The sequence below is a fragment of the Miscanthus floridulus genome, chromosome 18, assembly GCF_019320115.1.
Source record: "Miscanthus floridulus cultivar M001 chromosome 18, ASM1932011v1, whole genome shotgun sequence".
In the NCBI taxonomy this organism is placed as follows: Eukaryota; Viridiplantae; Streptophyta; class Magnoliopsida; order Poales; family Poaceae; genus Miscanthus; species Miscanthus floridulus.
The window spans coordinates 124,640,521-124,708,717 of record NC_089597.1 but is presented as its reverse complement, the minus strand read 5'-3'; the positions used below and the strand labels follow the sequence as shown (position 1 = coordinate 124,708,717).

At 45.1% G+C, this 68,197-nt stretch overlaps 1 protein-coding gene and 1 long non-coding RNA gene across 3 annotated transcripts; one reads left to right on the top strand and one right to left on the bottom strand.

Moving 5' to 3' along the window:
- Window positions 1–18,824: 18,824 nt before the first annotated feature.
- LOC136520282 (uncharacterized) lies at window positions 18,825–22,043 on the bottom strand. Of its 2 annotated transcripts, XR_010775209.1 has the most exons (4): window positions 21,503–22,043; window positions 20,168–20,650; window positions 19,752–19,825; window positions 18,825–19,201 (listed from the first exon to the last, which is right to left on the bottom strand). It is a non-coding gene; the product is annotated as an uncharacterized lncRNA (long non-coding RNA). The 2 variants fall into 2 exon arrangements; XR_010775208.1 differs by having other exon boundaries at window positions 19,752–20,650.
- A 32,008-nt stretch (window positions 22,044–54,051) lies between these two features.
- Window positions 54,052–55,329, top strand: LOC136519485 (homeobox-leucine zipper protein HOX18-like). The gene is made up of 3 exons (XM_066512877.1): window positions 54,052–54,553; window positions 54,709–54,788; window positions 54,890–55,329. Exons 1-3 carry the CDS (start codon window positions 54,182–54,184, stop codon window positions 55,143–55,145), a joined length of 708 nt encoding a protein of 235 aa, XP_066368974.1. The 5' UTR covers window positions 54,052–54,181; the 3' UTR covers window positions 55,146–55,329.
- Window positions 55,330–68,197: the final 12,868 nt, after the last annotated feature.

Below are 68,197 nucleotides of genomic sequence, written 5' to 3'. Positions count from 1 at the left end.
AAGCTGATCGGGCGATAATCTCTAATTTCGCTTGCCTCAGTACCATGAATGCATCATTTAGCAGGTGAAAACTTCTTGTGTCTAGCGTCCAGAACGCGTTGATAGCGTTCAGGACGTCTGCCTTGATGATGTGCCAAGCATGTTTGTAGCCCCGTGAAGCCATCTGGCCCCGGCGCCTTTTCCGATGGCAGCTCCTTGACGACAGACCAAACCTCTTCCTCAGAAAAACATACGTCCATGCTTGACAGATCAAAAGACGGGAGACCAACTTCCTGCAGATTGATGCGGCATGTCCTGGTGAACTCCGTTCCCAGAATGGAGTTGTAAAAGGAGAAAAGGGCATCGGCCATAGCAATATCCTGGTCCACGTCATGGCCGTCGACACGCAGGGAGAAGATGCAGTTTTTACGACGTCAGTGACATGCCTGAAGGTGAAAAAATCTCGTGTTTGCATCACCTTCCGCCAGGAACCGAGTCTGCGAGCGTTGTCTGTAGATCGTTCGCTGCAGGGACGCCAACCCCAGGCATCTGACTTTCAGTCTTTTTCTTAAGGCTTGCTCCGTCTCAGCCAACTCCCTTGTCTCCATATATAGCAGCATCCAGCCGAAGAATTACTTGTCTGGCAATCGCCAGCTGAAGCTTAATGCTGCCTATGTGCTTCATGCTCCAGCTGCGAAGTGCCCTTGCCACGTTCCGGAGTTTGTAGTCCAGAACCCTACACGGGTCGGCATGCAACAGCGTTGCGGGCCAGACCGACGCAACAACATCCAGGAAGCCTGGAAGTTTGACCCAGAACGATTCAAAGCGAAAGCGCCGCTTAGGCCAGACACAGCCGTTGGTCTGCAGCAACAATGCGCAATGATCCGAGCAATCAGACGACAAGGGCTTTAGACAATGGTTGCTGAAGCAGTCAACCCAGCCTGTCGTAGCAAACGCTCGATCAATTCGCTCAAGCGTTGGATGTGTCTGCTCATTACTCCAGGTGTACAAGCGACCACAAGTGCAGCTCCTGAAGCTGCAGCGAATCAAGGAATGCCCTGAAGCGGCGCATCAACCGACGGTTTAGTCTGCCATTGTTTTTATCTGCTGCCATATATATCATGTTCCAATCGCCGCAGAGTAGCCATGCATGACTCGCCCACTAGCGGCCTCAGCGATGATAACTCCTCAAGGAATTCAATCTTTGGACCAGTAGATCCATAATTAATTAGTCTATATTTAGCACTCTTATTTTTTAGGGGAATTTATCACTCTTATTTAGCATCAAAGACAAGGGGCTAATTAATCAATTGTGAGCCCATGAGATCGAGCACCCTAGGATATCTCGCGGCCGGCCGGTCAATGAACTGTGACCAGTAGATCCATACACACACATCAAATGCTTACGTTAAGTTCGCAGTTGAGTCGGAGAATCAGTCCTACAGTAGTCAAAACCTGCACTGATTGTTAGTACGTACTGTAACATTTTGGTTTAGGCCTGGTATAGTTCCCCTAAAGTTTAGTCCCTATTTCACCGGATGTTTGACACATACATGAAGTATTAAATATAAACTAAAAAAATAACTAATTATACAAATTACGACTAATTTGTTTTATTATTACTATCCGAACACTCCTATATAACATTTCAATGTGACACCCTAAACTTTTAAAGGCGCCTCAGTTCCATCCCCTCCCAGTCCAGCAGTCCCTCCGAGATGAATGAAACGAACAGACAAAAGCTGCATGCACCGGTCGAAACGGTCTCTGGTCTCTCCAACGAACCTTCTGGGAAGGACTGCATGGATGCAGACGCAGCTGAGAGCTGACGTTATTACTCGTACCTGATCTGATGATTTCGTGCGTGGTTGGCTTGTGATTTGTGTCGGGAAAAGAAACATAATTTGTGGGCCATGCCGATCGAGATGAAATGAGAGACCGTTTCATACGTGTAGGCTGGTTCCTAGCTAGGAGATGACCACCTGACAAGTGACAACATTAGGAGTTGAATTCTTCTGACTAGACAGACGACCATGCTTCTTGCTGCTCGATTACTTGTTGTGAACACACGTGTTAGACATACTCCTACACGAGAAAAAAGACAGAAAAGAGACAAGTCGCAGTTTCTTCCAAAGGATCGATGGCGCCCGCGCTAGAATTGCTGGGATTCATTTAAACAAATTGCTGGTTTTGTTCGTATTACCGGGAGTAGTTCCTGTCAGTTTTCGTAGCCCTTAATAATTCAGCTTGGCAGTTGGCACGCCGTAATAGTATTCCATTCCATGTATATATGTAGGACGCCAAATGCAATCCCGTCTAGTATCTAATAAAACCATCGTCATTGCAATCTTCTCAAATAACGTAAACAATGCATTCGTGTGCTGCTTTTGTCCGATTCACGTGCCACATAAAACCCGAGATATCCTGTTTTTTTTTCTCTTTTTTCTCTGGAGAATACATCTGTAAAGAACGGAAGAAACAGACATTATCGATCACGAGACGAATCAAGTGGCCTTCTCACTGATGGCGAGGGTGGAGGACATATGCCAAATATAGATACGTCCTCCACCTGGGCCAAGAGAAGGAAAACACAGGAGCATGCATATAGAAAAAAAGCATCAAGGTGGCTGGGTCCTTGTTCCAATTAACACGCATATAGCCCGCTTTCGGTAGGTGATAGTGGTTGCGGTGTAAACCTTGCTTTCTTTTTTAGATAATACAAATTGTTCTGGTTTCAACCCATTAAAGATGAAGCGTCAATCCAAAATTATTACACGGTTATAGCTGCAGGAACAGAATTCACTCACAACAATAGCTTAGTTTAGGAAGAAGAATTTTTGGATATCCTATTGTATACTTTGGAGAATCTATATCCACTTAATTTTGCTAGTTGTATATCTTATCCCGTATCCGCACACAATTGGATTTAGATTATTCATATCCGTATGCATAATAAAAGTGTTCTTCATATCTTTAAAATTCAGATTCAGAGGAGCGGAAAATTTTTGACACCACTTTGTCCTCTAAAATTATCACATACATGCTGGAATTAATAATTAATTAGTGAACAAGAGAATACCCGCCCGGGCCGGTCTGTTATGCATGGTTGCGACGTATCTGAGGAATGGTAGTTTTCTTTTTTTTTTGGACCGTGCTCTAAGCCTAGCTATTTTTCCTTTTTTCCGATTTGCTTTACTTTTTCTTTTCAATTTGATTTCCTTTTTTCGTTGGAGACGGCTTTGCACGCGAGAGCGACGGGTGACGGAGCGATTAGGGGGGCGTCCGACGATGACATTACTTACACTACCCCAGATCTGGACATCACTGTCGGCTCAAAAACCCACTTCACTGCCGGATTTTGAACCGACAGTGGCATACCGGCAGTGATGGGGGGTTGACATCATTGTCGGTCCTTAAAAACCGACACTGATCTACAGGAAACAGTGTCGGTTCCTGGCTCTACCCTGCAGTGTTCAGTTGAACAACACTGCCGGTTTGTAGTGCCAACCGACAGCGACGGTTGTTTCAAGAGTGTCAGTTCTTGGCTCAAGCCAGCAGTGTTGAGCAAGCCTACACTGTCGGTTCATGGATCAAACCGGCAGTGTTGTCGTAACTATCAGTGTCGGTTCATGGTTCAAGCCGGCAGTGTTGAGCAAGCCAACACTATCGGTTTGTTTCTAACCGGCAGTGATGGTTACGACAACACTGCCGGTTTGTTGCTAACCGGTGGTGATGGCCCGTTCGTATTTTATTGTTTTATAAATTATTTTAATTTATATTTTTCGTGGAATCGGGTTTTGCTTTATATACGCTACGTAGACGATAAGTCCATCAATATTAAATATTACAAATGTTACGATTACAATTCAAATGTTTTTATCCACATCTCGATACCTCAAAATAAAAAAGAAATGTTCTTGGACTTCACACATGCTTCTCGGACTACTTACAATAATCTGGCAAGCCGCTCTGGGCCATACTGATCCTTGTACTTCACGGATTGTGCAATGGAAAATACTCCATCTTTTTCCAATACCTTGGCTAAGATGAATTTTGCCAGCTCCGATTGCAGTGCGATGATCTCCATGTCTAACAGCCTTTCGTGGTTATATTTCTTGCGTTGTCGTTAAAAAAGATGATATCCAAAGAGAAACAGTAAATCATTTTGTTGAATTATTAACAGACATAAATGAAATGGGGATTATGCACACCAACTTATCGGCTTCTTTCGATTTCCCGCCGATGTAGCGAAGCATTGCCCACATTACATAAAACCCACATTCATTGTTTCCCGCCGGCTGTGATAGGTACTTCCCCTCCATTTCAACAACCTTGAATGGGACCGGCGTCCCACCGATATGTCTTCTTCGGACACTGAGCAACATTAAAAGGAGAAACATTAGAAAGCGGTATGTGTAATTAGAAAATAATATGTTATTAGAACGCTTACTAATTCAACACTGCCACCACTGCATCCAGATGATGAAATGATTTTTTCTTCGAGTCCCACACCTCGAGCAGATTTTTGGCAAGATTAACACAAATGAAGACGAAATGGTTGCTGCAATCACAGAATCCTAATTATCGAATAATCTTAACGAAAAAAGAAGCATAAAATTAAAAGCCGAGAACACATACTCACAGTTGTAGGCTAGAAGTATGTGGGTTTTCTTCTTCATCGTGAATTCGTTGAAAACAGCAATCAATCTCTATTTCAGGTCTTCCACATCACATCCATAGAGGCCTAGACATGTCCTCTCATTGACTCGCATGGGGTCCAAGAAGCCTATGTAATCTCATTTGCTTTTTAGAATGCAAAATTTTGCTATGCACATACAAAAATTTATGGGAAGTGCTCAAAAGTTAACAATTTGTGTCTTGAGAGAGTAGTTAATTGTAAAATTGTGCGTGTAGGTACTTACATAGTCCACAGCATCAACATTTGAACATCGAGAGATCAATGTGGTTATATGGCCAAACTAAATCTATTTAATATTCTTTATCCTTGACATTATAAAAAAAATAACCTCAATAATTGGACTGTTTATTATTCGGAGATCAATGTGGTTTAGTAATCATACTTGCTGCTGCTGCCGAGCCAATTTTAAAAGTTGTTTTTACTTTTTTTTTTGGAACAAACATCTATAGATGCCTTTTTTAAGCATGTTATACATTCCATCAAAATCAATTGACACTCTACCTATAGCGATTATACCTGTACACATTTGACAAGAATCCATCATTGCTTAAGCAAGAGCAGAAATTCTTATCTAACTCTTACATAAACAGAACATTCCATACCGTCATAAATAAGACGTCCATAGTCATTAACATGTACCTTTGACTGCTAGTTTCCATTGCTTGCAATAATTACAAAGTACAGAGATATCATAACATTATGCAACTACTATTCGAGACAGATATGCTCATATCATTGTCATATATTCAATCTAACTATGTCAAGAGGTGTTGATGATCAATGCTTAAATACTTAGACTGCACACGGCGTAAAAGGTCACTTAGCTGTGACTCGAGGGAATAACTTGTTGCGACAACATGCAAATAACACCAATGGTTCTTAAACAGTTTAGGGCCATGATTACTAGGTCCTCAACAAATCAGTAGGTAGCATAATCTCTTTAGGTAAAAACTAACTGGTTTATGTAACAACTTGTACATATAAGGATAGCTAAACCAAAGAGTAACAGCATGTAACTCAATCGAATAGGAATCGGCTGCTATTAGGAAGACAACAACCATGGGGCATTTCATCTAACACTTAGCGGGCAGTGAGCCATGCACTCACCGTGGGGGTGGGAAAACAATTGTCTACGCGCGCTCCTGAAGGCCTCGGCGGTGCTCCAACATCGGGCGATGGATGGCGTGAGGAGTGCTCCGGCGTGGGGCAGTGCACGAGCATCGGTGTCAAAGAAGAGGAGCGCAGGGCTGGGAACGGCGGCGCGGGGGGGCGGTGGACGGGTGCTCCGGTGTGGGGCGGTGCACGGGCCTCGGCGTCGAAGAAGAGGAGCGCGGGGCTGGGAACGGCGACGCGGAGGCGGTGGACGGGTGCTCCGGCGTGGGGCGGTGCATGGGCCTCGGCGTCGAAGAAGAGGAGCGCGGGGCTGGGAACGGCGACGCGGGGGGCGGTGGACGGGTGCTCCGGCGTGGGGCGGTGAACGGGCGTCGGCGTCGAAGAAGAGGAGTGCGGGGCTAGGAACGGTTGGCGTGGGGTTGAAATTTGGATAATTTCAACCTGCGGCGGGCTTTTATACCAGACCTCATCACTGCCGGTTCTAATTAGAAACCGACAGTGATGGGGGTACATCACTGCCGGTTGTAAGTAGAAACCGATAGTGATGGGGGTACATCACTGCTGGGCCATTCTTTAAACCGACAGTGATTGCCGTGTAGCGGTTACAGCATAAGTAACTTATCTTTTCCATTTCTTTCGAATACCTCCTACTGGCTCAACGGTTAGGACCTCGATACCCGTGTTCGAATCCCGGGCGGTCCAATTTTTTTAGTTTAATTTTATAATTTATTTAGCGGTCTAAAGGTCAAAAAGATAAAATAAATAAACCTTGGCACACATCCTATACTAGCGCAGCGGTTAAGTGTCTAAATTCTATAGTCCGAGACCCGATCTCAAACCCGAGGGCTGGCACAATTGTTTTTAATTTTTTATATATCACTGTCGGTTTTCAAAATAAACCGACAGTGATAACAAGCATCATTGTCGGTTTCTTCTCATCACTGCCGGTTTTTTGAAACCGACAGTGATGCTTATATATATTAAAAAAAGTCTTTTATATACTCAATAAATAGAAGCATATGTATTCCTATGTCGAAATGGCTTGAAATTTTTTTGGCAAGCTTGTACACCCAAAATTCTTATCCCTAGGGCACATTAGAGCCTGTGTAAAAGTTTGGCACCATTTCGGATCTTTTCGTGGGTAGACTCAGTTCAACTTATAATTAAACGGTCTCACCGCGCGAAAATTCAATTAAACCTCAGAAAGTAGCAAACCATCTCTGAAAAATCCCAAACCTGGTGTTTCCTTCACACGTGGCACGTGCAAGCCTAAGAAAAAAATTTGAGACCAATACGACATCGGAATGCATATGAACAACAGAAACCTTTATAACCTATGTGTATAGTCATGGTTCGATGAAATGACACATGTACCTCTGTGAAGCATGTATACTCCGCCTATGTCGAAATGGCTTGAAATTTTTTTGGCAAGCTTGTACACCCAAATTAAGACGCCACATATGATCTTAGGTTTTTCTGAGTAGTTTTGTATTTATTATATTTTTCTCTGTGCCGAACAAGACAAAAGAGGGTGAATTTCATCTTGGACTCAATAGATTTTGTCATCCACCTCCACAAAATTTTTATCCCTAGGGCATATTAGAGCCTGTGTAAAAGTTTTGCACCATTTCGGATCTTTTCGTGGGTAGACTCGGTTCAACCTATAATTAAACAGTCTCGTCGCGTGGAAATTCAATTAAACCTCAGAAAGTAGCAAACCATCTCCGGAAAATTCTAAACTTGGTGTTTCCTTCACACGTGGCACGTGCAAGCCAAGAAAAAGTTTGAGACCAATACGACACCGGAACACCTATGAACCATAGAAACCTTGATAACATATACGTATAGTCATGGTTCGATGAAAGGGCACATGTACCTCTGTGAAGCATGTATACTCCGCCTATGTCGAAATGGCTTGAAATTTTTTTGGCAAGCATGTACACCCAAATTAAGACCTCACACAGGATCTTAGGTTTTTTTGATCATTTTTTTATTTATTATATTTTTCTCTGTGCCAAATGAGACAAAAGAGGGTGAATTTTATCTTAGACCCAATAGATTTTTTCATCCACCTCCACAAAATTCTTATCCCTAGGGCATAATAGAGCATGTGTAAAAGTTTGGCACCATTTCGGATCTTTTCGTGGGTAAACTCAGTTCAACCTATAATTAATAGGTGTCGTCGCGTGGAAATTCAATTAAACCTCAGAAAGTAGCAAACCATCTCCAGAAAATCCCAAACTTGGTGTTTCCTTCACACGTGGCACGTGCAAGCCTAAGAATAATTTTGAGACCAATATGACACCAGAATGTATATTTCTAGTTGCCCAACAAATATTACACGAATTACATGCATGACAATAATTAAACACATAAAGCCGTACATATTAAAATTAGAACCCAATTAAACTACGACCTTTAAAACCTAGCTAAATAAACATTAATTACTATTGAAATCACTGCCGGGATCAATCGGGCCACGCACACTAACATGCCTCTATAGACATATATGGTAATTGATGTCACGGATTATGTATCCGCTTGTATCGATGAAGTCCAATGCCCGTATGAGTGCACTCTCTCGTGCCTCACAATACTGAAAGAATGGTCGGCCATAGATGTAACCTATTGAACGACCACTGCCCCTGTTAGTAATCCTTATGCAGTACTGGCGTCCTTCTATAGTGAGCTGGCCGAGGTTTCCATTGTAGAAGTCCCAATCGTACCTGAGTTGCTTCGTAGCTTGGTCTAGAACGGCCCACAAGCCACATGCAGCATAGGTAAGGTCCTGTAGCGTAATCTGCATGCGGAGAAAAAGAAAAAAAATTAGAGAATGTTATTATAATAATAAACAACAAATAACCACGACTCAGGTATAAGCGAGCATTTTACCACATCCGCATGGTTGTAGCTCGCAAACCATTCGCTTGCTTGCGGGACGGGGATATCACCAGCATTCAAAGCAAGTGCCTTGAAGTGCGAGAAATCAGGCATATCATAGCAAATACGTCGAAGTGCCTCTAAATAGATGCGCACGACACTTAATTTGGCGCTTATCACGTCCGGGCTCTGTATTCCCGTCTCGTGGATATGGTTCTGATGATTTGAACCCCTCACATGGATGAAAAAATTGAGTTCACACGTCCATAGCTGACCACTTGCATTAGATGCCGTGTTCTCGACGATGTCCGAGATAAAGAACCAGCTAAGTGCTGTTCGTAGCCAATCTATTGGGGATATAGTCTGCGACATATATGCATGCAACAATGATATTAAACTAATTACACTTATTTGTTAGCATCAAAAAATAAAAGATGTTGAAAAATATTTCATACAATAGCTGGAACAGGGAACCGTGGAATGGCCATATTAGGAGCGAATGGCTCATCGCCAGGGTGGAAACATAGTTCTTGTGGTGGGGGAGGTCCGTTGTTCATACCACCTGATCGATAAAATGCAAAAAAATACGAACATAAAATATATGCATAAAAAAATTCTTCTAAGTAAAATGTGGCAACATAATTAAATATAGATCGAATGCAAGGAATAAGAATATATATAAATATAGAATACAAAGAAACATGAATATAAATATAGATCAAATGAATATAGATAGAATATTGGAGAAGACAACATATAAATACCATTGAAAAATGCAGGAGCCACGACCAAATCACGTAGAGAGAGAGTGGATGTCTTGAGAAGTGAGAGTGAAACGTGAGATATGAGACTGAGAGAGTTCGTGGGTGGGTAGGATCGATGTATGTGGTCGGCAATTTATTTTATATAGGGGGGCATGGACATCACTGTCGGTTTTTAAATAGAACCAACAGTGAAGGTGGCTATCACTGCCGGTTTCTAAATAGAACCGACAGTGAAGGTGCATATATGTAAAGGATATATTTATTTAGATACTACAGTGGGAAAGTTTTAACAAGAACGATATATTTATTTAGATAGTAATGAAATACATCAAAAAATTACAAAAATTAGAAATAAGTTACATATACGATAACAAAGACCTTACACTAAAATTCCATATACGATAACAAAGACCTATTTGCGTACAGGTCAATGTTACCATCAATGTGTATCAACACATTATAATTTAACCACCTCAGCAGCATTCTTCTTGCACCAACTAGGGTTCAAACAACAGCACCGAGGTGGTCTACGAGCTATACCGGTTGGAGATGATAAGGTGGCATCAATGAATCCATGCCTCTGCTGTACATGGCCTTTTTCTCGGTACAGTCCAGAGCACATCGGATTTAGCTCGGCACCACAGCGGATGGCTCTGTGAACCTTGTGGCATCTCTAATCTTCGGCGTTGCTCTATCTTTAGTAGCATTCTTCTAGTACCTCATGTGTGCACCATTTTGGTGGACCACGATGCATAACGATATCTGTGGTTTATTGTGAGAGGAAAACATTATATCATGGTTGATAAGGCCTGGCTGAAACCAACATGCATGGAGAGGCTAGCTCCTGGCCGAGGGCCATTTTATAGGAGCTAGCAGTCGTGGTATATTTTTATTTCTGAACTAAAGTTGTCGAGGTAGGTGGAAGCAGTGTTCCAACTATTGTGGTCATGGGAGCACTGTTGGCATGTAAGGAGCATCTACACATCACTGTTAGTTTTAGTTTAAAAACTGACAGTGAATTGGACCTTCTGTGTCGGTTTGAGCAACCGACTGTGACAGAAGCCATCACTGTCGGTTTTAAAACCAAAACCGACAGTGAAGGGCCCTACCGCCATCTTTTTGTAAAAAAATATAGAAAAAACACTGTCGGTTAGGAGCCTGCCATCGCATCCTTTTTGTAAAAAAATATAAAAAAGTTTGGCCCGCCTGAGATTCGAGCGCGGGTCACGGGGTCGAGAGTGCGGGCCTTAACCGCTGAGTTAGGATAGGGAGTTCGGTTAGAATGGTTTTATTTTTTTCTTTTATCCCATCGTAATGCCCTACTAAATAATAACTGCAAAATCAAAAAAGTTTGGTCCGCTTGGTATTCGAGCGCGGGTCTCAGACTACAGAGTGCGCGGCCTTAACCGCTGAGCTAGGATAGGGAGTTCGCTTAGTTTGCTTTTCTTTATTTATTTATTAATAGAAATAATGCAGTTAGTTTATATTCTAAAATAACACAAAAATTTGTGTCTTGATTATTTAATTCTATGATAATTAATTAATGGTCTATAATTATCAAATAATAGTGTTTGTGAACATCATCTTAATATTTAATTACATAGTCAATAATTAAATTGTAGAGATGCGCACAAAATATAAATTAAATATTCAGTGCGAATTACTGATACAACGTCTGTATAATGATTACATAGTTAACAATAATCTAACTATCTTTAAGTGCATCAACAATGAGGGCCTTATTGTGATCAATTCGTATGTAAGTAGGTTCGTCACCATCTTGAAGGATAGGTAGGGGTATGTTCGCCCCGAATAGAGGTATTTCCTGATAGCCTGTAATATTCTTTGTCCGTTACTCCATCGACAGCGGCAATCTTCCTTTTCCCTTCTAGGACTACTTTTAGCCTTCCTTTTGTCTTGTTGTCCCTTGCATAGAAGACTTGCATAACATCTCTTGCAAGGACGAAGGGGTCGTCTCTGTTTGCGGTCTTAGTGAGATCAACGGTAGTGAACCCTTCGCTATCAGTGTTGATTTCCTCAAGCCGGACCCACTGGCAGCAAAAAAGAGCTGCCTTCAACAGACCATAGGGTAGCTCCCATATATCCTCTATGAAGCCATAGTATGTCACATGAGCGAAAAAGAGCGAACTATGCCTGTCTGAAAGAAACAGGGTCATCTATTGTAACAGATTTCTCCCCGATCGTTCCTTTGCCACGTAGTCTTCCCTCATGACGAGATTCTAGAACTCCGACCCTTTTGATGTCCAGATAATATATGCAGAACTCAATGGCCTCCTCCATTGACCATCCTTCAACCATGCCCTCTTCTGACCTGAATCTGTTCCTAACATACCTCCTGAAAAACTTTCCACGATCTTTTGAAAGGAAACATCTGATGCAGGTATATTGGGCCAAGGGCAATAATTTGGTCAACAAGATGAATGAGCAGATGCAATGAGATATCAAAGTAAGTCGGTGAGAAATGCATCTCAAGTCTAACGAGAGTTTCGGCTATGTCCCGCTTCAGCTGCTCTAGCGTGGACACATCAATGACCTTTTTTAAGATCGTGTTGAAGAACGAGCAAAGCTTTATGATTGGGGCGTGGACCTTTGGGGGGAGGATACCACATAGGGCAACAGGGAGCAGCTGAGTCATAATGACATGACAGTCATGGGCCTTCATGGGGCCATAGTTGAACTTGAGTTCTCTCATGTTCACTAGCCTCTTCGGGTTCGCATAGTAGCCCGTTGGGACTTTGAGTTCATTGAAGAAAGAAATAAGCGCACGCTTTTCTTCCTTCTTCAATGTCCATGACGCAACCGGAAGTTCGAACTGACCATTCTCTAGCTCCACGAGATGCAGCTCCTTCCTGATTCCCAAGTGTTGCATGTCCAGGCGTGTGGCTAGTGAATCCTTCGATGTCCCCTCAGTGTCCATCAAGGTGTTAAGAGTGTTAGCGCACACATTTTTAGTGATGTGCATGGGATCAAGACAGTGGCGTACACTCAGAAATGGCCAGTAAGGTAGTTTCTAGAAAACCGATTTTTTCTTCCAAACGGTCCCATCAGACGCTGCTACTGCATTGTCCCCCTTCCCAAGGACAACCTCCAGTTTGTTGAGTTCTCGAAGTATCGCAGGTCCGTCTCGATATTTTGGAGGTAAGCGTTTCTCAATAGTACCGTTGAAATCTTTTCTATTCCTGCGGTAAGGGTGATCCTTAGGCAGGAACCTATGGTGTCGCATATAAACTATCTTTGAGTTATTTGGTAGATTTACCGCATCGGTGTCGTCCAAGCACTCGACACATCTAGTATAGCCTTTTGTCTTCTCTCTGGACAACGAACCTCGACCTGGCAGGTCGGTGATTGTAGCGATAAGTACTCCCTTGATCATGACATGTTCCTTTTTGTACTCGTCCCAAACATCCGGCACACCCTTTTCAAACATCTCCACTAGTTCATTGATCACTGGTTCCAGAAACACATCGATGTCGTTCCCGGGCTGTCTTGGCCCTTGGATCAGTAGTGACATCTGGATGTACGACCGCTTCATACAAACCCAAGGTGGAAGGTTGTATATACAGAGCGTCACTGGCCAGGTGCTATGATTGCTTCTAACCTGGTCGAAAGGATTCATCCCATCTGTGCTCAAAGCAAACCAAATGTGCATTACCTCTCCACTGATGTCCTCATAGAACATAGTATTGATAGTCCTCCAGTCATGCCCATCGGCGGGGTGCCTCATCATTGTATCTTTCTTACGCTCTTCGCCATGCCAGCGCAATAGCTTGGCTGACTTTGCACATGCAAACAGCCTATGCACCCGGGGAGCTATAGGGAAATACTAAACGACCTTTATGGGACCTCCTCTGGTCTTGGTACCACCATCTGACGGCCCTTCCTTGTACCGTGGAGCTTCACACTTGGGGCACTTGTCTAAGTCTTTGTATTTTTCTCCACGGTACAATATGCAATCATTGGAACACGCGTGGATTTTTTTCAACCTCGAGACCGATGGGGCAGATCATTTTCTTGGCCAAGTATGTCTTTTCTAGCAACTCGTTTTCTTCTGGGAGCATTTTCCTTATTATACCTAACAACTAATCGAAGCCTTTATCGCTCAATCCGTTTGTCGATTTGAACTCTAACAGCATGATGTCGGCTTCCAGTTTGCTCATTGGACAATTCCTATACAATGGTGTTTTGCCATCTTGTCTTATTTTCTCTAGCTTTCTCAGCTATCTTTCACTAAGATATCCGGTCTCTACATTACGTAGCAGCTAAGAAATGCCATCGTTATCCTCGGTGTCGTCAGCTAGCGTGTTGCTAAACACATTATTAATTGTGGCCATAGGTTCCGTGTTGACATCGGGTTCCTCGTAGCATCGTAGATGGCTACGTCAGGCATGTCCACATCATCATCGTTTTCCTACAGAACATTCACACCAACCTCACCATGCATAGTCCATATCGTATAGTTTGGCATGAACCCCCTGGTAATCAAGTGCAATCATATAGACACAATTTGACGAAAGTTCCTATGATTCTTGCAATCTTTGCATGGGCAGAAGACATGGTTCCCATTCCCAGCATGGGCTTTGACATCGGTGATAAACTGGCTGACACCATGCATGTACCGCTTGTCCGTTCAGGACAGATGCATCCACTCTCGATCCATCTCTGCATAAAAAAAATTGAGACAGTAATTACAAAGAATTAATAAGAAATCGAGCTTCATGAACAACAATTGTAGCTCGAAAGTACCATTTTTGGAAAACATTATTGTACACTAATTATTGAAAAATTGAAATTGGTAGCCCCGGCCCTGTAAATTGAAAATCGTAGTAAAAAACAATTATTGCACAATATTGAAGAACAACTATTCTACTCTATTTCTAAGAACTAATTATAGCATCATGTACTAACAATGATGATCTTGACCACCATGGAATAATTAGCTTGGAATTTAAATGTGTTCATAGACACCAACCTTTTGGATGATGGATTCACCACAATTTGAGCCTTACACAAATGTCCAATTGGAAAAGTGCTCTCTAGAATGGAGAAAGAACTAGAATGAGAATCAAGCAATGTAGCCATCAAAATGAAGCTAATTAAGCAACAAAATCAAAGGAGTGGATGTTTGTTACTAACCTTAAAGCAAAAAGATCAAGGCATCCTTCAAAATCCAAGCACTAGCTTCATGGTGAAGGGCAGCCACAACAATGGAGGGAAGGGTCCAAATGCGCGCCTCTGTTCTCGGGATGGAAGAGAGGAGGAAGAAGAGGACGACTGTAGCCTTTTTGTGTTGTAGGCTTATCACCGTCGGTTCTTGGCTAGAACCGATAGTGATAGTGCCCAATCACTGTCGGCTCTTGGCTTAAACCGACGTGATGAGTGCCCGCCAAAACACTACCGGTTCAAGCCACAAACCGGCAGTGATGTGGTCCTTCACTGCCGGTTTTAGCCCAGCACCAATCATTTTTTCATTTTCAAGCTCATAACCGGCAGTGAAGGTACATCACTGCCGGTTCTCATAAATCCGGCAGTGATGTGCAAATCTAGCATAGTGTTATCTGGCTCTTAAATTTTCGTCCAGCCTGATCCGATCCTAATCGGAATCAGAGTAGCCTTTCACTTAACGTAGCCTCCTCCTGCCGCATCCGTGGTGAGTGTCTGTAGTTTTTCTTTTCGTCAACCCCCCCCCCCTCTCTCTCTCTCTTTTCCGACTCGGGGACTTCATTCATTCATTAAGAGCAACTCCAACCTATTCCTCAAATTTTGGCCCCCTATCTCTTGAAATGAGAGTCCCTCATCCATATTCAAGCTCCTACTTCTTAGCACACTCGAACCGATCTCCTAAAAATTTCCTACTTTACACTATATTGTCATGTGTCCCACTTATTGGGCCCACTTGTCAGCCTTGTAACAAGAGAGGAATGAGAAGTAGGGGAGAGGATGAGGGACTCCTACATCTAGGGGTTTAGGAGATAGGAATGAGAGTGACTCATTCATCGGGAGCTAGATGAGGCTTCGGTTGGAGCTATGTTTTTAAGTGCCGAGCCCCTAAAATACAGATAGGAGTCCGGATGAGAGCTTGGTTGGAGAGTGACAGAATTACATATTCTTCATTCAGTCACCAGATGATCGATGCACGTTGGGGTTATATGCCGCTCCCCCAACCTGACCCCCTCTCCTGTTCGATCTAAAATGCCATCTCTCTCCTCCAAGTTCCTCTCGCATCTCAGCCTCACCACCGCGTCCAATCTGGCAGTTCTTAATCCATCACCGCTCCTCTCTCTGTGGATCTCGACCCGGGCTCTTGATTCTGTCATATACGCATGGTAGCCTAGCTCAGCTAGGTATGCGGCCCAACAAGGGCACGCTTGGCGCAGCGACCCACCCGACCAGGGGCACGGGTGAGCACCGGCCGTCTGGCTAAGGGCGCGACCGAGGACGGCGTACAGGCAACGTGCGACAGGCGGAGGAGCCTGGCATGGGCCTCGATGACGCCAACACGGGCTTGGCAAGTGGCACGGCGGGGCCTGCCCAACCAGCTAGCTCGGCCGACCAAGGGGCTGCGTCCAGGCACGCCTGCCCGGCGAGCGGCATGGTCAAGGCCTACCTCTGCCAGGCGCATGGCTACGCCAACAACAAAAAGGGAGAGGAGCACGGGACCATAGCCAGCCAAGGTGCGACGTTGCTGGCAGCATGCCGGCCCGTGCAGGGCGAGAGCCAGAGGAAAAAGCAGGGAGGGGCATGAGGCTAGAGAAAGGGAGCCAAGCACCCATAGGACGGAAGAGCCGGGGAGGGGTGTCGACCAGCTGCCAAAGGGGAGTAGAAGGACCTGTGTGGGGAAGAAGGAGGAGGCCGATGTCTTGGACTAGGAGGAACCGAGGAAGGCGTCGGCCGACCGGCCGAGTGGTTAAGTCAGGGGATCAAGCATCGGTGGGTTTTTTTATTTTTCCTTCTCTTTTTTCAATAATAATAATAATAATAATAATAATAATAATAATAATTCTCTTCTCTTCCCTGATGTACAATTATGTATATGTCATTAATATGTTTGTTCTGAAATGAGTATAATATTGGACAAGAAATAAAAAGTTAAGACTCCGTACATCATATATGACTCGGACTCATAAACCATGCTCATATAAATTATAACAACTCGTATCTAGAGATGCCATAGAGTTCGACACATATATGTATTTGATTATTAATATGTTTTTGTGCCTTATAGCCACGAATGAGCGGGTGAGGCGAAGGAGCGGGCGTAGCGATATACGTCTGGTGGAACTCGATATCGAGACTTTGGATGATTAACTGTATTATGGATGTCATCATCATCATAAAATAAATTATAGCCATTAAAATTTATGAAAAAAGTAAAATATAAATAGATATATAACATTTTTGTCCTTATTTCCTATTAACCTGATAGTTTTTTCTTCTCCCGTTGCAACGCACGTAGCAAAACATGCTCGTGCGTTGCAACGGGAGAAAAACTATCGTATATTTAGCCGATCACCAAGGAGCAGAGAAAAGAGGTTACCTGCATTGTGCCACAGTGCTAGCGGTTCTCTCCGCGCTCGCTTGTTCCAGCGTTCGGATATGAGATTCGGGTGGGCACCCACTCCGGGTGGGTGAATGGTTTGGCGGACTTAATGCAGAGCCCCGTGGTGGTGCACGCACAATGCACAACACACGCCAAGTGCCAAGCCCCACGGCAACAGATGCTAAGTCCCGCACCTTGCGGCGACACACGCCGTGCCCTGTGTCCCAGTCATGCGCGAATCTGGGCCGTCTTCACATAGACGTCGCCCGTCTTCACATAGATGTCGCTCTTTACTCATCACTCCGCCATCGCATTACCTGGTTTTCCGTGGCTGGAGTCCTCGCCAAGACGGGCGTTCGGCACGGGGACACCCTCGTTCTCCTTTTGGATGAGCAGACCATGGAGATTCCCAGACGCCGATGCCGGCAGCTCCCACGGGTCGCACCAAATGTGCTCGTGTTGTAACGGGATTAAAAAAGCTATCAAACTTTCATAGAAAACGGTGATGAAACGGTGCATATGTATTTATGTTTTATTCTTTCTACAAAATTTGCAAAATATAATTTATTTTATGAAGACCTCAGCATCCATACTATAAGTTAATGTTGGCAACATTATGACAATGGTCTATTATAAGTTTGTTTCAAATTAAAATACAACCTTGATAGATTTTATTTCTGCTACACAATTCATAGATATTTACTTATGAATATATAATAATTTTAATTTACATACTATCCATTGTTTTATTATAGTTGGACAATCAGTTGATATACATTTTAATAAGAATGAATTTTATTTCTAGTCACAATTGCATCAACAACTTAATGATTGGAATCTTTGTTTCTTAGAGAAGGATCAATAGTTCAAAGATTCACAATATTGTATTTTTTTTGTTTATGAGAAAAAAACATAAGAAAGAGGTACTCATTAGATAAGAAATAAAAGGCTGAAGAATGGGCCAGACGAAAAACAGCCTAGACGAAAAAGGCTGAAATTTTGTCTTTTTATTATTAGGGATAGATATACTTTTAGATAGCGGCATGTCAGGTACAAGGAGTTTGAACTATGTTAATACTCCATCTATCCCTGAATAAATAGATTCCTGGAGTTGTAATGAGTCAAGCCTTTTAAATTTTGACTGAATTTCTAGGAAAAACCGTCAAAATTTATCACATCAAATTAGTATCATTAGATATACCATGGAATATATTTTCATAATATGCTCATGTTATGTCATATATGTTGTTACATTTTTTTATAAAGTTATTCAAACTTAAGATAGTTTGACCTACACGGATTCTAGGAATCAATTTATTTGGGGATGGAGGGAGTAGTTTAGAAAAAAATACACTTTATAAGATAAGCTAAATATTTTTTTAAACATGAAACCAGTTTCAATTGTGCTCTATTTTGTTGTCTCTGTCTTTAGAATTGTTCTAAGCTTATACAACGCTCTTGGTGTTTATTCGCTAGAAGATGCTCTCATGTTCTAAATAGACATTTTTTAAGTAAAAGACACTAGGTCAAATATCATTTTCAGGGGCAGCTACAGTGCATTTGTAGGGGCGGTTCGGCCAGCCGCCCCTACGCAAGGGTCTCTACAAATCATGCATTTGTAGGGGCGGTTCTCAGACCGCCCCTACAAATCGATTTATAGGGGCGGTCTGGGAACACCAGCCGCCCCTACAAATCATTTTTCCACAAAAAAATTAAATTTACAATTCAAATTCATGGTACCTATACTTGCAAAGTGACTCAAGTACATGCTTCAGCCGACAGTCCAATACATAATGACAGAAAAAACCAAATACCTAAGTAGATCTTCATGGTACCCAAGTTAATATAATACTCTCATGGATATAATTTAAATACAATCAGAAAGTTCATTTAACTTTAATTATCAGAACACCCATTCAATATTACATGCACAAGCAATTTGTGGAGTAAAATAGAATTGAAAGAAAATTAATTGTAAAACACATCATCAATCAGTATGCAGGTAAACGGCTTGGTGGGGAGACAGGAGCACCTCAGCTCGGTGGGGAGACACGATACACTAAAGAAGCCTTGCTCCTTGCTAACTGTTAGCTCTGCACAAGAACTTGTTGAAGCCTCACCTTCCTGCTTGATTTAATAGTTAGCTTTGCACAGGAATTCCTTGCTTTAACCGTTATCTATGTTTGCTCTTTGCTTTCATGGTTAGCTCTGCATAAGGATTTGTTGCTTTAATTGTTAGCTCTTCATCAAGAATTTGTAAATCATTGAACAAAGAATGTAGTCTTGAATAACCTAATCATATACATACCATATATTAATCAAAGAATGTTTGTTCAGGAATTAGGAGTAGGCTTATCCTGAATTAGCATGATACTACTTATATAAAACAAATATACAATCCCCGAATAGCAAGCCCCAACCTGCTAACTACTTAGCAACGCACAGGCACGAATTTTACTATTTTAGAACTGAAATACACATGGCATAGATATGCCGTCCACTTGATCTTGTGGGATCAAAATATTATGACGGTATTGAGATCATCACTGATGCAGGCTCTATTTTTATCAAGTGACTTATTCTCAAATTCTCATATCCAAACAATAATTTGGAGCAAGGGCCAGGGAAGACAAACACCCCCACTGCATTTTGACGCTTTATGCAACAAGAAAAGGTAGTATCATCATCATCATCGCTGGAATATGAACTTGTGCAATATTTGAGAAAATAATAGCAACTATGCATAAGAGAATAATACTTGGGCGCTGCACAAGTTGTGCTATGGGGAACTTGTCGTCGCTGGCCTGCTCTTCCGATTCGGGTCTCTAGGTCCTGAGAGCACGTTGAGCACATTCAAAATCACAGTAAGGCATATCATTTAGTCGAAGTTCAAGAAAGTTATTGCGCTTGGTTAACAGCAACAATCAACAGATCAGAAAAGAAACTATAGCTTCAACTAGCATATCATTTATAGCCCTACTGACGGACATTTTCTGCACAGTACCATTCATACAAGATTCACATGGTTGCTGAAATCCAAACTAGGAATGTTGTACACACACACAACAATAAAGCACATTGAGAAAAACAGGTAGGAAGAACATACTTTCCAGAAGTGTTCCCGCATCCAAGTTACTGAACACAAATATTTAGTTGGAGTCAATGTTATCTTACCTGCTGCTTGTATAGAGATAGAGGAACATAGGCCGCCTCCTTCCTGAAATGGTGAGAGACATGATTACAGTCACAAAGACCAAACTCAGAACCTCACGTTAATGGGCCACGAGCATGCAAACTTGAATCCCATATGCGCTAGCAAGGCAGCAACATATAGTAGATGATTTGAAACAATAACACACAGATATCAGGGCAAAATAAGTGGGAAAACCACACAGATAGCAGGGCTAAATCAGTGGCAAAACCTGGGCACGAACTAATTTTAACCACATACTGCACATTGTTCGAGTCTGCACATTGTTTTTTTACTAAAGTGATGACGCAATCAGCAATCAGACAATAAAGCACATAGTTGCTAATTGGGAGTTATGAAAAAACATACTCAACTTCCCCATAATATTCCCAATCTGGTTAGCTTGCAACTGCATAGCTTGTGTCATGCTAATCACTCGAACTATATGCTCTCCTTACTGAACTGAACTGCAAGAAGAAAAAGAAACAGATCAGAATTTGGTAGGGAAAAAGAGCCATTATCTATACTACTTGTGATTAATGGACAGAGAGAATATTCATAGGAAGAATTCTGCTTATTTGCAACCTATTGCATTTATCATTATGAATACTACTTGTGATTACCAGCAAGAATTCTTGGACAACTTTATTAGTACTATACTTGCATGGACTCATTGCCCCAACTTAATGAAATTTAATGAGATTATACAGATAGCTGCAATTCTATCAGCTTTGCTTGTCACAAGCTTGGGATCTTCCTCTTTTTCCTCCTTATCTCAGGCACTGCCTTAGAAACAAGCCTACCATCTAAATGCTGCTCCTAAACAATTTGCCGAGGCTATCAGTCATCTAGTACAATAACAGCAATACTACTGCTTATCTAGCTAACCAAACGTATCCACATATGTAGAGCTACTATCAGACCACTATATGCACTTTGTAATAAATGGTCTGAATCATATGGAAATATTGTTCTTAATGAACAAATAGTAGCAATAGAAATGTCAGTAACCTATGTGCACTATCTGCTACCTATGTGCACTAACTGAATGTCGAAAAAATATCTGAATCTTCAGATATCACAGAAAATAGAGCCATGGAATGCAGATCAACAGGGAACTCGTCAGATCTGACTACGAGGAACGAAACGGATGGGGCAGGATTTTTTACAAATGCATAATCGCCTTGCGTTCGTCGGACTAGGAGAACGGGGTGTAACAGCCAAAATCAGGTCGGAACTAGGAACTAGAGCAATCCCCTTACCTCTGGAGCTGGCTCATCGGCTTGTGTGAGAACACAGAGTAGGTAGAAGCCCCTTACCTCTGGAGCCGGCTGAAGGAAGAGGACGTGAGGAGAAGGGGGCTAGGGAAGAGGAGGTAGAAGCCCCAACGGCCCAACCAGCCAGCTCCTGCACCCCGGACGCCCTCCGCGCAGCTCAGGCCATCAATCCCACGGATCCAGCAGCTAGGACCTCAGATCTGGTCGCCACCGCATGGATCGAGCTGCCACCGCGCTTGCAGGACCGCAGTCCGGTCGTCACCGCGCGGAAACAGCCGCCCGGAGGGGAGGCGAGCCCGGACCAGCCACCACCGGATCCGGCCGACGAGCATGCGGATCCGGCCACCCCGGCGCTGAAACGGCAGACGGCCACAACGAAGCAGGTCGACAGATCGAACTGCAGTCACCGAGAGGAGGAGGGAGAAAGTGGATGCGAGAGAGCAGCCGTCGCCGCGCCCCTGCGGCGCAAGGGGGGAGGGGGCGCGAGGGGGGAGAGGCGTGGAGGAAGAGGAGGTCACCCTGGCCGCTGCTCGCGTCGGGAGGGGGAGAGAGCGTAGAGGAGAGAGAGAGAGGGAAGGGGAAGAGAAGCTTGAGAATAGAGACTTTTTCCTGTGTGCCATTATAAAAGATCGTAATCCCCTGTGTGTCCTTGAAAAAATTCAGCGGTCTTCAGCGCCACTACTTCAACTTTTTCGTGTCATCCATGCCACTTCCGTCAGTTTGGGCTCTAACGCCGTTAAACCGCAGGTGTGAAAAGACGAAAATGCCCTTAAGTTCAAATATGTTATTAATTTTTTTTGAGCATCTTAACGACTTCAAATGAAAAAACTCAAAACTAGAAAGTTGTAGATCTCGTCGAGATCTATAATTTTCATATAATTTTTTTTTCATTTAATTTCGCAAAAAAAATAATATGATTTTTCTAAGATATATTAATCATATCAAATCATATTTTTTTGCGAAATTAAATGAAAAAAAAAATATATGAAAATTATAGATCTCGACGAGATCTACAACTTTCTAGTTTTGAGTTTTTTCATTTGAAGTCGTTAAGATGCTCAAAAAAATTAATAACATATTTGAACTTAAGGGCATTTTCGTCTTTTCACACCTGCAGTTTAACGGCGTTAGAGCCCAAACTGACGGAAGTGGCATGGATGACACGAAAAAGTTAGAGTAGTGGCGCTGAAGACCGCTGAATTTTTTCAGGGGCACACAGGGGATTACGATCTTTTATAATGGCACACAGGGAAAAGTCTCTTGAGAATATTTTTTTTTTTGACTGTGCTCTACAATATATAGTCAGAGGCATTTGTAAGGGTGGCTGGTGATTGAGCCGCTCCTACAAATAGAAACATCAGGGGCAGCTGGTGAGTGAGCCACCCCTATAAATCAGACCCATTTGTAGAGGCGGCTCGTATCACCAGCCGCCTATGCTGTTCTATTTGAAGGGGCGGCTGGTCTCTGGGCTCCCGAGCACGACACTGTAGGGGCGGCTCCAACATCAGCCGCCCCTAAAAAAATTTGTCCCATTGCTACAAACCATTTTTCACGTAGTGAGACAGGAGCTCTGCCACTCAATAAAGATGAGAAATCAGATATGCGTCTCGCACTATTAGTTTTACCACAACCCCCCCCCCCCCCCCCCCCCCCCCCCCCCCCCCCCCCGCCCGCCCCGGCAAAGTTCAGTGCGCTGTGCATTGGCACTATGTCCTCTATGGTAAAAACAAAATGCCACCGATACCTGGCTTTAATGCCCACGAATATAATAACGGGTCGTTTAAAAACATATTGATATTTTCTTCACTGCTCATTGTGCTTAGCTGTATATCAAATGGCACATGTTTTATATTGAATAACATCAAAATCGAAACGGACACATGAAAATTGTATCGTCGTCAAAGTTACTTGGTCGTCTACGTACCCTAGGTTGTCGACGTCGATTAATATTATAACAGATGATGAAATCATGTACTATACTATCAAAAAAGATTCAAACAGCTCCAAGCTATGCACCAGGAGTTGGATAATGATCTTACGAAAAATTGCAACCAATTTCATAATTTCTTAATGTAAATCAATTTTTCTGTTAATTTCTAAAAATATATTTTAGGATTCTTAATTGCATAACTATTCTAAAAATATTCGATTAACTTTTTTCTTGAAAAAACATCTGTATAATTTTTTATTGATAAAGTCTAGTATTTTCTTATTATCACAACATGATATGGTTTACACCTCACGCTGATGGTGTGACACCAGTATAATGAAATCGTTGGTTTTATCTAAACCACCCCACTGGGATGAAAGAAACATACGGTTTCAAATGCTGAGATGGTCCAATACCCGGATTATAATTGATTGTACGGAAAAACAGGAAAGTCAGCCTCCAAGCGTAGTTGATGAGATTATGAGAAGGTCAGATCGTCAAAAGTTTTTTTTTTCTTTGTCCTACCTATGTCGAAGGAACTCAGGATTGCTGATCTGACGCTGGACGTCCCAGGAGAAGACGACCCGCTGGGCGCTGGCTGCCGACCGCCGACGGCGGTGCTGTGAGCCTGTCACTGTCGATCGATGGCGATGGAACCACTACGGGACCACCAAAACGGAAAAAAGGCTGTTCTGGTCCTTGGACAGTTACAGCAGATCGGTTTTCGCGAGGGCGGAAAAGGACGCACAGGCCAGTACACGGTACAGTTACAGCAACCGAGCAATGCAAATCTTATCGCTTGCTCGTAAACGATCGTAAATTTCCAGCCAGAAATAGTGTTTTTCTCTTACACCAAACCAGTCAGCAGTAAATAATCCATGATCGTTTACGGCCTCCCGAACAGGCTAAAAGAATCACGCGGGAAAAACTTGCCGTCGGCCGTCGGCCGTCGCTTTTTCAAACTTGAAACCGCGGCGTGCGCGTGCGTCTTCTTCGACCTTCGTCATCGCGGCGGACTTGGAGCCCGCGCTCCGCTCGTGCGGGCGGCGCGACGGCCGGCGGGATGGAGCCGGCGCTTACGGGCGGGCTACGGCACCAGAAATCACCACGACGGTTTCTTTTCCACGGTGCTAGTCGTAGGCTAGTAGCAGCAGCTAGCTTGTTTGGCGGAGACACGGACGGGGCGCCGTACCGGCCGGCGCGCACGCATCGAAGACGAGCGGCCGACTTGCTGGATCTTTATCCTCGAGACGGTGGCGTTCCTGTCCGAGTCCAGACCATGAACGCACCAGGTGCTGTTCAGCCTGTTCACTTGTTGGATTCAGTCAGGGCTTATCAGTCGTGGTACAATATTTTTCTCTCACAACAAGACTTATCAGCCCAGAAACCAACCAGCGAATATGCTGGTTGTCGCCACGTGTCGGCCATCGCTCACCTCATTCACCGGAGGCGGAGGGCTTCTGTTTCTCAGAAGCAGCAACCTGGCCAGGCCACGAGTCCAGCGTAGAACCATATATCATCCTTTCTTCTATCTCAGCTCTACATCTGCTGTCTTTTGGTTGCCTTTTGAATGACTTTTTTTTTTAGGGACGCAGGGAGTATCCCTGTTTGAGGAGTTTTTTTTTTTTAAATACGTATCTCGCCGGCGGCCGGTCAATGAACCGTGACCAGTAGATCCATGTATACACACACATCAATGCTTACGTGCGCAGCTGAGTCGGAGAGAAAGGTATGGATCAGTCTCCTAGGCCTTGTTTAGATTACCCCAAAATTCCAAGTTTTTTCACTCTCTCTCCATCACATCAATTTTTAGCCACTTGCATGGAGCATTAAATGTAGGTAAAAAAAAAAACTAATTGCACAGTTTAGTTGGAAATCACGAGATGAATCTTTTGAACTTAGTTGGTCCACGATTGGACAATATTTACCAAATAAGACGAAAGTGCTACTATTCATCGGGTTGAAATTTTTCTCAATCTAAACAAGGCCCTAGTCAAAACCTGCACTGATTGGGCCCGTTTGGTTCCAGAGCCTATTCGATCGAATCTAGGCGTCTCAGCTCCCGTCCCAGTCCGGCAGTCCCAGAGGCAGAGATGAAACAGACGAAAGCTGCATGCAGCCAGCGGTAGAAATGCAGCCTGGTGCTTGTTTAGTTCCCCCCATCAAATTTCCAAAAAGTGCTACAGTAGCCATCACATTGAATCTTACGATACGTGCACGGAGCATTAAATGTAGACGAAAAAAACTAATTGCACAGTTTGATTAGAAATTGCGAGACGAACGTTTTGAGCCTAATTAGTCCATGATTGAACACCAATTGTCAAATAAAAATGAAAGTGCTACAGTAATTAAATTCCTAAGATTCGCGAACTAAACACAGCCCTGCTCGGCTGCGCTTCTCGCAGCCCCGACGAACCTTCTGGGAAGGAATGCATGCAGATGCAGCTGCCTAGCTAGCGGAGGGAACTTTAGCGCTACGTGCTACCTGTCCCAGTTAACTACAATCTGATGATTTCCACGCAGGTGTGCACCAAAAATGACTGATATGATATGTATTAGCCGTACGTCTAGCCGATGAAATGAGAGACCGTTTCATACACGGTACGTAGGCTGGTCCCTAGCTAGGAGATGACGACCTGACAACATTAGGGGTTGAATTCTTCTGACTAGACGACCCATGCTGCTGCTTCTTCTTCTTCTTACTAGATCGCTTGCTTGTTAACACGTGTGAGCTAACACGAACAACCTTGCAGAAAATAAAACCGAGAAAAGAGACACACGTCGCTGTTTCTTCCAAAGGATCGATGGCGCGCGCCAAGATGGCTGGGATTCTTTTGAACAAATTGCTGGTTTTAATTTGTTTGTATTACCAGAGAAGACATATATGTCATTTTTCGTATCCCTTGAATAATTCAGCTTGGCACGCCGCAATAGTATTCCATTCCATATATATGTAGGACGGCAAATGCAAATCCCGTATATATATATAGTATTTACTCGCTTAGTTCCGAATTATAAATCGCTTTGATTTTTTTACATTCATTTTTCTATCCATCTAGATATAATATTATATCTAGATACATAGTAAAATAAATGAACTAAAAATTAAAGTCAAAGAAGGAGTAGCTAATAAAGCCCTCATGATTGCGTTTTTCTCAAAGACAACGTACTGCATGCGTATGCTTACTTTTGTCCACTTCATGTGCCACATAAAACCCGGATAAGAAACAGTTGAAACGACATTTGTACAGAACCGGAAGGAACAGACACATTTTTCAACATAAATCGATCACGGCGCGGGTGGCCTTCCTCTCGATGGTGAGGGTGGAGGACATATCCCCAACGTAGAAGAGCATTCTTTGTAGCACCTTGATCTTGATGCTTCTTTTCGTGCACTTTGTCTACATGCTCCATTGCACCTGCCCTCCTCCTGGCGTGGCCTGGGTCCCTGTTTTTGGCAACTGATAGTGGTGGCGGTGTAAACCCTGCTTTTTCCCTTTTTTATAGTAGAATTTATTTATTAGTCCAAAATTGTTACAAGGAGATAGACGTAGTTACAAAACTCATTCACACGATAGCTCTAGAAATAATTTGAAAATGAGTTCGGCATTTATTGACCAATCCTGGAAAAAAAACAACCATTCATGTGAGGCAAAAACTTGCATTGATATTGACTCCAAGTTTCGACGAGCTAAAATCAGTAGTTCATGTTGATCTTCTATTCAGCTGCAATCACGAGGGCCCCGTTCGGCTTACCCCATATCCGGCTTGTTCGGCTTCTTTTTTTAGCTGGAACAGTTTTTTTCTCTCACAATAGTTCAGCCAGAACAGTGTTTTCATCCAGTTTCAACCAAAATTCAGCATGCCGAACAGGGCCTAACACATTGTAGAATCACCTAACACACTCAAATATAGTCAGATAAATCATTTTTACCCCCCCCCCTCAGTCTAATCCAAGAGTAAAGAAAATAACACGCCAAAGAAATTTTGCATGGCATTCAAAAAAGAGGTGTTGAATGGGTTCTTCGTGACTGTAATATATATTCAGATGAGCCTAGATTAATTTTAATATAAACCTAGATTAATACTATAATATAAACCTAGTTTATTAATACTAATATATATTTTCGTAGTAAACATATTTGGATATACAATCATTGATACTCTGATGTGTGTATTTATAGATCTAGTCAAAGTTCGACCCTTCGAAAGGCTATGTGTGTATTTTTTTGAGGATGAAGGGAGTATGCATAATTTTGTTTTTTCTGCACGTGGGCCTTCATACCGTATCTTGATTAACCATCTGTCTAGATATATGAAAGAAACATATTGTTCTCTAGCACTTTTTTATGATGCAGGAATTTCAGATGAACCAATTCATTTCATATAGAAAAAAAGATGTAGCACGTACAATCCACCAACGGTATCCAAAGTTGTTTGGAGATGTCATCTAGGTGATGATAATGACCTAACAATAGCTAATTGGTTCAAACCAGCATTAGCGTACTATTTTTTTTGCGGCCGTGCCGAGGCAGGTATTTCATTAAGAGGAGACAGAAACGGCCCAGTTCACATTACGAGCTCAGATTAGTAATCGCATGATTACCAAACCGAACCCAGCTTGACAACAAATTAGCGATATTACGCAAAACTATTAGCGACTAGCTACATAGCGCAGCCCATTACAACAACTGTAGTAGCGTCTGGATACGACCGTACCCTGCCCTAGACCCCTTTACTTCTATCTCTATGAATCTCGATCCCTAGAACGAACGAAGCTTCCCCAAAATCTTTCATATCAAATTTTGAGGACAAAAACTTCTTTGTCTCCAGTAGTAGACTGACATCACTACTAGCAAGTAAGATATCATCCGCATACAGGACAAGGAGGATAAACTTCCCATTCTTAAACTTTGCATAGACACAATTGTCCTCTACATTCTCTTTAAACCCAAATTTCCTTATTGTCTGATCAAACTTCAAGTACCACTGCCTTGAAGCTTATTTTAATCCGTAAATGGATTTCTTTAGGCGGCATCCCATTCATTCTTTTTCTTCCATGACAAAACCTTTCGGTTGTGCCATGTAAACATTTTCCTCCAAGTCCCCGTTGAGAAATGTCGTCTTTACATCCATCTGATGTAATTCTAAATCGTAATATGCTACTAATGTCATTATGATTATGAAGGAATCCTTACATGAGACTGGAGAAAGGGTCTCATTATAATCAATCCCTTCTCTTTGCGTAAAGCCTTTTGCGACAAGTCGCTCTTTATATCTCTCTATATTCCCTTGAGAGTCAAGTTTTGTTTTGTAGACCCATTTAAAACCTACTGTTTTGGCTCCTTTAGAAATTATTTCTAAGTCCCAAACTTTATTGGCATTCATAAATTTCATTTCATCTTTTATGGCCTCAAGCCACTTTGATGAATGATCACTTCTCATGGCTTCTTCAAATGAGGTGGGATCATCCTTCATTTGAAATTCCTCAGTATTGTATACTGCATAGTCAACAGGAATAGCTGATTTTCTAACTCTGTGAGACCTTCTAGGGGCCTCCACATTTGGCACATCTTCTGTTTGAGGCTGTTGTTGCTCCCCCTCATGTGTGGCAATAGGTTCTACAGGATCTTGAAGAACATGTTCCTCATCGTCATTCATTGTTGCCACAGGTGGAATAACAACAGGTGCTGGCACCACAGTATCTTGCACTGTCGGTGCAGCGATAGCAGGTAGTGAGAAAAATGGCTCATGAATCATCGGAGTGGGCGCATACACCTGCTTCTCTTCAAGGTCAATTTCTCGAGCTACCATGCTCCCCCTCATCATTTCATCCTCTAGGAAGACAGCGTGTCTTGTTTCCACAAACTTTGTATGTTTGTCTTGACAGTAGAAACAAAAACCTTTTGATTTTTCTGGGTAGACAATGAAATGACAACTTACTGTTTGGGGATCTAGCTTCCCAATGTTTGGGTTAAATACTTTAGCCTCAGCAGGACTCCCCCACACACGTAAGTGGTTTAGTGAGGGTACTCTTCCTGTCCACAACTCATACGGTGTTTTGGGCACCGATTTACTTGGTACTCTATTGAGAATATGAATGGCGGTTTTTAACGCCTCCATCCATAGGCTCAACGGTAAGGTGGAGTAACTTATCATACTTCACACCATATCTATCAGGGTACGATTGCGTCTTTAAGCTACTCCATTCTGCTGAGGTTCGCCAGGTGTAAAATACTGGGCTACTATGCCATTCTCCTGTAAGAATCTTGCAAAAGGTCTAGAAACTTGGCCATATGGGATATGCCGACCGTAGTACTCCCCCTACGGTCGGACCTGACTATCTTAATCTTTAAATTATGTTGGTTTTCAACTTCTGCCTTAAATATCTTAAATTTATCCAATGCTTCTATTCTTTCTTTGATTGGATAAATATAGCCATAATGGGAGTAATCATCTGTGAATGTTATGAACGAATCATAACCATCCACACTCTTTACAGGAAACGAACCACAAATGTCTGTGTGAATAATCTGTAAAATTACTGTGCTTCGTTTGGCATATTTCTTAATTTTTTTACATACTTTTCTTTTATGCATTCTCTGCATTGTTCTAAATCTGAGAACTCTAATGCAGGAAGAATATCATTCTTAGCTAGTCTTTCTATTCTTCCCCTTGAAATATGGCCTAAACGACAGTGCCATAATTTCGACGACGCATCGTGAGGTCTATTTCATTTTCTGTTTACATCCGCAGACGAGGATACATCCTCATTGTCGCACGCAACGTTCCTATCATCGCATACAACATTCACATCATCACGTAATGATAACAAATAAAGTTCATTTTGTAAGATAGCAAGACCAACACATGCATTATTCAATGTTATCTTACATTTGCCATTTCTAAAGTACCTCTCTGTCACCAGCTGCTTTATCAGCTGGGTAGCATATGTCTTTCAAGAGCCAGTGAACGGACTCTTTATTCTATTGAGGTACTCGGTGACCGTGTCATACTCTGGGATTGAGCCCACAATTGCAGGCTCAATCGTTTTTTTATCACAGCCAAACATTTCTTGTTGGCAGTGACCCACTTCCTATGCTCAAGGTCATAGGACATCTTTTAGGATTCAAAATCCCTCTGTCTAGTTGTCCAGGCGGCATCAGCCTCGTTTGTCTCCCTCACCGGTGTCATAGGCTCAGTGGGACACAGTGAGGTGACTACCTAGTTCACCTCAGCCAAGATGAAGGCCAGGTCAATATTTTTCTTCCACTCCGTGTAGTTATCACCTTTGAAAGTGGGGATCTCTTTGATACAACCCATCAAGTTGTATCCGCCTGACAACATAATTCATATAGAGTGAGAACATAAATAATAACAACAATTGCAAGCCTTGATTCCAACGTTGGTCAAAATTAAAACATACAACTGTTTATACATTAAATCTAAATCACCGTTGGGCAGAAATAGAAATAATACATAAAATCATTAAAATTACGATATTGTTATTAACAACGTTGGTCAGAAAATAACAACATCGTAATCATGTCAAAATATCTTTTTCTCCAATTAAATATCACATTGGTTCAAAATAACTGGAGATTAAACTATTTCTTTAGCTGCGGAAACATGAAAAATTCATTATCTATTTTCCAGAAGCATTAAACTTTTCTCAACTATTCCCTAAAAAATTATCCCGTTGGTTCAAATTTTAATAGAGATTCAAAACTTGACAAAAATTCATCGAAATTTGCTTCTGAAATTGTCAAAACTGCTTATGGAAAACATTAGCAACTGTTCATTTGGCTTGGCCTCTGGAAAACAGTACGCGGCCCAGCTCTACAGCGCAACAGCGCGCGGCCCAGTCCAGCGAAATCGGCCTGGCCTGCGTTCCTCGCGCGCCTGCGGTGCCTTCCCAGGCCATAATAACCTGGGCCTAGGCCGGCAAAGTAGCCTTCCGCGCATGCCCGCCTGGGCCGAAAACCAGTCCAGTGGATCTGCGCCGTTCATCTAGATCAGACGGCTGTGCGTGGTTCTCGGGCGAACAAAACCCACTCGGAGCCGGCTCCTCCCGTAACCCTAGTTCATTTCTTCTCTCGCCCTCTCTCTTTCGCGCAGCAACTCTTAGCTCAGCGCAACGAGCAACAGCGGCGACTGAGCGAGCATGGTGCCGTTGCTGGCCCCCTCGCCGGCGCGTGCGCTCCCCCACGCGGGTGAGCGCGCCGCCGTCGAGCAGACTAGCGGCGGCGCCCTTGGCCGAAGCTCGCGTAAGCCCGAGGAGCAATGACGGCTCGGCTTCTCCCCGCTCGCCGACGAGGCGGCGGCGGAGCTCCTTCCCGCGCGCCGGTGGGAGACAACCCACGCGACGGCGGTGGTGACGCGCGACAGAAGAGTCCGGTAGGTCCTCCTCTCCTTCATCCGATCTGTTTCTTGGGTGAGGGTTTTCTAGGGTTTGGATTTGATCCGATTTGAATCATCTCCTTCTTCAATCTGTTCAATTTCTTCCTCTTCTTTTCTCTCTCTCCTGCGGCGTCCGAAGACGACGGAAAACGGCGGCGGCGCCATCGCAGAGCCCCTGAGCCCGCGCCCCGATGAAAAAATAGTGGCGGTGCAGCTCCCTGTCTCTTTTCATTTTCTTTTACCCGGTTAGGGTTAGAAATACTCTTGCTACCGGCGACCGTAGGACTAGCTCCGGCGAGCCGCCTCCCATGCCCTTTCTCCTTTCCCCTTCTCTGTCTTTTGGATCTCCTTTCTTTTCTTCTCAGAGTTGAACCGATTTGGGGCAAGGGTTAGGGTTAGGGTTCATCTTCCCTGACGGGTTTGGGTTCGATTGAACCCTCTGCATTTCTGTTTCTTCCCCCTGGTTAGGGTTAGGGTTAGGGTTTCAATCTGAACCGGATCGAACCCTCTGTTACTCTTCGATTTCTTTTCAATTCTCTACACCATACTAGATCTACACACTCTGAAACGTAGATCAGGGGATAAATATCTTACTTAGATGGAGAAACTGATTCCTCTGCATCGCCCTGGCGCAGTTGCGCCGCATCCGCGTGGACGCCGGTGTCGTGGGAGCTCGGCGCGATGGAGTCCAGCGCAGTGGTGGCGATGCAGAGGTGACGGTGACGCGAGGTGCCGCGGTCCGGTGGTGACGGCGAAGTCAGTGGGTCTTCCCGTCGCTGGCAGCACCCTCTTTAGACCGGGTTAGGTTTAGTTGTCGGTGGGTCACGGCAGGTCAGGTCAACCTCGTAGTTAGAGCTCTAGTCCCCACCTCTTTTTATAGTGCTGTGCGACAGGGGGCCACCAACGATGGAATGATTGGACACCCCGATCAGGACGTTGATCCAAGGGCTCAATTAGCTGGTGGAGATCAAACTAACACGGCTGAGTCGGAGAGAAAGGTATGGATTAGTCCGAGGCCTTGTTTAGTTTGCAAATTTTTTGGCGAAATGGTACTGTAGCATTTTCGTTGTTATTTGGCAATTAGTGTCCAATCATAGTCTAATTAGGCTTAAAAGATTCGTCTCGTGAATTCGTCTAAACTGTGTAATTAGTTTTATTTTTTATTTATATTTAATGCTTCATGCATGCGTCCAAAGATTCGATGTGACGGGGAATCTTGAAAAAATTTACAAAACGAGGTGAAACTAAACGGTACCCGAGTCAAAACCTGCACTAATTGGGCCCGTTTGGTTCCAGAGCCTATTCGATCGATTCTAGGCGTCTCAGCTCCCGTCCCAGTCCGGCAGTCCCAGAGGCAGAGATGAAACAGACGAAAGCTGAATGTAGCCAGCGGTAGAAATGCAGCCTGCTCGGCTGCACTTCTCGCAGCCCCGACGAACCTTCTGGGAAGGAATGCATGCAGATGCAGCTGCCTAGCTAGCTGAGGGAACTTTAGCGCTACGTGCTACCTGTCCCAGTTAACTACAATTTGATAATTTCTCGTGCGTGGCTAGCTTGTGACTTGTCGCAGGGAAAATAAACATACTAAACCTGTGGGCCACGCAGGTGTGCACCAAAAATGATATGTATTAGCCGTACGTCTAGCCGATGAAATGAGAGACCGTTTCATACACGGTACGTAGGCTGGTTCCTAGCTAGGAGATGACGACCTGACAACATTAGGGGTTGAATTTTTCTGACTAGACGACCCATGCTTCTGCTGCTGCTTCTTCTTACTAGATCGCTTGCTTGTTAACACGTGTGAGCTAACACGAACAACCTTGCAGAAAATAAAACCGAGAAAAGAGACACACGTCGCTGTTTCTTCCAAAGGATCGATGGCGCGCGCCAAGATGGCTGGGATTCTTTTGAACAAATTGCTGGTTTTAAATTGTTTGTATTACTAGAGAAGACAAATGTCATTTTTCGTATCCCTTGAATAATTCAGCTTGGCACGCCGCAATAGTATTCCATTCCATATATATGTAGGACGGCAAATGCAAATCCCGTATATATATATTACTTACTCGCTCAGTTTCGAATTATAAGTCGCTTTGATTTTTTTACATCCATTTATTATATTTATATCTAGATACATAGTAAAATATATGAACTAAAAATTAAAGTCAAAGAGGGAGTAGCTAATAAAGCCCTCATGATTGCGTTTTTCTCAAAGACAACGTACTGCATGCGTATGCTTACTTTTGTCCACTTCATGTGCCACATAAAACCCGGATAAGAAACAATTGAAACGACATTTGTACAGAACCGGAAGGAACAGACACATTTTTCAACATAAATCGATCACGGCGCGGGTGGCCTTCCTCTCGATGGTGAGGGTGGAGGACATATCCCCAACGTAGAAGAGCATTCTTTGTAGCACCTTGATCTTGATGCTTCTTTTCGTGCACTTTGTCTACATGCTCCATTGCACCTGCCCTCCTCCTGGCGTGGCCTGGGTCCCTGTTTTTGGCAACTGATAGTGGTGGCGGTGTAAACCCTGCTTTTTCCCTTTTTTATAGTAGAATTTATTTATTAGTCCAAAATTGTTACAAGGAGATAGACGTAGTTACAAAACTCATTCACACGATAGCTCTAGAAATAATTTGAAAATGAGTTCGGCATTTATTGACCAATCCTGGAAAAAAACAATCATTCATGGGAGGCAAAAACTTGCATTGATATTGACTCCAATGGCCCCGTTCGGCTTACCCTATATCCGGCTTGTTCGGCTTCTTTTTTCAGCCGGAACAGTGTTTTTCTCTCACAATAGTTTAGCCAGAACAGTGTTTTTCATCCAGTTTCAGCCAAAATTCAGCAAGCCGAACGGGGCCTAACACATTGTAGAATCACCTAACACACTCGAATATAGTCAGATAAATCATTTTTATCCCCCCTCGGTCTAATCCAAGAGTAAAGAAAACAACACGCCAAAGAAATTTTGCATGGCATTCAAAAAAGAGGTGTTGAATGGGTTCTTCGTGACTGTAATATATATTCAGATGAGCCTAGATTAATATTAATATAAACCTAGATTAATACTATAATATAAACCTAGATTATTAATACTAATATATATTTTCATAGTAAACATATTTGGATATACAATCATTGATACTCTGATGTGTGTATTTATAGATCTAGTCGAAGTTCGACCCTTCGAAAGGCTATGTGTGTATTTTTTTTTTGGGACGAAGGGAGTATGCATAATTTTGTTTTTTCTGCATGTGGGCCTTCATACCGTATCTTTATTAACCATCCGTCTAGATATATGAAAGAAACATATTGTTGTCTAGCACCTTTTTTAACGATGCACGAATTTCAGATGAACCAATTCATTTCATATAGAAAAAAGAGATGTAGTACGTACAATCCACCAACGGTATCCAAAGTTGTTTGGAGATGTCATCTAGGTGATGATAATGACCTAACAATAGCTAATTGGTTCAAACCAGCATTAGCTATGTACTATTTTTTTTTGCGACCATGCCGAGACACGTATTTCATTAAGAGGAGGCAGAAATGGCCCGGTTCACATTACAAGTTCAGATTAGTAATCGCATGATTACAAAACTGAACCCCGGCTTGACAACAAATTAGCGATATTACGTAAAACTATTAGTGACTAGCTACATAGCGCAGCCCATTACAACAACTGTAGTAGCGTCTGGATACGACCGTACCCGCCCTAGACCACTCTTTGGCCTCTTCAACAATCTTTACCAGCAGCTGAGCAGGAGGCGTGGATGGCCCACCAAAAGTCCTCTCATTCCGCTCCTTCCAAATCATCCAGCTGATGAGGCCAGTGAGTCAAAACCTCGACGTGCCACCTTCCATACCCGTTTCCTGGCGTGCAACCACCAGGAGAAGAAGTTTCCTGATGCACCACAATAGATGAATCCAGGTGCAGCTTTTCCCTGCTGAATACGCAACCCAATAGAATATGATCCATAGACTCAACTCCCTGCGCACATAAGATATCCACCTTTAAGAGAAACCCAAGTGCTGCAGCACTTCCAACAAATACGGCCACGACACTGAATCAAAGGCTCTGGCGATATCCACCTTTAAGAGAACACAAGGGGTTTTGCAAGCGTGCAAAGCCCGGCATGAAAGCTGCACGGTGCGGAAATTATCACGGATGCAACGCCCCTTGATGAATGCACTTTGGTTGGGCATAATCATCTTGTCCAGATTCCGAGCCAGCCTCGTTGCCAGACACTTCGCAACCAATTTGCCGAAGCAGTGCATCAAGCTGATCGGGCGATAATCTCTAATTTCGCTTGCCTCCATCTTCTTCTTCAGAAGTACCATGAATGCATCATTTAGCAGGTGAAAACTTCTTGTGTCTAGCGTCCAGAACGCGTTGATAGCGTTCAGGACGTCTGCCTTGATGATGTGTCAAGCATGTTTGTAGAACAGCCCCGTGAAGCCATCTGGCCCCGGCGCCTTCTCCGATGGCAGCTCCTTGACGACAGACCAAACCACTTCCTCAGAAAAACTTACGTCCATGCTTGACAGATCAAAAGACGGGAGACCAACTTCCTGCAGATTGATGCGGCATGTCCTGGTGAACTCCGTTCCCAGAATGGAGTTGTAAAAGGAGAAAAGTGCATCGGCCATAGCAATATCCTGGACCACGTCATGGCCATCGACACGCAGGGAGAAGATGCAGTTTTTACGACGTCTGTGACATGCCTGAAGGTGAAAAAATCTCGTGTTTGCATCACCTTCCGCCAGGAACCGAGTCTGCGAGCGTTGTCTGTAGATCGTTCGCTGCAGGGACGCCAACCCCAGGCATCTGACTTTCAGTCTTTTTCTTAAGGCTTGCTCCGTATCAGCCAACTCCCTTGTCTCCATATATAGCAGCATCCAGCCGAAGAATTACTTGTCTGGCAATCGCCAGCTGAAGCTTAATGCTGCCTATGTGCTTCATGCTCCAGCTGCGAAGTGCCCTTGCCACGTTCCGGAGTTTGTAGTCCAGAACCCTACACGGGTCGGCATGCAACAGCGTTGCGGGCCAGACCGACGCAACAACATCCAGGAAGCCTGGAAGTTTGACCCAGAACGATTCAAAGCGAAAGCGCCGCTTAGGCGAGACACAGCCGTTGGTCTGCAGCAACAATGCGCAATGATCCGAGCAATCAGACGACAAGGGCTTTAGACAATGGTTGCTGAAGCAGTCAACCCAGCCTGTCGTAGCAAACGCTCGATCAAATCGCTCAAGCGTTGGATGTGTCTGCTCATTACTCCAGGTGTACAAGCGACCAAGTGCAGCTCCTGAAGCTGCAGCGAATCAAGGAATGCCCTGAAGCGGCGCATCAACCGACGGTTTAGTCTGCCATTGTTTTTATCTGCTGCCATATATATCATGTTCCAATCCCCGCAGAGTAGCCATGCATGACTCTCCCACTAGCGGCCTCAGCGATGATAACTCCTCAAGGAATTCAATCTTTGGACCATCACCTTGCGGTCCAAAAAATAGCTATGTACTATTCATCCATAATTAATTAGTCTATATTTAGCACTCTTATTTTTTAGGGGAATTTAACCAGGGGCTAATTAATCAATTGTGAGCCCATGAGATCGAGCACCCTAGGATATCTCGCGGCCGGCCGGTCAATGAACTGTGACCAGTAGATCCATACACACACATCAAATGCTTACGTTAAGTGCGCAGTTGAGTGGGAGAATCAGTCCTACAGTAGTCAAAACCTGCACTGATTGTTTGTACGTACTGTAACATTTTGGTTTAGGGGCCTAGTATAGTTCCCCTAAAGTTTAGTCCCTATTCTACCGGATGTTTGGACACATGCATGGAGTATTAAATATAAACTAAAAAAATAACTAATTGCACAAATTACGACTAATTTATTTTATTATTACTATCCGATCACTCCCATATAACATCTCAATGTGACACACTAAACTTTAGCTCCGTATTTAAATACGGCCTTGTTTAAAGGCGTCTCAGTTCCATCCCCTCCCAGTCCGGCAGTCCCTCCGAGATGAATGAAACGAACAGACAAAAGCTGCATGCACCGGTCGAAACGGTCTCTCCAACGAACCTTCTGGGAAGGACTGCATGCATGCAGACGCAGCTGAGAGCTGACGTTATTACTCGTACCTGATCTGATGATTTCGTGCGTGGTTGGCTTGTGATTTGTCTCGGGAAAAGAAACATAATTTGTGGGCCATGCCGATCGTGATGAAATGAGAGACCGTTTCACACGTGTAGGCTGGTTCCTAGCTAGGAGATGACCACCTGACAAGTGACAACATTAGGAGTTGAATTCTTCTGACTAGACAGACGACCATGCTTCTTGCTGCTCGATTACTTGTTGTGAACACACGTGTTAGACATACACGAGAAAAAGACAGAAAAGAGACACGTCGCAGTTTCTTCCAAAGGATCGATGGCGCCCGCGCTAGAATTGCTGGGATTCATTTAAACAAATTGCTGGTTTTGTTCGTACTACCGGTAGTAGTTCCTGTCAGTTTTCGTAGCCCTTGAATAATTCAGCTTGGCAGTTGGCACGCCGTAATAGTATTCCATTCCATATATATGTAGGACGGCAAATGCAATCCCGTCTAGTATCTAATAAAACCATCGTCATTGCAATCTTCTCAAATAACGTAAATTAACAATGCATTCGTGTGCTGCTTTTGTCCGATTCACGTGCCACATAAAACCCGAGATATCCTGTTTTTTTTTCTTTTTTCTTTTCTGGAGACTACATCTGTAAAGAACGGAAGAAACAAACACGTTTTTTTATTAGCATTATCGATCACGAGACGAATCAAGTGGCCTTCTCACGATGGCGAGGGTGTGGAGGACATATGCCAAATATAGATACGTCCTCCACCTGGGCCAAGAGAAGGAAAACACAGGAGCATGCATATAGAAAAGAAGCATCAAGGTGGCTGGGTCCTTGTTCTAATTAACACGCATAGCCCGCTTTCGGCAGGTGACAGTGGTTGCGGTGTAAACCTTGCTTTCTTTTTTAGATAATACAAATTGTTCTGGTTTCAACCCATTAAAGATGAAGCGTCGATCCAAAATTATTACAAGGTTATAGCTGCAGGAACAGAATTCACTCACAACAATAGCTATAGAAACAATCCAAAATTATTGACCACGCTGCAACAGTGCCTGCCCACGCCACCGGCCTTTGGCGGGCCAGACCCTGCTGCAGCGCGCAATCCTACCTGCAGCGCAGGAAACGAGAGAAGGCTCCGGTACGCCGGATGGATAGCTGCACAACATACTGCGTTACCTTGGTCCATCGTTGCGACTTCAGTTCAGGAGGAATCTTCTCCTTTCTTGCGAGCGGCGGGCAATCTGCCAGCTGCCACGGACGTCGTCAGCCGTATGACACACGAAGCCGCAATCGTTGGGGGAATCGGGCAACCACAAGGCATGGCCGACAACACTAGGCCAGACCGATTTTTTTTTATTTTTTTAGCCTTTTTTTTTTGAAAATTTTTCACAAACATGACTCTGGAGGTATGATTTCAAAAATCTGGACCCTTAACTCGACGTCTTCGTTGGTGGCGTCGAGCTTACACGTCTCGGCGCCATAGATTCTGGCGCCTAGGTCGGGGCCACGTTAGCGACGTGGACGCTGACATGGCAGCCGGCTCGACGCCGTGATTATTGGCGACAAGTCCTGTCTTACGTACGGGTCTTCCCTTCCTTTCTCTGTTCCTCTCTCTCTACCGCTCCCGAGCCACTGCTGCCGCACTGCCGCTCCCGCCGCCGCGCGTTGCCCCGGCCGTCCCCGCCCGCGCCCGCGCTGGCCCCCACGTCCGCTACGACTCCATCCTAGGGCCATCGATCCCGGCGTCCGCTGCGACTCCGTCGACGTCCGTGACCCCGTCCACATTCCTGTCGCCGTCGTCCTTGGGCCGAGGGCGGTGGCCTTTGGCAAGGGCCGAGGGGAGGGGGTGATGTCCGCCTAGAAGGCCACAGCAGCCGCCATGCCCGAACAGTTCGGATAGGGCTATTTGCCTACAACGTCACCTGCTCAAGCTCTTGAACTCGTCGGACAGGTAAAAATTGTGAATATGCAATGTAGGTACTTAGTTAGCTTTGATTGTAGTGTAGTAGTTTGATTATTTGTTATTTACTAGTTAATGTGATGACTCAGGTAGTTGATTTAGTGAGATAGATATGTAGATAGATAGAAACCTAGATACATAGATATAGTTAGATAGCTACTTAGATAGATAGTTATATATTTAGTTAACTAAATAGGATCTAGCTATTTAGCGAGTACACTGTATATATATATATATATATATATATATATATATATATATATATATATATATATATATATATATATAGTTATTATCTTATTTACTTAGTTTGTAGTTAGAAAGTACTTGTTAGGTACTATCTACCGTCTAATTTGGACTAAATGATATGCGTTTCGTTATGTGTTTGAACTAGATGGACAACTTAGTGACCATATATCATGGAGGCATCGTTGAAAGCGATCACTATGGATATGTTGAGTTTGTTGACATGCAAAGCGTGCTTGTGCTATTCAATGATAGGCCTTCATTTAGTGAGATGGATGCAAGGGCTCAGGAGGAGCTGCATTGCTTTGGAGATGATAATGATGCCATTGCAGTTGAGGGTGTACTGCACCTAGGTTCTCCTCCCAACATCCTCAGACGAATGATCCCAATTGGGTGTGTGGATCAGTGAGAGAACTATGTGAGATCGGCTATGAAGAGCCAACTGCAATGGTTGGATGTCGTTGTGTGTCGGGTGTTAGTTGATCCCATTCCTCATGGGTTTTCCCCACCAATGGGTCAGCAGACACACTTCAACCCTCCCGTCCCGGAACCTGATATGGATGTGGAGGTTGCACCTACGGTTCCCGATGCTCAATCTGCCCCCAATGAGCTAGTTGGAGATGCTTGTCAGACTCATGATGTTATGGCAGATCCTCCTCATGAGATCCCTTTGACACAGAATCATCCGAGTAAGTGTCTTATCCACATGGTTATTGGGAACTTACCCCATTTCTTACATCAATTTTTTTCATTCTTTTCTCATTTTTCTACTTATGTTGCAGGAGACATTCCTGACAATGTGGATGTGCCCCCTGTTGCTGCGCAAGTGCACTATGGAGATAGATTCCGTGGCTCTAATAGTGTTGAAATTATGAATGATTCAGAGCCATATGAGATGGCAAGGGCTCTTGATTTTGATGATAATCGCCCTATGGGAGAGCTAACAGAGAGTGATGCTGAGATGCTAAGGCGTATCTTTCCTGGCCGTCGTGATCCAAGAGTTCACGAGTTCAACGATCTTGCTCATTCCGATCAAGCGTGTGCAGAAGGACGTGATGATGAGCTCCTAAAAGCTCCTGAGGTCACCCTAACATGGTAATTGAGAAGGGTAGGGTATTCAAGGACTTCCTTGCATTGAAGAGGTGGTTGTAGGCGTTTGCAGTGATACAAAAGAGACCTTACAAGGTCTTGCATTCATATGCGGAGCGCCGTTACACAGTTGTGTGTGATAAGGAACGCTGCCCATGGAGGGTTTGTGCAAGGAAGCAAAAGGTCACCGAAAAGTGGAAGATCATAAAAGTTGTCGGGCCACACAATTATGCTAACCATGTTCTCACACTGAAGCATCGGCAGTTGACATCTACCCTCATTGTCAAGCGGTTGATGGGAATATTACAGGGAGAACCCAATATGAAAGTTAGGACAATTATCAGGACCGTTAAGGCATTGTATGGAGGTTATCTGATAACTTATGGTAAAGCTTCGAGGGCTAAGCAGCGAGCATGGAAGATGATATGTGGGGACTGGGAGGATGGGTATGAACAACTGCCAGTACTTTTCAATGCAATCAAAGCGGTGAATCCAGGCATGCATTATGAGTACATCCCAAAACCAAATGCATAGAAGGATGGGAGGCACACCTAGAGAAGGAAAATGAAAGGGCTGGCACACATGAGGTTACATGTTTTGACCATGCCATAGGGACTTATCAGGTTGAGCATAGGGGCGGTACAACGTCCGACGGCGAGGTCCGATAGTCGAGGATGCATGTGGTAATCCTCCAAGATTTCACTTGCACTTGTGGTAAACCAAGGCAGTACGACTTTCTATGTTCTCATTTGGTGGCAGCAGCTAGGCATCGCAACTTTAATATCAAGAGCATGATACCTCATGAGTTCAGTGTTGACACGCTTGTGCACACATGGAGCCCCCGCTTCGTGCCTTTTCGAGACCCTAGAGAGTGGCCTACATATGATGGGCCAAAGTATATTGCGAATCCAGCTTACCGTTGGAACAAGCGTGGATCAAGAAAGAGGACGAGGCACATAATGGTTATGGATGAGATACCTAGAAAAATGAGGCGTGGGAGAGGAACCACATTTCTTACTAACCTCGAGTAGTATAAGTGCGGTAGACTAGGTCACAATTCACGCACTTGCCATTGGTAGATTAGTGAGGTGCGACTATTGGTTGTTTTCATTATTTCATATTTGTCATATTCAGACACTTTTTATGCATATCTCAATTTATGCTTGTAATTGTGTCAATTACTTGTACATTTCTAAGTTTATGTTTCATTGCATATTGAATTTCTATTTCATTGACTTTTTTTGTAGGATGACGCAATTCCACCTGCTCGACCCGACGTACGAGAAGACCCACCGAGGACGCCTCATAGCAGAGGTGCAGGTAATAATCTATACGTCTTGTTCAAATTTTTATGAGCGTACATGTGTTCGTGAAGTAACAGGAGACTATGTTTTATTCTATGCAGGACCTTCCGCTCCTTCATCCTAGAACCCACAATGGGTTCTTGGACATGCAGTACGACAATAGGTACACTCCTTTCCTGCAAAGAGCTGGCCTAGATGTCATCTCTTTTCAGGTTTGTCGTGGGTTGCCTAAGTTCAACTTAGCGGGCATAACTGTGTTGGTCGACATGTATTGTCTTTAATCATTGCCTCCATTCATGGCTATTTATTCATGCACTTGCCTTTTTGATATGTAATCTTGCTTTGTCTAAAATGTAGGTGGCGGCTGGAGACTCACAACTTTCACTTGCCTTTCGGAGAGATGATAGTCACTCTCTAGGATTGTTAGAAAATGCTAGGTCTGAGGATTCATGGCAACACAGTGACTGGGTAGTGCAGGTCAGAAGGTTGGAGAGCACGAGTAGAGGCCTTCCTTGGGCATGAGGTTGGAGAGCAAGGGGCTCATACTTCTAGAGTTCTAATCTCCTGGCTCCGGCAAGAGTTCACACAGTGCCCCGAGGAGGCAGATGAGGAGATAGTTGGGTACTACTATAGGGTTTGGATCCTACACCTGTTTGCCTACGTTCTCTTCCCCGACGCCACGGGTGACACTGCGTCGTGGATGTGGGTCAACTGCCTCACTGACTGGGACCAGGCGGATCAGTACAGCTGGGGCTCTACAGTGTTGGGTTTTCTTTACCGGCAGCTTTGTGAGGCGTGTCGTCGGGCTTCATCCTCATTGTCACTTGGTGGATGCATGTACTTGCTCCAGTTGTGGATGTGGGCTCGTCTACCAGTTGGTCGTCCTAAGGTTCTGGCTCGTCGTGAGTGGTTCGCAGGTCAGCCTCCTCATCGGTAGCCGATGTGGGCATACCTTTGGGACCAGGTTAGGGTTCCGCACGCGATGTTAGAGCAGGCGTACATTGTGTTCACGAACGAGCTAGACACGCTCACAGCGTCTAGGGTAAGTAATTTTTATTTTCCATGCTGGCTTGAAATGGTTTAGTATAGCATCTAACATCTTGTTTGGACATGTTGCAGGTGTCTTGGGAGCCGTACGATGGAGAGGGGGCACTTCCTTTTTAGTTGAGCAACATGTGTGGGTGCGACGACAACTTCTACAGGATGAGGTGCCCTCTAATCTATTTCTATGCCGTCGAGTTCCACCTGCCAGATAGAGTTGCACACCAATTTGGAGTGAGACAGCTTTGGCCAACGGCTCTATTCTCAACTGGCGTTGACTTACACAAGTAAGTGTTTTGCTATTTCAATTTGTCTCGTGATGGTCTATTTCCATTAATTCCTATATAAGATGAAGTAATGATGATATATGCGCACTTTTAATATGGTGACATGTACATGGATTGAGAAACTAACATCGTACATGACGTGCAGGTTGGATCATCAGAAGAACAGGAAGATTTTTGATTGGGAGAAGCACCACCAGTACTACATTGAACAATGGGAGCTGTTGCACGACAACGTGGACGAGAACAACGAGCTACATACAAACCATGAGTATAGGCGCTACCAAGCTTGGTACCAACGTGCGACACGTCGCAGGCTAAGGCTACAATAGACAGAAGATGACTACGCCGACATCGAGTCCTCCGACGACGAAGACACAGCGTACGACAAAACTACTCGTGTAGGAAGGCAGGTGGAGGCAGGACCAATCTTTGACAGAGTGGTAAGTCAATTACCTTATTTTTCTATGTTAAGTTGCATACCAATCATTTAGCTAGGTTTCCTTATTATTGGTGTACCTTCGAGTATAATTTAATCATGCAACAGAATCATGCCTTCAGAAGAGGACTGGATGGAGTTTGATTTCTTCCATTCTTTAGAGAATCCGTTTTGTTCATAAACCAATCATTTAGATAGGTTTCCTTATCATTGGTCTGGATGCAAAAAATAAAAATTGAACAGACCTACTACTAGCAGTAGATGTCAATCAGCTAGGTGTTTTAAAGACAATTCAGTACAACAGATGGAGTTGAGGAATAGGTCAGGAATTAACTAGTACTCCGTACTAGATTAGTAGAGTCCTCATTTTTCAATGTCCACCACAATCTTACCGAGAACTTTGTTGCAGGGCAATACCCTCAAATGCTCGGTTGAAGACATTAAGCACTTTCGTCCGAGAGTCAGGGACGATGACACGCATAGCTTCCTAGACATAAGATTCAAAATATGCTTTTAAATATATTATTAATACATTAAATTCTTTTAGTTAACATAATTTTGTACAACAAAGACTGTCACTTCGGCTACGCCGTGCGGCTGCTCATTGTGGTTGCAGGAAAAACCACGACGCAAGACATGCACGTTTCTTCCTCATGCTTAGGTTCATCTAGCCAAGTACCTATAGGGTCCATAGGCATTGCGTACGAGGACAAGGATGAGGACGAGGATGAGAACGAGGACGAGGTGGACCTGAGGCACAAGGAGCTTGGCCCATCTCAGCTCCAGGACGCTCCCTCGACTCAGCCTACACAACCTTCAGACACTAGGTGACACCATCCACTTGACCCTTACACTCCAGACACCGACGCTCTTGGTCACAAGGGTAAGGGTAAGACTAGAAGGCAGTGAGGGTTTGTGGTAGATGTTATTATGTACTATATGGACTTTGTGGACTATATGGACTATTATTATCGAATATGAACTACTATGGACTGTAATTATGGACTGTGTGGACTATTAACATGCTCATGTATATGGTTTCAGATGAATGTGGCATATATTTGTATGTTTGTACATGTTGCATTGAGGTTAAATATTCATATCATATATTGTGTATGGATGGCATAAAAATAGGGGAAATTATGGTGAAATTTTCTGCCTAAAGTACGTATTAATCAGCGGCATCAGTTCTTCTAGTTCAAAATAGTGATTGAAGTCTGAAATCAATTTGGAATCTAGGGGAAATAGCCTTTACAGTGATTTGTCATGTCACCGTCGAATAGACTTTTCAGTGTCCTTCGAAATAGTGATTGAAGTCTAAAATCGAATAGGCTTTTCAGTCATGGAATCTTAGCTCTCCAGTGTCCTACGATGTAGGCTTTTCAGTGATTCTAAGTAGACTTTCCAGGAGCATTTACAGCACAATACAATGTCTAGCAAACCTACCTCCGCCTATATATATGCGTTCTAGGATGCATTGCTAACCAAAAGGAAAACCAAACTAGTATTCGGTTTCGTTGGAGTAGGAATGTCTGGAGGGTCATCTAGAGGAAAGGGTTTCGGGAGTGGGAGAGGAAGGGGGGGATGAAGGGAACTCCCATTGTGTGGGAGGGGTCTCTTGGGCCTGATTTCTTTGAGGAACCAGTGTATCAGTTTCCCCCCGAGAGCAAGAGTGATTTCACTAAAGAGTGTCCTCACAGAGGATACGATAACAGGAAGGAGGATTGGATAAAATGCGTGCATGGTGAGGACTGCTTAGTGTAGATGTTCACCGAGGGGATCGACGGAGGTCGTCGCTTCTTCAAATACCCGCGAGCATGGGTAATTGCTATTACATTTCATTTGTTAAATATGTTTTTTGAATACCCTTACAACTCACAAGACAAACTTATTGTAGTCTTCCGAGTCCGAAGAAAACTATGGGTTCACTAGGTGGGTCGATCCTCGACCAATTTATCCGCATCAACAGTACATCTACTACCTGTAGGACCAAATCTTCGATCTACAAAGAGAAGTTAGCAGCGGGTACAAGGAAGACGAAGACGACGATAACAACAATGGTGCAAGTTCACAGGAGGCACTCTGCAATGATTCATATTGCACCTGCCCTAATCACAAGAACAAGGGGCCTTCGCCGTCACCCCCGCCACCACCACCACCAACAATAGGAGGCTACTGTTGAGAAGGTGCAACACTATTTGCTATGTGTCCACACTACTAGGACGACCCTATCTTATTCACATAGCATATCCATGGGTTTGTTGTTTGGTTTAATTACCTAAGGCATGTTATGTTTAGTCGATGGAACTATGTACCCTTGTTTGGTACATGTTCTCACATGCCAATTCTTGTGCTTGTTGTTCGCTTTAATTGCCTAAGGCATGTTAGGTTTAGTTCAGGACCTCTGTACCCTAGTTCGGTACATGTTCTCACATGCTATTTCATTTGTTTTGTGTGTTGAATTATATAATGCCCTACTTCGTTAGATTTTGTTTGCAGCACGTGATCACATTTCATCACGTCCATAATATTAAAATGAATATTATGACCACAAATAATGAAAACAACTACATAATGAAAAGTCCAATACTATAACACATTAAACAACACAATAATACTAGAAGTACGTGCCGACAAGGGACAAACTAAATAACGCAATACATGCCTAAGCATGCCCATACTTAAAGTGCATTACATGACAACACAATGAAAAGTCTAATAGTAGACAACATTGTTCATAAATAAACCATAGAACTAGCAAGTAATGGAGACTACTGAGTGCAGCGAGGCCACTTTCCCTTCCTCAGAGCATCGGGATTCTCCTCCATCGCAGCTTTCGCTCGGCGTGCACGCTCAAGCTTCTTCTCCCTCTCCTCCTTGTACGCAGCAACACGCCTCATTTCCTCTTCTTCCTTGTACTTCTTTTTTGCAGCCTCCTCTCCACGTCTCTTCTCCATCATCTCCTTGTCCTCTGCCTCCCACCGCAACAGTTTCTGCATCCATTCCTTGTCTTCAGGCTTGATCTCAGTGTCGACCCACTGCTCAAAATCACAGAGCGGTGGAGGGGTCTGCAAAAAATGCAATTGTTACAAAACAAAAAAATCATGCTAGATGTCATATGACACAAACATCAATTCCTCACCATCTTGTTAATGCGGCGCTGACGAAGTGTAGGCTCAAACGCAAAATTGGAATACATCCAATACCTCTGCCTATACGTATCCTCTTCATCAGACTTGGCTACCTTGCAAGGATCGTCGTAAAAGCACATGGGCACTGGAACACCACTAGGCAGAGGCAATGGGTCGAAGACATTTCTGGTCATCCGACCATAACTACAATTTAGCCATTTTTGTTCTAAGAACCGAAAGCAATTAGCATTAAACCCTACACCTAGGGTTTTCCATTTGATCCACAACAATGAACCCATATCATAACAACGTGCGTTGAGGTTACCTTGGTTTGGTAGCTTTTTCACGCCTTGACATCCTACGGTTGTATAATATAAATATTAAAATTGCATGAAACCCTAAGTAATGACGATTCTTAAGTTGAAAAATCTGACTATTATATACCGAATCAATTTGAAAAAAAACTAGGAGGGAGTGAGGATACCTTGCTCTCGAAGATCTACGGATCAAATCAAAGTTTCCAAGGTCCAATATGCCGATTCATGAGGTAGGGCGAAGTGGGGAGAGAAAAAACCTAAGAGGGAGGAGAAAGAAGAGGAAGATGGCTCGGGCAGGAAGGTTGCGCGCTGGGTTAAAACACAAGCTCGGCACCGTGGATCTCGGCACCAAGCTCGGTGCCAATAATCACGGTGCCAAGCTCGGTGCCAAGATCCACAGCGCCGAGCTTGGCGCCAAGATCCACGGGGCTGCCGTGTCAGCGTCCACGCCGCCAACGTGGCCCCGACCTAGGCACCAGAATCTATGGTGCCGAGACGTGTAATCTCGGTGCCACCAACGATGGCGCCGAGCTAAGGGTCCAGATTTTGAAATCATACCTCCAGGGGCATATTTATGATTTTTTTTTAAAAAAGGGCTAAAAATAAAAATTTTTGGCTAGGCCGGACAACTTCAGTGGGCCTGAGTCGCCAATGGGCCTCGTCGCACCTGGGCCTAGTGCCCTTGTGTTTTTTGCGCCGTCACTTAGCCCAAACGCAGACGACACCATGTTGGCCACGCCACAAGTGCTTCCTCCAGGCACGACCAGTGTCGGATCGCAAGCAGTGCCGCCCACGGTCCAGGAGTTCATCAGCTCCTTAAGACTGCCTCTAGAGGATGTCCTCATGACCTCACCGCTGAGATTGCGTGTGTCGCGCACGGACTGCTTCGTGCCGAGAAGGAGTGAAAGATTGGCGGCAAAGTCGGGACACCGTGACCCGAAGCCCGAGGTGTAGGCCAAGGTGCTGCTCCGGAAGTGGAAGGCGCGTGGCTAGGGATCGCCGCCAGAAACCCTAGACGTCTCCATTGCCGATTGGTTTCACGGTACCTTTGTCTTCGGCCAAACGCGAAGCGATGGAGGAGCTATTCCCCTCCAAGCGTCGGGGCCATCCACGGGCTGGTCCTGAACCACCCAAGCGCGCCAAGTCGTAGGCCACTGCCTTCTAGCGGAAGCGTAGAGCAAGCTCTTCGGTCACACAATTAGTTTCTTAGTTAGTCACAACGGCGTGCCTTCCACCGCTTAGCGGTGTCTTTTGTTAGTGTTCTACCCCATCACTAATGGCACCTCGATGTGATGTGATGTTGGACGTGTATGTTTTCTAACTTCATCTTAATGAAACACGTGCTAAGCACGTTCTTGAAAAAAAAATATTGACCAATGCAGAAAAAAAACAACCATCCATAGGATGCAAAAAATTGCATAACTGTTGACTCCAAGTTTCAAATTAAAACTAAAATCTGCAGTTCCTTTTGATCTTCGAGTCGCCGCAACGGCGTCCGGTGCCGTAGCCAGTACTTCCCCTTGAATGAAACCCGTAGATAAAATTCTGGTTGGCATTTGTCAAAAATAATATCATTTCTTGATAGCCATAGGTGCAACACATTGCAAAAGTACATGTCAAGAACTTTAGCATATTATCTCACCCAGGTAACACTCTGTAATGGTTAGATAAACCCCTCCTCGGTCTAATTCCAAGAGTAAAGAAACAACATGCGCCAAAGAAAATTTGCAAGGCATTTAAAAAGGAGGTGTTGAATAGATTCTTCGTGACTAAGAACAACATGTTTTACTACCAAACCAACTCCTCGCTACATGAGGACAACACCTTTTTTTAAAAGTAGGATTTTATTCTTTAGCTACAAATTAGATTGGGCAGAGCTCCTCCCTCTTTTCCGAAAAAGGAGTGACATATATGCACATCGTGAGTGTAGCAAATACTATAATATAATCCAGTTGTTCACTTGAATGCGCAGGTGAATTATGTGGATCGGCCGGCCTGGCAGGGGCAGTTTGAAAACCTGATCCAGCTAGACTGTAGACTGGAATATTGCCTTTCGAAATCCAAGAAAGCACAAAAGAAGCTGTAGTACGTGGAAACCTAGCTAGGTTAAAAGAAGACCTCGTCGACGGATTTGGTGGCTGGTGGCTACTCTCTTCAAAGGGAACTCGATCATTGGTTCGACTGGGACGTACGAATCGCAGGGTTGAATTAATCAGGCGACCCATGTCTTTGAACGAATCAGTCATGTAACGAAATATATTATCGTGCGAATAAAACACTGAAGAACATCGGACGAACAACCTGTCCAAACCAGCATGTATTATCATGAGAAATTTAAACTAATTAATAGAGCACTGCTACGTCGACTGCCTGCGTTCAGAAAGCTTCTCCATCAAGGTTAAAGCACCGTTCCTTTTTGACCGCATGACGATGGGAGAAGATCTCAACCACCTCCACTATATGCTGCAGTAAGGCGGTAAAAACAAGATAGCGATCTCGCAGCCCTGTGCAAAATATATATATATATATATATATATATATATATATATATATATATATATATATATATATATATATATATATATATATACTGTTCTACGGCTGGCCATAGAATAACTTATTCTGTGGCCACTTTGAGTTACGACAATTACCATGCTAATTTACGAGATTACAGTAACTCCTTACTAAGTGATTTACTATAACATTATCGTAAATATCACCGTGAGTTATAGTAACACGAGTATCATAAATATATATTCATGTTATCGTAAATTAGTATAAATATTATCGTAAATCAAGCTGGCTATAGAATAAGTTATTCTATGGCCAGCTGCAGAATATCATATATTTATATATATATATGTATGGAGAGTATATTCAGTACCAGCTACAAAAATAAGTTATTCTGTAGCCACCTCCATTTACGATAATATCAATACATATTTACGATAGTTGTGTTCATGGGGATATTTACCATAACGTTATAGTAAACCACTTAGTAAGGAGTTACTATAATCTCGTAAATTAACATAGTAATTATCGTAACTTAAAGGCCCGTTCGCTGGTCTGAAACTTGGCTGAAGCTGGCAGAAAAACACTGTTCCGGCTGAAAAAAGAAGCCGAACAAGCCGAATATGGGGTAAGCCGAACAGGACCAAAGTGGCTACATAATAAGTTATTTTGTAGCCGGCTACAGGGTAGTAGTTCTATATATAATTTACGAGATTATAGTAACTCCTTACTAAGTAGTTTACTATAACGTTATGGTAAATATCCTCATATATTATAGTAACCCAACTATCGTAAATATGTATTGACATTATCGTAAAATAGTATATAAAATTATCGTAAATAGAGGTGGCTACATAATAACTTATCTTGGTACAACATCCAGTAGTGCCGTACGAATGTCGCCGGAACCACTGGTGCAAAAATTGCCATCGACGGCCTTTTTCTGACTTGTGTTCTGGAGAGCTGACTTTTGATCGGTTACATTGTTCCTGCTCTAGAAAACGTTGATAATTTCGGATAATGATTCCATGTTCCATATGTACTTATTTCTATGGCGATGCGTGTAGATTTATGTGTATCTAGACTAGGCGTGGATTGTTCACCATCATGCACGTACATACACCTAAGCGAGAGACTTATAATGCATGCATACGCTGAACTTAATTTGCCTCCAGGGCCGACCAAGAGACTAGAGAGGGGCATGCATGCATGCACACGTCATGGAGTGCACTTAGACGGTCTCCAATAAAAAACGGAAAAAGTCTACATCACCCCACCTTTCATACTTGGTCTAATTCACCCCCAACTATGAAACCGTCTGTTTTACCCCCTGAACTTTCCAAAACCGTCTATTTTACCCCCTGGCGGTTTTCATCGGCGGTTTTGCTACAGTAACAGCAGGTCTGCTACAGTAGCAACGGGTTTGCTACAGCGCCGGTGATTTTGAATTTCTTTTTTTTATTTATTTTCGGTGAATTTTTGAAAAATCATAGTAAATCATAGAAAAATCATAAAATGAAAAATCTAATTTTGTTGGACTCCACATGAGTAGATCTACACAGTGAATATATAATACGGTATGCTTTAGTACAAATTTTTTTTTGTAGCTTTAGATTAATTGGAAAATCCAATTTTGTCTGTAATTAATTGGAATAATTCATAGCTGCAGCTTCTATGGTCCAATTGTGGTGAAATTTTTATGGTACGCTAATTATTGTATGCTTGAACTATAGTAAAAATTTCGTACTCATTGGACTATGTATAACTTAGTTATAGATAAATTCTAATTAATTACAGACAAAATTGGATTTTCCAATTAATCTAAAGCTAAAAAAAAATTGTACTAAAACATACCGTATTATATATTCACTGTGTAGATCTACTCATGTGGAGTCCAATAAAATTAGATTTTTCATTTTATGTTTTTTCTATGATTTACTATGATTTTTCAAAAAGTCACCGGAAATAAATAAAGAAAAGGAAATTCAAAATCGACGGCACTGTAGCAAACCACTGTTACTGTAGCAGACCCTCTGTTACTGTACCAAAACCGCCGCTGAAAACCACTCAGGGGTAAAATAGACGGTTTTGGAAAGTTCAGGGGTAAAACAGACGGTTTTATAGTTTGGGGGTGATGTAGACTAAGTATGAAAGGTGGGGGGTGATGTCGACTTTTTCCAATAAAAAACTCATATGGACACCTAAACCTAAAATGATTAGCAAGAGATCCAAAATCAACCTCCAACAGAGTAGCTATATGGAAGATCTATTCTGAGTTGTCTGAGAGGCACAACCTAAATATGGACATCCTCTCTCCTAAAAACCTATTTACAGAAATGATTCTCTTTTAGGTCTTTTGTCGGAGAAAATACTAAATAGATATTGAATCTTTTATCTGTAGCGTTAGTAAAAAATAAATAACTCTTATATTTTAGGTATTATTGTTGGAGACAGCCTTAAGGGCCCATGGACAACGCAACTCCGCAAGGCTTCATCAATTTTTTAATCGTTGTGAGTCGATGCAAAGGATTGAGTCGACTCTTCTCTCTCCTCCTTGATTCGACTTTCTCCGGTGGTGTTGAATCGACTCACTCAACGCCACATAAGACCATGAGTCGGTTTTCCACGGGCCACTGGAGAAGCCCTTAACCTGTCATCAGCCGGCTTTGTTTTTCCCGTGTACGTTCAGACAAGGCCTCCTTAGTTTCACCGGGTACTATACTGGTACTAGACTCTAGCAGCTTAACCCTCCTGTCCTTTAAAAAAAAGAGTCATTCTCGCTCTCTAAAAAATCAATAATTTTTAATTTTAACTAAATATATTTAATTATATTATATAATTAGTATCATTAGATAGGTCGTTAAATATACTTTCATAATAAATTTATTTAGATATATAAATGTTACACGTATTTTCTATAAATCTAGTTAAAGCTGAAAAAATTTAAACAACCCGATTTCCATTAGCGCTATTTTTTTAAGGAGGGAGTACACTCGATCGTACCTACGTACGTACGTTTGTCGTTTGTCGTAGCCAATATAATGGCTCGTTTAGTCGTTTTCCACGGAGATTTTCTCTTCCCACAACTATTGTGTACCCGAGTTTCATTACAAGGCAACAAAATTTTACAGAGTAGTAGTGCACAGTTTTTCCATGGAGATAAAGGCTTTGTTCGTTTGTCTTCTAATTCGTACTTTTTAGTTTGTTTTTTTAGTCAGAGTAGTGTTTTTTCTCATGACAAATCAGCTGGAATAGTATTTTGGTTTGTTTTTTCAGCGAAGCGAACATGACAAAAAACAAGGGAGGCTAGCTTTTACTGTCGTCTACAGTTGAAAATGGAGCAGTCCGGAATTATTATTCATCATCAATCAGTGATATGATGATGCTCTTAAAATGTCGTCAGTTTCAGGAACCATCGATGCCTGCATCTGATTCGCGGGAGACCAGGAAACGGCCCTCCTGGTCTTAACCGGCTGCCTTTCCATGCGTCGTCTCATCAGTGGCCAGTCCAATCGGAACATTTACCCTTCCTGCAAATCCATCTCTGCGTTCAAATATAAACGTCCACTCGCTTTAATTAGGACGATTAACCTCTCACTAATCCTGTGTCTTCTTCAATCCACACACGAAACTGACTTTGTCCTCTGCCGTTTTCGCTTCGCAATCGCAGGTACAAGGGAGTAGGAGCGAGCGAGCGAGCTAGTCGCCCGCCACTTGCGCCTATAAAGCAACAAGGCAAAGCCTTTCATACGCCGGCTACTTGCTTACTACTAGTCCTATTCTACTACTACTCCGGCCTAGACCCACCACCACTTCACCAGGCTGCTGCTTCTCTTCTCTGATCCGTAACGACCGATCCATCCCATCTTCTTCTTCGTCATCGCGCGCGGTGGTACGTGCGTGCTAGGGCTAGCCTAGCTACTAGCTCCATGTATAGCACTCGTGCCATGGAGGAAGAGGGGATCGGGAAGTCATGGCTTGGCCTGGGGATAGGCGGCGGCGGCGGCTGCGATCTGATGAAGCGGAGTCGACCACCGGTGCAGTTCGACCTGATGCTGTTCCCGCAGAGTGTCAAGGAAGAAGCTGCCGTGACGACCGCGAGCAAGAAGGCGGAGAAAGGTGCACGAAAGAGGTTGAAGGTCACGGCCGACGATGATGGCCAGTCGTCGCACGGCGGTCCGAGCCCCAGTGACGACGACGGTGCTGCCGGCGGCGCGGGCACGAGGAAGAAGCTCCGGCTCACAAAGGAGCAGTCGACGCTGCTCGAAGACACCTTCCGCGCCCACAACATACTCTCCCACGTATGCATCCTTCAGTATATGAATTTCTCAGTTCTAAAAAAAAGTATATGAATTTCTCATCCTGCACATATGGATTAATTCTTGCTTTTATACCACGTTCATGTCTAGTAGTAGAAACTGACGAAATAAAGGATCGTTTCATGCATGTTGGACAGGCTCAGAAGCAGGAGCTCGCGCGGCAGGTGAATCTAAGCGCCAGGCAGGTGGAAGTGTGGTTCCAGAACAGGAGGGCAAGGTATGTAAGAGTTCATGCATGCATGAAAAAATTAGTCTGCACTGGCCTCCGCTTGCATGCATGTTCTGAACTTGTTGTGCAAAAATATGACCTTTCGTCAGAACAAAGCTGAAGCAAACGGAGGTGGACTGCGAGATCCTGAAGCGCTGCTGCGAGAGCCTGACCGGGGAGAACCAGCGGCTGAGGCTGGAGCTCGCGCAGCTGCAGCGGTCGGCGGCGGCCGCTGGGCTCTACGTCCAGTCGTTCCCGGCGACGGCCACGGCCATGGCGATCGTCTGCCCGTCGTGCGACAAGGTCACCGTCACGAGCGGCGGCGGCGAGACAAGCGGCAAGATCTCCACCAGCTACTCCTCTTGATATGCTCGGTTTCAATGAGCAGTTGAGATTTCAGAATGGTTTAGTTTCGGGCTTCATGCTGTGGATTTATTTATGTAGATTATACAATACAAGTGTGCATGGCATCCATGCCACTAATAACTTGGGTATGACGACGACGACCTTACGATACGATCATACTGCAATTCTGCATGCTGTTGCAACATGCAAGCTAGCCCTGCTTTATATTAGCTTCATAGAAATGCTCCCAGATTGAAGGTCTGAAACATGGTTGTAATCAGTTACGATCGATTTGAGTTTTACGATAAACTCAAAGATCATCATCTAGCTAGCACCAATTATGTAGTCACGCCAATTGCTTGTTTTGTCATGTTTAGTTATATATAGCTATATATGCTAATACTCTTCCGGCCGTCTGATCGATCTTCACTAGTTCTTGGAATCTGGGATGAGAATGAGCATAGAAATTTTGATTTGTTGGGTATTTAATTTGTTTTCTGTCTGCGTTCTTTGATCCTTATTACTTCTGCATGGCACAGCAGTGCTCGTTTGCCATTTGCCAGAGCTCTTATCATATTGTGGTATTCGCGAATGCGGAGAGATGTAGTTCATGTGTACCACTAGTACTTTGGAAGTACTACGGCCCGTACGGTTGCCCCTGGCGAGTCAACTGTTGACTGTTGTTACCTGTGATACTGTTACCTTTTGCTGTCCACGTCCAGAAATGGTGCAAACTTCGTTTCCAGTTTCGGGGAAAATGCGTTGCAATTTCAAAAAAATAAAAAAATGCGTTGCAAAAATATACTACTCCCTCGGTTTCAAACTATAAAATATTTTAGCTTTTTTAATATATTATTTTTGCTATGTATTTAACCATAATGTATATCTAAATACTACTCCATCCCATAAAAAGAGCAGCTATGGTACTCGTATTAGTCAAACTTTCTTAAGTTTGAGTCAAAAGGTTTTTAAACGAAACAAAAAGGACGCTCATCCTTATAATTGAATATAAAAACATTCTATTTATTTTTTTTGCAGTCTTCTAATAAATATCATTATTGATACTCGCTCTGCTAAATGATAAGACGTTTTGTTTTTTTACATACAACTAAAATGTCTTATAATTTAAAATGGTGGGAGTACAAAATAAGACGAATAATAAAAAGTGAAAGAGAGAAAGAAAGAAAATTTAAATTTTTTTGATAGTATAAGGTTTATCTATAGATTTCCAGCTAGGCCAGGCACGTTGGGCCGGCCCGGACACGGCACTGAAAAGCACGGCCCGGCCTCCATAATGCCTGTGCCAGGCACGGTCTGGTCGTAGTGCCGTGCCTAGGCTGCCATGTCGGCCTGTAGTGTCGGCCTAGGCACGGCACGGCTGAAAGGTTCTAAAGGCTAGAGAGGGATGAATAGCCTATTGAAAATCTACAACAACACTAAACCAAGTGATTAGATAAATATGAGGCGAAGCAAGTTTTGAGCTAGCCTACTAAAAATGCAAGTCACCTACCATAATTCTAGTTGCTATAGTCTCTAAGCACACAAAGCCTATGTCACTACCACTAAGTTAGTGAGCTCTCAAAAACTAACTAAAGAGACTCACTAACCAAACTACACAAGCAGAAAAGCTAGCTCGCAAAACTAACTAAACTAAAGAGCTTAGCTAAACTAGAAAAGTAATGCAAGGTAGAGTGGAGGAGATATACCGACGTGGCAAGTGATCAATCAAGAATACCAAGGAGACAATGATGACACAATTAAATTTTCCCTCGAGGTTCACTTGCTTGATGGCAAGCTAGTCCCCGTTGTGGCGATTCACTCACTTGGAGGTTCACGTGCTAATAGGCATCACACGCCTAACCCACAACCAGGTGCCGCACAACCAACACAAGATAAGGATCCACAAGCCACACACAATCCACTAGAGTTATCTTTGGCGCTCCACTGGGGAAGGCACAAGAACCTCTCACAATCACCTTCCTCCGCTCGACGATCCACCAATCACCGGGCCATTTAGGTATTGACAAACACCAAGAGTAACAAGATCTCCACCAGCCCAAATCGTCCAACTAGTGCCACAAGATGCTAGACCACTAAGCAATGCACTAGAGGCTCTCCAATCTCACTCAAGATGATGAAATCAAGTGTGCAAGTGAGTGGAGTGGTGTGCTCAGCTCCCAAAGGGTGTATGCAGCTGTTAGAAGTGCCAAGAGGGCGGCCAAGGCCAGCCACTAGCTCAATTTGTAAGCCCACAAGCAAATAGAGACGTTGCCCCTTGGAGCCAGCTTTTGCGAGGTCACCAGACACGGTGGTGGTGGCACCACCCTAGGGGTGGTGGTGCCCCCCAATGGTCGGCCCAACAGCTAGTTTGACTGGCCAAGCGGGCACCAGATAGGCGGCGGTGGAAGCGCCCCAGGGGTGGCGGTGACCACCTGGCCAGCTGCCTAGAAACCCTCTTCTCTAGATTTTTATGGCGGTGCACCGCCCTTAGGGCAGAGGTGCCCGCGGCGGTGACCACCTGACGAGATCCTGATATATAGGTATGTTAAGCCTCGGCTCTAATGGTTCCTGAACAAAGAAGACCCCTCGACCGACCCCTTCAGGATCGCCCGGGGGCTCAGGGGCTATGCCCATTCGGCACGCTCACGCGTACCCTCTAGCAAAGATATCCGACAGAGCCTGACTCAACCGTAGCTTTCGCCTGAGGCTCGGGGGCTTCTCCGAGCCGTGGGCTCCCAATCTACGGCACCTCCGGGCCTGGCCCTTGGCTCATGCCTAGCTAACGATGCTAGCCAAGGCCCGAGCATAAGAAGACAAGCCCAAGGCTACCGATGCCCGGGGGCTCCTTGGCGTCGCTCCCTAGGCGTGCCCATGCCAACTGTTCCTCCGATAGGGTCACGTCTAGGGCGTGACATAAGAAGACAAAGCTTCCCATGGCCTCCGGGGGCTCGAGGGCTTCTGGGCTCGCGCGTCAGCCCCTAGAGCCGACCTCCTTCGCCACCAAGAAGACTCTAAAAGGTCTCACCTAAGGGAGGCCGGTCCAAGCTGACATCGTCTAACACATAGAGTGTCAGAACAAAGCAGCCGGTCAATGCCTAGGCTTCTTCGGCTCCAAGACACCTCGACGGTCCATGGCGCACCACTGCAAGGCCCTCCTAGACATCGTCTGCTCCAAGAGGATCACCCCGATCGCGTCCCTCATCGGGGGTGCTACCCACTCATGGTCAGCCCTATTGTGGGCACCATGTGCCTTACCAAGGTGCTGATGGATGGGGGCAGTGACCTCAACATACTCTACGCCAGCACCCTCGATAAGATGGGATCCCTCAGAGCACCCTATGCCCCAACAAGACGTCGTTCTGTAGGATCATGCTAGGGAAGGAAGCCGTGCCCCTCGGGTGCATCTAGCTCAATGTCACCTTCGGCCAGCCAGACAACTTCCGCAAGGAGCCACTGACCTTCAAGGTCGTCGACTTCCCCAGCGTCTACCATGCCCTCCTCGATCGACCGTGCTTCGCCAAATTCTTGGAGGTCCCCAACTACACTCACCTCAAGCTCAAGATGCCTAGCCCAAGGGGGGTCATCACCGTCGAGTGCAGCTTTGAGCAAGCCTACTACTGCGAGCAAGACTACGTCGCCCAAGCAGTCATGCTCATCGCCCCCTGTGCTCTTGATGGCCCTAGCCACGACGCAGGAAGGGCGCTGATGGGAGAAGTAGCCAAGACGGCAGCGGTGCTTGATCAACCGAGCATCGGCAAGGCGGTCAAGACCCTTGTTGACAGCGGTGGCTCGGTTGCCCCCCCATCTAGGGGCTCAGCTCCCTATAAGGGGCTGACTTGATTGAGGTGAGTTCTGACCTTTCCCCATGAGGGAAGGCCATTGTCGAGCCATCTGCCCAGAAGTGATGCCTCCCGAGCCAAGGCCCGCCTGCCGACCTCCCTCACCGGCCTACCTCTCCAACAACAAACACCAAGATAAGGCCCATCCTCCCAACCCTCTTACTTCGCTTACCTTTGTTTTCTCTATTTGCTGTCTTCCATGACCCAAGCCATCCCAGCGATGGCTCGACCGCACTAGAGGATCGACTGAGCTAACCACCTGTTGACCTTTTCTGAAGGAGGAGCGCTGTAGAAGGCCCTCGAGCGAGGTAAGGACAGGATGGACGGAGCAGAAGGAGCAGATAAAAGATCAACAAGGCACTAACATAGCGGCCCCGGCCATCGTGTTAATAGCTATGTCCTCTTTCCCCTCTTTTGTGTCCATTTTGTTTTCTTTGCAGTTATTTGCCTATCTCTCGATCCTTCATTAGATCGTTCCATCCCACCACATGCCGGTCTAGGGCCCCTAGAAGGGGCATCGCCAAGGGTTCAAGACTGGCCCACTGGGCTTCAAGGTCGCCTGAAGCAACTAAAAGTGTGAGGGACGCTTGAGAGACGAGCCCACGTGGCTATAGCTGTCTGGACAAGCGATGTCCGAGTACTAACCTAGAGCTGCCCGTGGTGACCCAACAAGGGAGGCAGCGAGCCCCCAAGTGCCGACAAATGGGCTTAGGAACTATACGAGTGGCTTGGTCGGGAAGCCAAGGATCTCCCCTCTATGGGACATGACCAGGGCACAGAACGACCGTAAACCTAGGGTTCTCATGGACTTACCCGCTAGCAGCACGGGCGCAATGATCTTGGCCAACGATGCCATTGTCGTAACAGCCCAACGAGGGATTAAGTTTCTAAGCATGACTCAAGAACAAAATAGGATTACACACAAAAGTAATTTCATTTCATCAATTGGGAACGACCCGATTATAATATACGGCGGCAAAAACCGCTACAAGATGCAGAGTACCGACACCACAGCTAGGCACCAGGGGAAGCCCACCGGCGACCGGCCATGCAAGCGACCCCGCCTCCCCTGAAGGTCGGTCCTCATTGAGACTGGAGTGGGGGGGGGGTCAGGGCCTCGAGCCCAGAAGCTCAGCAAACTGCTCATAGGAGGGGCAGAGCGCATTGGGAAGAGACAGAGATGTCCTAGCCGCTGCTTGGAGATTGCCACCATCCACAGCAGCCTGAGCCCCCTAGAGAGGGCCTCGTCTGGCCTGACCATAGGACAGGAACGCCACAGCCAAAATCCTAGGTGTCCCTAGGCCTCATAGGCGACCATAAGCCTGCGGGTGTCCACGTGGCACCACCTCGCCCTCGACGCTGCTGCCTTCACTGACGAAGCTACGGAGGCGACACATGACCGCAAGCTCGATAGCCCGCTACCCCGTGTCGACGTAGGTATGACATCACACCAACAACGAGCCACCAGATCACGGGCCCAGCTGCCTTGGGCCAAGCCCCGTGGCTCGCTGGAGTCCTTCCACCTTCGAAGAAGCAGTCGCTCGGTGGACAACACCAGGCTCACTCAGAGGGAAGCATCGCACTTCATCGCCACTGCAATCACTGCTGAAGAAGATGGATTTGAGGAAGAAGAAGAAAGGGGGCCAGAGGAAGGGATTGAAGATGCCGCGTCGCCTTTGGGCCTCCCTTTATAGCAAAGGCGGTGCGCCGTGAGTGGCTCTGGGCCCTCTGATTAGCCATCAATGGCTACAAATGACCCTAGGGAACCGGCTAGGTGTCCCTTCAATCCCCGCAGCACACCTCTGGGTGGTTGCATGACGACGACCTCGCAACAAAGACGGAGTTAGGGAACCACTGGCAATGAGTCAAGTCCCCGCTCCACTTTTTACCACGCACGCCGCCCACTCCGCGCATGCCTCCTCTCGGGACTTAGGGGGATACACCTCCCCCTAGGCCCACCGGCTATCGTCGATGGCTCAGATCCACACACACCAAGTGCCACAGCTCCTCCTCCACTAGATCTGCTCCACGTGGCCCTAACATCCCATCTCCCAGATGAGATGGGACGGTGCGGGGGCACGCACACGCATCATAGCTCCTCCACCAGGCATGATAGCCTAGACACCATCAACCGCCTGCGTAAGGCATCAGCGGATGGGACACGCCTAGAAGCCACCCCTTCGCTAGCAAGGAGGTCCCACAATGGCCTGGGGGTGTGCGCAAGCTTCACAGATGGAGCAGCCCAACCCCCTGATCAATGGGCGCTCGGGTGGCGCATCCCCTAGAAACCAACTGACTCCCCGAAGTTGGGTCAGGAGCCGCTGTGTAGTGGGCCCAATGGGGGCCTCCGTCCGAGCCTCGGCATGCTCCGACTTCCCTGATCTATGGTCATAAAGGGTCAGCCCTAGAAGGCCGGCTCGAGAGCATCATGACATGTTATCACAGCCCTCAAAAGGCCGTGGAGCTCCGTATGATCAGATGGCCCTGAGCCAGACCCAACGCTCTTGATCACCCAGCCCACGGTAGGTTTCGTTCAGAAAGGAGGGCACCCCCAGGCCTACGGTTGATGACTCCCAGATGAGCTCACCGAGCCGACATCGTTTGACACGCGGAGTGTCAGAACAGAGCAGTCGGATGATGCGCAGGCTTGTTCGGCTCCAAGACACCTCGACGGTCCACGACGCACTATTGCAAGGCCCTCCTAGACTCCGGTGCACGTAGACCATAGACTAGAACCCTCAAACCGCCTTGTACCCAACCTATCTCATTATATAAGGGATAAGGTCGGACCTAGAGGGGAGAGGATCCGAGTTCGATCACCGAACACTCCATTCCATTCCATATGCCTCCACTTTGCACTGAGAGCAAGGCAACCCGGTGAGGGGCACCGAGAGCCCCTCCTCCACTGCTTCCCGCCATCTCCTTCCTCTCCGACGAGGGGGAGACTCCACCGATGGTGAGGCAACCTTAGGATTAGCACCGAGCTAACCTCCCACCAAACTTTCTTCCTTTACACTCTATTGTGACCCCTAGATTTTGGGTGCTCTTGAGTATAAGGATCATCAGCTGCTGGACGTAGGGACTAAATTGGCCCAAACCAGGATAAAACATTGCATCTTCTCTACGTGATTCTTGTGTTCCTAAGTCCACCCGAGCCATCGAAGACCCCGTACTCTGACACCGACTCGAACAACATGCTTGCTGTGGTTTTGACCCCACGACAGCTGGTGCGCCAGGTAGAGGGCAGTGTCAAGTGTGTTTCTATCTCTATGGTGGCCTGAGCCACCCACCTCATCACCGGAGCAAGCGGCACTGCCCCAGATGGTAGTGTTCGCTTCCCCACGAGTTCTCCATCGCGACCGGTGCCTTCGCTCTGGACCAGGTCCTCAACTTTGGGAGCCTGGCCTACATCGCCGACTGCCATGACAAGCTTCGTCCACTTCACAGGACTGCACCGGTGGGCAACAAGCCCTCAGCGCCGCCTCCTCTGCCAGGACTCTTGGGAGCGGATCTTGTGGTTTTGGTCTGTCAGATCCGGCACGGTCTAGGCATGAGCCCTATTGCGTTAGACCACCAACAGATGTTCTACATGCTGGCCAATGTCCACCACCATATTGCCACCGGTGAGGTGGTCCCACCGCCTGATCGTTTCTGGTACTACTTCTAGAACCTGCCTTTCGGGATACAGAACACGACGGCGTCCTTCCAGCTAGAGCTGGAGCACCTCATCAGTCGCGAGGCGCCGTGGAGCATCATCCTCTTCGGCATAGCAGGGACTAATGTCCCCTCGCTCTGCACCTTCCTCAAGGTCTTCTCATGGAATGGACTAGAGTACCACTTTGATGCCATCGACTATGACGCCCCGCCACGCATGTGCTACCACATCAACGGTGATGATCTTGCTGAGGAGGCGCCCGGGTTCACGCCGCTGGATTAGAGTCCCCATAGCCATGCAGCCTACCTTCAGGAGAAGGCAGACCGCTTGTGCGCTAGGCAGGTGGACTTGGAGGCTACCGAGGCAGAGCTCGAGCGTCAAAGGCAGGACTTTGCGCGGCAACAAACCACGCAACCTCTCAGTGATGACGACGACACCCGCATAGGGGCCCCCAGCAGCCTCTGCTTCCCCCACGCGGCGTACAACATGGTGGTCGTCACTTGTCACTTAGAAGACATCTCTGACATGCCTGACCTAAAGACCAACGAGCGACTGAATGAGGTGAGGTGGTAGTAGGCTGAAAGTTTAGCCTCTCGACACCGTGCTACGCTCTCCTGGACATCCCAGACGATGACCACCGCCAACGGGGGGTGCTCTGGTGCTCATACCCCGTAGGTGGTGGAGAGCAGCCATGAAACCTCCAACAATAGCTCCAACTGGCCGCAGACCTAGGGCACCAAGCCTCGGTAGGAACAAAGGCACGACCTTTCTCCTCGGTGTCCCCCCCGCACGGCACTGGATCGGTGACAACCATGATGTTTGCCACACCATCGTGGCCAGATGCCACGCTCAGGCGTAGTCCTATACCCTTGAGCGATGGGGCGGCCCCTCCGTCCTAGATGACTTCGTCCCTTAGCATTCAGGGCAGCGATCTGGGTGGCCCCCTACCCCAGGCATTTTCAGCCGCCGACGTATATCTCTAAGTATGATGGCGAGACCAACCCAGACCATTGGCTGGAGGACTACCACCTCACCATGAAGGCTGGGGGGGGGGGGGTAAGACAATGACTTTGCCATCCAGCACCTTCTCCTGCTTCTGTCAAGCTCAACCAGGGCTTGGCTCGAGCAGCTCGAGCCCGGCAGCATCCGCTACTGGGGCAATCTTTGTTCAGTCTTCATCGGCCACTTCTAGGGTACCTACACCTGCCTGGGGAACTCTTGGGATCTCCGCAACTATAGGCAGGAGGCTGATGAGACCCTCCAAGAGTACATTCAGCGCTTCTTCAAGAAGCGCAATGAGCTCCCAAACATCATCGATGCCAACATGGTCAACGCCTTCATCTGCGGCATGACCTACGAGGTGCTCATCCACATGCTCGGCTGCAAGACCTTCGCACGACGTGGGAGCTCTTGGATATCACCACCTAGTATGCCATCGGCGAGGAGGCTGTCTAGGACAACTTCCACGACAAAGCCAAGGCCACCATCCACCTTAGTGGTGGTGACAGCGCCGATGATCCTACCTTGTCCCAGCGACGCCGTGACAGGTGGAATAAGGACCGGAAGCACCACGAGGAGGAGATGGTCGCCTCGTCTAACCACATCGCTAGACCTTAGCCCTACAAGCGCGTTGCATGCCCATAACACTTCAAGAAGGCGCTCGAGTCCCCCTAGCCGTTCCATAGGGGGCAGATGAAGCATCTTCTCAAAGACTACACCACCATGAAGGGCTACATCTATAGCACCCTCGACCAATAGGGCAAGGCCTAGAAGCCTACCCCAAAGACCGACAACCCAGTGGATGGTGCTTAGAAGGAAGACAAAGAGTTCCCCGAAACCGAGCGTTGCCTCAAGATCTTTGGGGGCTCCTAGGCATATGAATCCCGCTGACAGTGCTGCATCACCGAGTGGGAGGTGAACACCTTTCACACCCTTGCCGCCCAACGTGGCTCCGATGGTCCACCTTCAACCAAGAGGATCACCCTGATCATATCCCTCAACTGGCACCTTCGGGCCTAGCCCTTGCCTCCTGTTCGGCTAATGATGCCAGTCAAGGCCTGGGCACAAGAAAACAAGCCCCAGGCTACTGATGCCCGAAGGTTCCTCGGCATCACTCCCTAGGCATGCCCCTACCAAATGCTCCTCCAATAGGGTCACATCCGGGGTGTGCCACAAGAAGACAAAGCTTCCCATGGCCTCTGAGGGCTCGGGGGCTTTTGGGCCCATGTGTCAGCCCCTGGAGCTGACCTCCTTTGCCACCAAGAAGACTCTAGAAGGTATCACCCAGGGGAGGCCAGTCCAAGCCGACATCGTCTGACACACAGATTGTTAGAACAGAGCAGCCAGACAATGCCCATGCTTCTTTGGCTCCAAGACACCTCGATGGTCCACGGCGCACCGCTGCAAGGCCCTCTTGGACTCCAACACACGTAGACCATAGACTAGAACCCTCAAACCACCTTGTACCCATCCTATCTCATTATATAAGGGATAAGGTCAGACCTAGAGGGAGAAGGATCCAAGTTCAATCATAGACACTCCATTCCATTCCATCTACCTCTACTCTGCACTAAGAGCAAGGCAACCTGATGAGGGGCACCGAGAGCCCCTCCTCCACTGCATCACGCCATCTCCTTCCTCTTCGATGAAGGGGTGACTCCACCGGTGGCAAGGCAACCTTAGGATTTGCACCGAGCTAACCCCCCTACCAAACTTTCTTCCTTTACACTTTGTTGTGACCCCCTAGATTTTGGGTGCTCTTGAGTATAAGGATCATCAGCTACTAGACGTAGAGACCAAATTGGCCTGAACTAGGATAAACCGTTGCATCTTCTCTGTGAGATTCTTGTGTTCCTGAGTCCACCTGAGCCACCGGAGACCCCATACCCTAACACCGACTCGAACAACATGCTTGCCACGGTTTTGACCCCATGCCCACACCCCAGTTTCACCCAGTCTCTGGATAAAAGAGGTGGTGCCACCGCCCCACCAGTGGCGGTGACCAGGTAGTGCACCGCCCTCTCCATGGCGGTGAACACCGGACACACTGGTGCCCACGCCTCCACTGTAGATCTTGGCCTCCTCAGCCGATCACCGCCATAGGGGTGGTGGTGCACCAGACAGGGGGTGGCGTTGCCCCGTGGCAGCACCCCGAGCCTGACAACGCCTCCTTTTCTTCTCCTTTTTACCACCTTTGCAAATATGCTAACACTCCAAGTGTTTCACCATCACGTGCAAGTGTGTTAGCATTTTCACAATCATTTTTCAAAGGTTAATCATTTTCTCACCAAATGTGCACTAGGCCTAAAATGCATATGCATGTTTTCCAACACCTAGTGGCACTAGATGATCGAGTTGTCCAATAAGAGCTCCCCTTTTAATAGTATGACAATCTATCCTAAATGTGATCACACTCTCTATAGTGTCTTGATCACCAAAACAAAATGGCCCTATGGATTTTACCTTTGCCTTGAGCCCATTTTGTTTTTCTCTTTCTTATTTTCTAAGTCCCAGAGCTTGATCATCACCATGGATTCCACCATCACCATGATCTTCTCCATTTGCTCCATTACTTGGAATGTGCTACCTATCTCATAATCACTAAAGTAATAGGTTAGCTCTTTAGGGTTTCATCAATTCACCAAAACCAAACTAGAGCTTTCAATCTCCCCCTTTTTGGTAATTGATGACAACCCTACCACAAAGATATGAATTGAAATTCAAGTGAATTCATGTTGCTTGCCCAAGCATATATACCATGTGTAAAAAGGATTTGGACAAGTTTCATGAACCCCAAATTGGTAGCATTAGCTCCCCCTACATATGTGCTAAGAGTTTAGATTGAAAGCTTGCACATATGCATGGATTTGAGTTGTGGGAGAGCAATGTCTAACAAATGATGCTAAGGTATAAGAGATGGATCTTTGAAGCATAATACCAATCGGAGTGTACCAAATATACCATCCTTAGCACCATTGCTAGTTAGATACCACTTGGAATTACTTGCAAAACACAAACACTAGATACCTCATGAGATCAACATTATAAGCAAGGCTCTAGCACCACTTGTGAAAGCAAGGCAAGTAAGCAAGGCATATCTAACTATCACCTATGCATGCTAGATTTCATTTCATCATTCAAACCTACAACTAGCATACACCACACAAGCATGTAATTTTGATTTAAAACTTGTGCCATGCAAGCAAACGTATGAAATGCACATTCAAATGCATCAATCAAGTCTATGAGCTTGCTCCCCCTACTTGTGTGCTCAAATTTTAATTGATCCCCTTACTTTCATATATCTCCTCCTATGTCAAAGTTTTCCCCCTTTGTCATCTTATTCCTATCTTTGGGCACTAATTTCTCCCCCTTTATCATCAATGACCACAAAGGTTTAAGTTTAGATAGGTTAAGATTATCAATGTCAATCAATGGGGTGAGGATCATTTTTCCAAGTTTGATCTAATCTAGAACACTTGCCAAAGATATTTAACTCGGTTTGATCCAAGGACAAGCTTCTTCACACCTTGTTTCAAGGGTTATCTTGACCATGTTGAGTTAAACACTTATAGCTCATTTTCTAGATCAAACACTAGGTTCACAAGCCACGAACATGTCATATGCTACCACTAGATCAAGTCAAGCATAGAAGCAATAGTGGTACCATACAAGTATCAAATTCATTTGATTTTCATGAATGAGCCTATTGAATGTGAGGAATGACTAGATGCACTAAACATGTCCTTAGCATAGGATGTATGCATGCTAATCAACTTTTACCTTGGTTGCTCCAAGGAGAGGCATGCCATATAAGTGGGGGTGCATTAACACATATTTGAGAAATCCAATATGTTTAACTCATTCCTTAGCTTGCAAAACATTTTCTCATCAAGTGGCTTGGTGAATATGTCGGTAAGTTGATCTTTGGTGCCCTCACTCTCAATGCAAATGTTCCCTTTTTGTTGATGATCTCCAATGAAATGGTGGTAGACATCAATGTGCTTTTATTCTTGCATGTTGAACCGGATTGTTGGTTAACTTGATTGCACTCTCATTGTCACATAGCAATGACACTTTCTTGAACTTGATTCCAAAGTCATTCAAGGTGGCTTTCATCCAAAGAATTTGTGCATAACAACTACCGGCGGATATGTATTCGGCTTTGGCGGTTGATAATACAACACTATTTTGCTTCTTTGATGACCATGAAATAAGTGATCTTTCCAATAGTTGACAAGTGTTTGAGGTGCTCTTCCTTTCAACCTTGCATCCCACATAGTCAGAGTCCAAATAGCCAACAAGCTCAAACTTTGCTCCTTTGGGATACCACAAACCAACATTTTGTGTATGCTTCAAGTACCTCAATATTCTCTTTGTAGCCTTCAAATAACTTTCTCTTGGTAAGGCTTGGAATCTTGCACACATGCACACACTAAACATGACATCCGGCCTTGATGCGGTCACATAGAGTAGGTTTCCAATCATAGACCGATATAACTTTTGATCCACCATGTTGCCACTTGCATCACTATCCAAATTGCCATTTGTTCCTATTGGTGTACTAATGGCATTTGCTT

Excerpts from the sequence above, each read along its gene's own strand:
- LOC136519485 (XM_066512877.1), top strand. The coding sequence starts at position 54,182 with ATGTATAGCACTCGTGCCATGGAGGAAGAGGGGATCGGGAAGTCATGG. Across the intron at positions 54,554-54,708 it reads CCCACAACATACTCTCCCAC|GCTCAGAAGCAGGAGCTCGC; the intron begins GTATGCATCCTT and ends CATGTTGGACAG. Across the intron at positions 54,789-54,889 it reads TTCCAGAACAGGAGGGCAAG|AACAAAGCTGAAGCAAACGG; the intron begins GTATGTAAGAGT and ends ACCTTTCGTCAG.